General features: G+C 41.3%; 2 protein-coding genes across 2 annotated transcripts; one reads left to right on the top strand and one right to left on the bottom strand.

Moving 5' to 3' along the window:
* The first annotated feature begins 14,927 nt into the window (after nucleotides 1–14,927).
* On the top strand, nucleotides 14,928–53,035 carry RPIA (ribose 5-phosphate isomerase A). The gene is made up of 9 exons (XM_024552382.3): nucleotides 14,928–15,245; nucleotides 23,005–23,065; nucleotides 24,571–24,626; nucleotides 36,010–36,069; nucleotides 38,132–38,196; nucleotides 39,427–39,495; nucleotides 40,194–40,335; nucleotides 44,914–45,013; nucleotides 52,138–53,035. Exons 1-9 carry the CDS (start codon nucleotides 14,961–14,963, stop codon nucleotides 52,233–52,235), a joined length of 936 nt encoding a protein of 311 aa, XP_024408150.2. The 5' UTR covers nucleotides 14,928–14,960; the 3' UTR covers nucleotides 52,236–53,035.
* Nucleotides 40,377–41,565, bottom strand: LOC112297565 (shieldin complex subunit 1-like). Its single transcript, XM_024552337.3, is given in 2 exon segments — nucleotides 40,377–41,159; nucleotides 41,161–41,565. Coding segments are annotated over 2 exon segments (186 nt in total). The 5' UTR covers nucleotides 41,235–41,565; the 3' UTR covers nucleotides 40,377–41,047.
* Nucleotides 53,036–72,089: the final 19,054 nt, after the last annotated feature.

Below are 72,089 nucleotides of genomic sequence, written 5' to 3'. Positions count from 1 at the left end.
CAAAGTGATGAAAACCAAATATCTACCCTGATTACTGTACCCTGCAAGGCTATCATTTAAAATTGAAGGAGAAATAAAGAGCTTCCCAGACAAGGCAAAGCTAAGGAAGTTCATCAGCAACAAACCATTGATTAAAAGAAATGTTAAAGGGAATTCATTTTTTTGTTTGTTTAAAATTTAAATTTTATTTTATTTTTTGTAATTTTAAAAAAATTGTATTTTACCATTCTTTAAGAAAGAAACAAATATGAACAATAAAATGGCAATAAATATGTACCTATCAATAATCACTTAAAATGCTCCAATTATAAGACATAAAATAGCTGAATAAATTAGAAAACAAGACCCATATATATGCTGTCCACAAAGAACCCATTTCAAATTGAAAGACACAAAGAATAAGGGATGGAAAAAGATATTTTATACAAATGATAATGAAAAAAAGCTGAGGTATCAATACTTATATTAGAGAAAATAGAATTTAAAACAGGCTATAACAAGAAACAAAGATGTATCATCAAATCCATAATGATAAATAAGTCAATTTAACAAGAGGCTATGACCCTTGTAAGCACTTATGTACTCACAATAGGAATGTATGTTTTGCACTCCTATATTTTGGATATAAAAAGAGAGATCATCAATAATCAAGTTATAGCAGGACACCCCATTGACATTAATGGATAAATATTCCAGACAGAAAATCAATGAGGAAACAGTGGCCTGAGATGACACATTTGACTAGAAGGATTTAATTGGTATTTTTAGAGCATTTCCCCTTAAAGCAGCAGAATATATATTCTAAGTGCACATGGAATATTTTCAGGATAGACCACAAAACAAGTCTGAGTAAATTTAAGAAGACTAAACTCATATCAGGTATCATCTCTGACTACAATGGTATGAAACTAGAAGTCAATTACAATAAATAAATAAATAAATATCCACAAAAACATATTCAGGCTAAATAACATGTTCCTAATCAATGAATGAGTTAACAATGAGATTAAGGAAGAAATAAAAAGATATCTTGAGACAAATAAAAATAAAAACACATAGTCCCAAAGTCTCTGGGACACAGTGAAAACAGTCCAAAGAGGGAAATTCATAACAATACAGGTTCTCCTTAGGAAACAAGAAAAAATTTCAGATAAAGAATCTAACCCTACAACTAAAGGAAGTAGAAAAATTATAACAAAAGAGCCCAAAGTGAGTAGAAGGAAGGAAATAATATCAGAGCAAAAATAAACAAAATAGAGTCTAAAAAAATGTAAAAGATAAATAAAGCCAAGAGCTGGTTCTTTGAAAAGATAAACAAAGTTGATAAATATTTTAAAAAGACCCATCAAGAAAAAAAGAGACAGGACCCAAATAAATAAATTCAGCAATGAAAGAGGAGAAGTTAAAACTGACATCACAGAAATGTGAAGAATTATAAGAAAATAGTACAAACAATTATATGCCACCAAATCAAGGATGAAATCAAGAAGAAATAAAAAATCTGAACAGATCCATTACAACAAATAAATCAAGCAGTAGTCACAAAACTCCCAACAAACAAAAGTCCTGGACCGGATGGCTTTACAGGTAAATTTTAACAAACATTAAGAGAAAAATTAACACCTATCTTTCTCAAACCATTGTGAAAAATTCAAGAAGAGCAAAGACTCCCAAGCTCATTTTATGAGGCCAGCATTATTTTTATTCGAAAACCAGATAGAGACATTACAAGGAAAAAAATTAGAGACCAATACTACCGATGAATGTAGATGCAATAATCCTCAACAAAATATTAGCAAACCAAATTCAGCAATATATTAAAAAGATCATACACCATGATCATTGGCTATTTATTCTTGGGATGCAAGGTTGGTACAATATCTGCAAATCAACTAATGTGATACATCACAAAAACAAAATGAAGGATAAAAATCATATGATTATATCAATAGACGCAGAAAGGCATTTGACAAAATCCAGCACCCATTTATGATAAAAACTCTCAGCAAAGTGGGAATAGAGGGGATATTACTTCACAAAATAAAGACCACATATGACAAAACCACAGCTAACATCACACTCTATGGGGAAAAACTAATAAGCGTTTTCCTTAAGATCAAGAACAAGACAGGAATATCTATTTTTACCACTCATTTTCAACACAGCATTGGAACTCCTAGCCACAGCAATTAGATGGAATAAATAAATAAAAGTATTCAACTTGTAAAGGAAGAAGTAAAACTGTCATTATTTGCAGATGACATGATACAGTATATAAAGAATCCTAAAGAGTCTACAAAAAAAACATTAGAACTGATAAATAAATACAATGAATTAGCATACAAAAATAAATATTTAAAAATCAGTTGCATTTTTATACACCAATAATGAACTATCAGAAAGAGAAGCCAAGAAAAATAAACTCCTTTACAGCTGCATAAAAAAATACCTAGGAAAAATTTAATCAAGGTTGTAAATGCCTGTACTTAGAAAATTATAAGACGCTGAAGAAAGTAATGGAACATACAGATAAATGGAAGGATAAGCTGTGGTCATGGATAGAAAGAATCTGGTTATATGTCCATAACACCCCCAAAATCTATAAATTCAATGCAATTCCCATCAAAATACCAATGGTGTTTTTCACAGAACTAGAACAAATAATCCAAAATTTATATGAGCCCACAAAAGACTGTGAATAATCACAGCAATTTTGAGAAAGACAAAAAAGTTGGTGGCATCACTCTATCTGATATCAAACTGTATTACAAGGCTGTAGTAATCAAATCAGCATGGTGCTGGCATAAAAACAGACACGTATGGCTTCCGGTCAAGATGGAGGTGTAGGTAGATATGCTTCACTTCCTCACAAAGCCAAAATAAGGATAATAACCAATTTAAAAATAAAAAACAACCAGAACTGCCAGAAAATTGAAGTGTGTGGAAGTCTGATAACAAAGGAGTTAAAGAAGAAACATTCATCCAGACTGGGAGGAAGGGTGGAGATGGGAAGCCAGAGTGGAGAGGACATGTGGCAAGGCAGTGTGGCTGGCAGACCATGTGGTCCCATGTTCGTGTGTGGATAAATCAGGAGGCACAATTGGGGAGTGAAACAGCCTGTACAAACCAGGGTTCCAGTGCTGGGAAAAAAAAATAAAGCCTCAAAACCTCTGGCTATAAAAACTTGAGAGGGTTTCAGCAGTGGGAGAAACTGCCAGTCTCAAAGGAGAGTCTGTTGGAGGGACCCATTGGGTCCCAGAATGTACACAATCTCACTCACCCGAGAATCAGCACCAGGACAGCACCTAGAAGGATGCAATTCACTTGTGGGTAGTGGGGGAAGTGACTGGAAGTGGGGTGAGAGCCAAGCAAGCAATATTATTCTCTCTATGACCCCTCCACCACATACAGAGCCACAACCCAGTGAAATAGGTTACCCTGCCCTGTCAAATACCTAAGGCTCTTCCCCTTACAACATAACACGTGTGCTGAGACAAAGAAATGTGGCCCAAATGAAAGAACAGATCAATACCCCAGAAAAAGAACTAAGCAATGAGGAGATAACCATCCTGTCAGATGCAGAGTTCAAAACACAGGTAATCAGGATGCTCACAGAAATGATTGAGTATGGACACAAAATAAAGGAAGAAGTGAAAGCTATACAAAGTAAAATATGGGAAAATATAACCAAAAGTGAAGGGAAGGAAACCAGGAATCAAATCAATGATTTTGAACAAAAGGAAGAAATAAACATTCCACTGGAACAGAATGAAGAAACAAGAATTCAAAAAAATGAAGAGAGGCTTAGGAACCTCTGGGACAACCTGAAACATTCCAACATCTGAACCATAGGGGTGCCAGAAGGAGAAGAGGAAGACCAAGAAATTTAAAACTTATTTGAAAAAATAATGAAGAAAAGTTTCCCAATCTGGTGAAGGAAATATATAGGTAAGTCCAAGAAGCTCAGAGAGTTCCTAAGAAGTTGGACCCAGGGAGGAACACACCAAGACACATCATAATTACATTGGCAAAGATTAAAGATAAGGAGAGAATCTTAAAAGCAGCAAGAGAAAAGGAGACAGTTACTTACAAAGGAGTTCCCATAATCCTATCAGCTGATTTCTCAAAAGAAACCTTATGTAACAAGGAGCTAAAAAGAAGTATTCAGAGTCATGAAAGGCAAGGGCCTACATCCAAGATTACTCTATCCAGCAAAGCTATCATTTAGAATGGAAGGGCAGATAAAGTGCTTCCCAGATAAGGTCAAGTTAAAGGAGTTCATCATCACCAAGCCCTTATTATATGGAACTTTAAAGGGACTTATCTAGGAAAAAGAAGATAATCAAAAATATGAACAGTAAAATGAGAATAAACAACTATCAATAACTGAACCCAAAAAGTGAAAACAAACTAAGCAAACAACTAGAACAGGGACAGAATCACAGAAATGGAGATCACATGGAGGATTGTCCATGGGAAAAGGGAGGTGGGAGAAAGTGGGAAAAGGTACAGGGAATAAGAAGCATAATTGGCAGGTACAAAATAAACAGGAGAAGGTCAAGAATAATATAGGAAATGTAGAAGCCAAAGAACTTATATGTACGACCAAAGGACCTGAACTAGGGTGGGGGAATGCTGGAGGGAAGTGGGGTACTTGGTGGAGGAGAATAAAGGGGGGAAAAATGGGACAACTGTAATAGCATAATCAATAAAATATATTAAAACCAAAACAAAACAAAATAGAAGCACTCATAAATACCGAGAGTAAGTAACATTTGCAAGAGGGGAGTGGGGTTTACCGTGCTCATTGAAAATATTGATGAGATTAAGAAGTACAGATGGGTATATGCAATCTAATCATGGGGATGTAAAGTACAGCATAAAGAATATAGTCAATAATATTGTAGTAACTATGTATGGTGGCAAGAAGGTACTTGAAATATGGAGAGGATCATTTCTTAAGGTATATAAATGTCTAACCACTATGCTATACACTGGAAACTAATATAATATTGAATGTCAACTGTAACTGAAACATAAAATAAAATAAAAATAATAGAGGGTTTTGTTCAGAGGGTGAGGAACACACATCTGAAGCTTCGGGAAGCTGTCTTGGGATAAAGGGAAAAGTTCATCTGTGGCTGGAACCATCCCAGAGGTAGTTGAGCTGACACATGGGATATAATCACATCTTTGAGGTCCAAATCCAGCTAAGCTGTGGACATATGATTTTTGGAACCAATCAATTTTTTTTGTGTGATTGGGGCCAGTTTGAGCTTAGCTTTTTCACCCAGAGGTGAAAGATTTCCTAACTTGCCTCTTTTCTTGGAGAGGCTTCTTGCCCTGGGAAAAGTTAAGGCCACCAACAAGGGAAGTGGAGCCAGGGAAAAAAGAAGTTTGAGACTGGATACTAAAAACTACTTGCTTTGGTGAAAAGTATCCTTTTCAGACAGCACATTCACTTGTTACCCCATTAGATTGGGGATAGGGAGGAGGCAATGTCCCTAGATGCAATAACGAAAAGCAGTTCTGGGATTCTCAACAAAAATATGTGGACCCTCTTCTAGAGAGAGGCCTTCTGCCATAATGCACTTCAGTCCCACCGTTAGGTCTTAGGGCCAGTGCTTGGGTTACCAGGTTGAGGCAGCTTCTTAGAAGAACCTCAACCAGACTAGCTTCCACCCAAAGTCTGTATGGCTTTTCTTCCTCCCAACTTTATTTTCTACTCTTTAATATATAATGAGCTTCACTAAATAAGTCCTTCCTCCAGGGATCTCTCTCCTCCTCTGACCCTGACTTAGAGGTCCCAACATTGTATATTTTAAACTTCTGGTCTCTACACACCATGGCTGAAATCAATTTAGTATGTTTTTAAATATAAAATATCAGTACGTTACATATAATAAAAGCACTGCTTTCGTGAATATTTTTTGAGTTGCTATGAAGAATGTGGTGCTTTCTGTGGGGTCTGAAAGGGTGAGTGGTTTGGCTGAGATTCTTCTCAGAGGTCTTGGGGTGGGAGGCAGGGGTGGGATGGAGGGAGATAGAGAAGATGAGAGAGGGAAAAGAGGTTGGAGAAAATTGAGCTGCTGATTACAGCAGGTTCGGTATTAGTTTGTGAGGCCAGGGGAGGAGGACAAGTCTGTGGCTACCACAATGTTCATAAGATTTCTAGGACAAATATTGGGTACTAGGACTACAGTTGTTGCAAGAGAAGTGCAACTATGTGAATGTGTTACGGATACAGAGAGAGAAAACGGAGTCAAGAGGCTCCCTCCCCTGCCTTGGTTCTTGTTTTGCTCCCAAGACACAAATTCAAGCAAGAGACAAACATGTATAGTGGAAATGAGATAGCAAGTTTATTTGTGAAACACATGAACACAAAGCTGTAAGCAGGCACCCAGCTACTCTAAACGCCCCAAATAGGGAGGAAGTAAAGCTGTTAGTATGTCTGTTAGTATGTTTGCTGTACGTTTAGTATGTATGTACGTTTACTTAGTATGTATGTTTACTTGAGCCGAGGTACTTAGCTAATCTGAGAATGGGGTTAAGGGGTTATATACCTTAGCTAGCTTCTAGGTTCCCCTTCATTCTGTCCCTTTTAAATCTTGGGAATAATATACAGCTACAAAGGCTCTCTTTCTCAGTCACAGCTCCTTGTCTTCATTAGTGAAATTGTTACTGAGGCCCCCTTTCCCAGAATAGGTCCCCCTCTTCCTCCTATGCAATTGTTACAGAAGTTTACAGAAGCCCCCTTTCTCAGCACAGTCTCCCCACCACCTGTGCTATTTTGATTGTAATGCTCAGGACACCTAGCAATGTTATCAAAGTGAGCTCAGGACTGCTAAATTAATTGGTGAGACATGTCTTCCTTTTGCTCCTAACCTCCTGTATTAAGTTCTTTGTTAGGTTGTAATGGTGAGGGCCCTGCCTTTATTTCCCCTCTGGCCCCTCATTCCTAGCTGCTACCTAACAAACGAATTGGTGTTTAAATGGGGAATATTTGCATAAGGAGAACACAAAATAATTGTTCTAGGATTGCTTGTGTGTTCTACATTTTGTGGGGTTGGGGTTGGTGCTGTGGTACTTATGTGAACCTCTACTGCTAACACAGTGGTTCTCAACCTGGTATGGCTTTGCCCCCTAAGGGACTTCAGTCAATGTCTGGAGAAACCATTGGTCATCACCAGTGCAGGATTTGACGGTGCTAGTGGCATCTAGTGGGTGAAGGCCAGAGATGCTGCAGTTCCTGCAGTAAAGAATTATGACTCAAGAAGTCCACAGTGCTGAGTCTGAGAAATCTTGTGATACATTCTTGTAGCTTTAGAGAGATAGGGTGCACAGAAACCTTGATGTTGGCACTGTACAGAAAATTTTGTGCTTCAGTGGAAAACTGTGCACTGTCTAGACTGTAGAGGACCCCTTCCAGGTTTTGATTCTGATTTTATAAAAGCTACTTTTCAATCCTATAATTATAGCTAACTCACAGCAATACTAGCAGAGATTCAACTGACTCCCCTGTTCCACCACAGAACAAGTTTTGTTTTGCCAAAGAATTTTGCACATTCATTTCATCTTATGTGTTTGATTATTTTGACTTCTCTTTTAAACTGGTTGTAACACTTTACCACTTGCCTCATTGACGAGTTAAATGAAATAATTAACGTGTTCATTTTAAACCTGTATGGGACTTGAACTTTACCTTTTTTTTTTTTTTGAGAATACTCTTTTAACTGCATCATCCACCTTTGAGGTACTAAAGTAATGGAATCATTTCCACAGGAAGATGCCCTGGCCTCAGCAATGGAGACAGAAACCAGGACTTGCATGCAAGCTTCAAAATGACAGGCGTTTTTCTGGGTGGCCCGTTGCTGTGTTCCTGGTACCTAGAGCAGCACCCAGCAGATAGTAAATGCTCTATAAATATTTGTTGAGCGACTATATGGTGCAACTGACTGTCACTCTTCTGCTTAGGGTGTAACAGATTGAGAAAAGAGTGATGAATTCTCAAAAGAGGAGAGTTTTCTTTAAGTAGAGGGAAATGTTGACTTGATAATGGGAAGGAATTGTGTTAAATTTTGTGGGGTGCTGACACGTTTGGGGCCCCTTTCATTGCTGGTGGCTGTATTATCTGGTGCATATTGCATAAGCCAGTCTAGACAGTTGAGTATAATTGGAAAGAACAGATGGTGACTTCTCTCCTTAGTGGACAGTGCGGCTTTGGGATAAATGAATTTACTTCAAAGACATCTATGGTAAAAATCAAAGGCATTCCTAAAACCTGTATGGTGCAGTGCTGCTTATATTTTTGGTAAATATGTAAAGGGACAGTTGAAGGTATCCTCAAACATAGTGGGGAAGTGGAAATGGACAAAACACAGGAAAGACTCACTTAAGAAATTTGCCACTGCATTCCTTCACTGAAGAGTGCAAGTTTTGAGCTTCCAAAAAGCCTGAGCATAGTTTTTATTGGCTAATAGCAGGAAGTACACCTATGAACCAGGAGAAGTAAACAGATGATTCTTGGGCCCTGAGCAGTGAGGAAATGTGTTATAGATTGGTCTGAAACAATTGGACATCTACATGCAAAAAAGTTACTTTACACACAAACTTTACATGCTTAACAAAAGTTAACTCAAAATGGACCACATACTTATGTAAAACACAAAACTATAAAACTCCAAGAAAATAACATAGGAGAAAATCTTGATAACCTTGGGTTTGGCAATGACTTTTTGGATTCGACACCAATGACTTTTTAGATGAAACACCAACACTACAATTCATAAAAAGAAAGAATTGCTAAGCTTGATTTCATTAAAATTAAAATTTTCTACTCTGGGGAAGACACTGTTGAGAAAACTGGAAGAAAAGTCACAGACTGGAAAAAATATTTGCAAAAGACATATTAGATAAAGGACTATAATCCAAAATACACAAAGAAATCTGAAAACTCAAACAGAAGTACACACTCTGATTAAAAAATAGGCCAAAGATCTTAACAAACACCTCATCAAAGAAGAAGATATAGAGATGACAAATAAGCATATGAAAAGATGCTCCACATCATATGTCAAGTGGTAAGTGCAAATTAAAAAAACCTAAGATATCACAACAGACCTATGAGAATGGCCAAAATCAAGAACACGGACAACACCAAATGCGGACGAGGGTGTGCCTCAATAGGAACTCTCATAAATTGTCCCTGGGAATGCAAAATGGTGCGGACAGTTTGGTGGTTTCTTTGAAAACTAAGCCTCCCCTTAACATACGATTTAGCGATTGTGCCCTTGTAATATACCCAAAAGAGCTGAAAACTTATGTCTACACAGAAACCTGCACATGGATATTTATTGCAGCTTTACTCATAATTGCAAAAACCCAAAAGCAACTAAGATGTCCTTCAGTATGTGAGTGGATAGATAACTGAAGTACAACAAGGCAATGGAATGTACTAAATGTACTGAAAGGAAATGAGTCATCAGACCATGAAAAGACATGGAGAAAACTTAAATGCATATTATTACTAAGTGAAAGAAACCAGTCTGAAAAGGCTATATAGGATTCCAACTACATGACATTCTGAAAAAAAGGAAAACTATGGACACAGTAAAAAGATCGTGCTCGCCAAGGATTAGCGGGGAGGGAGGGATGAACAGGCAGAGCACAAAGGATTTTTAGGGCTGTAAAACTATTGTGTTTGATACTACAGTGGTGGATACATGTCATTAACGCATTTATACAAATCCATAGGATGTATAACTCCAAGACTGATGCAAACTATAATGCAAACTATGTACTCTTAGTGATAACGATGTGTCAATGTTGACTTATCTGTTGTAATAGCATATCACTCTGGTAGGGGATGTGGATAGCTAGGGAAGCCATGCATGTGTGGGAACAGGGAGTACAGGCAACTCTCTGCACCTTCTGCTCAAATTTGCTATAAATATAAAATTGCTGTAAAAAAAAAGTCTATTTAAAAATTCATCCCTGACTGGTGTGGTTCAGTGGATTGAGCACCGGCCTGTGAACTGAAAGGTTGCCAATTTGATTGCCAGTCAGGGCACATGCCAGGTCCCCAGATGGGGGCGTGCGAGAGGCAACCAATCAATGCACATGGATGTTTCTCTTCCTCTCTTTCTCCCTTCCTTCCCCTCGCTCTAAAAATAAATAAATAAAATCTTTTAAAAATTCATAATAAAATCATCTGAATCATAACCCAATATATATTTAGATTATAATTTAGAAAAAAACTGAAGCGGGTGAGAGCCTGGACTTTCTAACCATCTTAAGAAAAACATGCTGAGAAAATCAATAACTTCTTTTGCTTTTATCCTCCCTGTAATATTAAAAACAATGCTCATTTTCTGCAGTTTCAGTTAATAGCACTTTATGTCAAGTTATTCTAAATGTCCAACACTTGTCCTGCATTTCTAGTGGGGAGAACAGAAGTTGCCCATCTCAGCCTCTGTTCCTCTCCTGCTGAACCCTGCCCATGTGTGTGGAGGACCAGGCCCAGTAGCCTCTACTAGAACACCTTCTCTCTAACCTCTGGCTAGGCCTTTAGTCAGAGAAATCTGCAAGAAAACAGTGGCTATAAAAGACATCAGCAATGCTGTGCTGAGCACCCATTAGTGCATACTATGTGCTTCATATACAGCAAACACAAGGGATGCAGAGGGAAAAACATTTGGGCTGAAGTTATCTTGGTTTGTGGTTATCATAATTTTTTTCAATTAAAAATTATTTTATTGTTGTTCAATTACACTTGTCTGCATTTTCTCCCCACCCCAGCCAAACCCACCTTCCTCCCCAGCTTCCACCCTCCCCTTTGGTTTTGTCCGTGTGTCCTTTATAGTAGTTCCTGAAAACCCTTCTTCTCACTATCCCTTCCCCCCTCCCCTCTGGCTACTGTTACATTGTTCTTAACTTCAATGTCTCTGGTTATATTTTGTTTCCTTTTTTCTTCTGTTGATTATGTTCCAGTTAAAGGTGAAATCATATGGTATTTGTCCCTCACCACCTGGCTTATTTCACTTAGCATAATGCTCTCCAGTTCCACCCATGCTGTTGCAAAGGGTATAAGCTCCTTCTTTCTCTCTGCTGCATAGAATTCCATTGGGTAAGTGTACCATAGTTTTTGGATCCACTTATTTGCTGATGGGCACTTAGGTTGCTTCCAATACTTGGCTATTGTAAATTGTGCTGCTATGAACACTGGGGTGCACAGGTTCTTTTGGATGGCGTTTCAGGGCTCTTAGGGTATAATCCCAGCAGCGGAATTGCTGGGTCAAAAGGCAGTTCCATTTTTAGTTTTCTGAGGAATTTCCATACTGTTTTCCACAGTGGCCCCACCAGTTTGCATTCCCACCAAAAATGTACTAGGGTTCCCTTTTCTCCGCATCCTCTCCAACATTTGTTTGTGGATTTGTTTATGTTGGCCACTGTGACAGCTGTAAGATGGTACCTCATTGTGGTTTCAATTTGCATCTCTCTGATGGCTAGTGATGCTGAGCATCTTTTCATATGTCTCTGAGCCCTCTGTATGTCTTCCTTGGAGAAGTGTCTGTTCAAGTCCTTTGCCCATTTTGTAATTGGGTTGTTTGTCTTCCTGGAGTGGAGTCTTGTGAGTTCTTTATATATTTTGAAGATCAGACCCTTGTCTGGGGTATCATTGGCAAATTCGTTTTCCCATACTGTTGGTTCTCTTTTCATTTTAATGCTGTTTTCTTTAGCCATGCAGAGGTTTTTTAATTTGATGAGGCCCCATTTGTTTATTCTTTCCATTATGTCCCTTGCTTTAGGGTACATGTCTGTGAGGATGTTGCTGCATGGAATGTCTGAGATTTTCCTGCCAGTGTTTCCTCTAGTACTTTTATGGTGTTATGGCTTATATTTAAGTCTTTTATCCACCTTGAATTTATTTTTGTGTATGGTGTAAGTTGGTTATTGAGGGTTTGTGGTTATCATAATTTCTTGATAAAATGATTTTTTATACTGAAACCACTTGTAGATTAATAAAGAGAAAAGTTATTCTATACTATGCCTGAGGCCAAGTGAAGGTGAAAGCAGGGAGTTGGAGGATGAGGGGAAGGAAAATCCAAGGGCTGGTCTGACGCAGATCTCGTCCCGCAAGATCTGCTGTTGAGGTTTCAGTATTCAAACACACATACACACGGACTATAGAAATCCGGTGGGGGAAAAGGGGCTATGTGGCCACTCTCCAAGTTAGAGAGAGACCCCGTCACCCCCGCCTGGACAGGCTTTATTGTTTTTCTAGGCCTCCTACATCAAAGATGGTCCTCATTTATTATTCATAGATTTGTTTGGGGTGGTTATCTTTGCAGACACAGGAGAGGAAGTCACTGAATACATCAAAGGGGGATATTTGCAATGTAAAAGAAGAAATGGTCGAAAAGTCTCTGTCCTATACCTGGGGGGGTCTAGCCCAGATTCTGGGAAGATAAAGATACTCAGTAAACATTTGCTTCCTCAACTCAGGGTGAGGGAGTTTTAGCAAGAGCAAGTCTCATAGCAGTCTAAGTACAATGCAGGCCTGATTTCCCACTGGAGAACTTATCCATGGACATGGGTCCTGCCTGCCTACTTCGCTCCCCACTGGTTTTCCAAGTGGGGGCTGAGCCACATTTCCCACGCTTGGAACGGTTCCCCACACTGGTCCCCATATTAATTTATTCTGCAAATGTGGAGATCCAGCAGTCAATAAGAAAGGCAAATTTTCTGTTTACATCTGAGAAGAGGGAACGCAGGTAATAAAAAAAGAAACATTGCTTACAAGATGATGTTACAGCACAATAAGGTGATGTGAAGGGCATGCAATGGAGATTGGAGGGGTGAGAATTGGGTTAATGGTACTTTATTAAGTGATCTGGCAGGTAACACCTCTGAGCAGGCAGAGACCTGAGTGAGGTGAAGAAACTAGCCTGTGAAGGTCAATGGCTAAAATGTGTGGTTGAGTCTTAGAAAGTAACCCTCTGACTTCTCTGTAAAACTCATTGCTCACTCCCAAAATATTGGGCCAGGCACTCTGCATTTTATAAGGAAAATATGGCCTTTGCCATCAAGTGACTTGTAGTCATTTGAATGAGACGGTGAAGTGAATAGAGTGAGATAAATTATGACAGAGGTTACAAGTGATTGGAAGCACAAAAGAGCAGCCAACCCAGCTGAGGTGGGGTTCACGGTTGCAGAGAAATAAGTAAGAGTGGAATCCTTGAGGATAACTAAGAGATAGAAGGGTGCAGAGTATGCAGACATGGAGGTAAGATCTGCATGGCTGACTGAAATTCTGTATGGCTGAAGGTGGAATGTGAGGTTGAGGCCCAAAATCTGTTACCCAATCATGCTCTAGGTATTTGTCGTGGAGCATCTATGTAATGAATACATGGAAGATGCTGTAGAGAAAAAGCAAAGCACCTCTTCTCAAAATATTTTCTAGAGAGGATAGATGATAAACAAGTGTAAGACTAAGTAAACAAATACATGAAAGTTCTATGATCGAAATAAAAAATGGGTAAAGTAACAGAAGATGGGTGGGTGGGAGTCCAATTTAGATAAGATGACTAGGAAGACCAAGGAGGTGGCATTTCAGCTGAGTGAAGGGTAAGTGTAAGCTGGCAGTGCAGAGATGGGCAGAGCATTTATGGTGGTGGGGAGATCCAGGGCAAATGCCCTGAGGCTGGAGGAGTAAAGCAGAGATTGGCTACTAACAGTTGCTCCAACCTCTGGGTAGCTAGTACTGAGGAGACTGAATGGGAAAAAGATTGCCTCCAAGGGGATACAGAAAAGGTCACAAGTTCGATTCAGAAGGCCTTCAAAAGTGCAGGGAGCAACACTGGTGCGGGTCCCACGTCTTTTGTTCTGCATCTTAGCCAGAACTTTGTGTAACTTTCAAATTCTGTCTAAAACTTAGGATTCAAATATCACTGCAAGTAACTTTTCTTCCTTAGACTAAGGTAGCTATCTAACGTCCAGCAGCTGACAGCTTCAGTGGGCACAGCACGGAGAATTGTGATAAAGGGCGGTAACAGCAGCCCATGCTGGTGCTTTGCACACAGAAAAGTGAGACGACCGAGAGTTTGAAGATGCCTTCATGGACAGACAAGGAATTCCACCAACATGGACGAGAAGTACAAAGTCTGCGTGCTTTGTAAGGACCTCCAAGTTGTAGGTATGGCCGGGGTTAGCATGAGCTTCCTCGCCTGTAAAATGGGGACAAATAGAAATTCTCTGCTCCTCCTATTCCCTACAGCAAGACGCCTTACAGATAGAGAAAGAGAGAAAAGAGAAAGCTTTTAAGTTAAAAGAGAAAGCTTTTAAGTTCTGTAAAAGTCCTTGATAGTCAACAAGAACTACAGGTTCTCTGTACGGCACATTGATAGGCGTGGGATTGATCACCCTCCACCCGGAGGAAGCACGCCGTCTAATACCGCAAAATACAAGACCATGTCTAGGGCCCAGGATTCTAAACTTGTTAGTCCTGGGCCTTTGGAGGTCTAAGGCAGATTTCAGTCCCCGTCTCCCTTTCCTTTTGCGTTTCTTTTGGGAGTCTAGAGACGTCATTCCCCAAAGCGATTGCCCAGCCCAGAGGTCTCGTCTACCGCGTAATTCACTGCTGGGAAAAAAGCCAACAGGGTCAAGTCTAACAAACCCTCCCCCGAAGTGTGAAGACAAAAACTCCACCCCTGGGATGTACGCAATACTGGTTACTCCCTCCACACTGGCCAAGTCGCCAAAACCGGTCGTTGCTGTGCGTATCCTGTCGCGGAGCATTGTGGGGCTGGTAGTCCAGAATAGGGCTCACGGCTTTGACTACGGAAGCCACAGAACTACATGTCCCAGTAAGTTCTGCGCGGGCACCGGCCGCTTGCGTAACTATCAGACTTCCGGAAGAACACGGGGCGGGACCGTGGCTGGGGCTAGAACAGGGCGTCGGGATGCAGCGCCCGGGGCCCTTCAGCACCCTGTACGGGCGGGTCCTGGCCCCGCTGCCCGGGCGGGCCGGGGGCGCGGCCTCGGGAGGAGGCGGGAACAGTTGGGGAGTCCCTGGCTCCCACGTGCAGCCGCCAGGGTGCGCGCTGTCGGGGATTCGCGGCGGTGCGGGTCGAACAAACACTAACGGTGGGGAAGCCAGCAGCGTCTGGCTGGGCCCCTCAACGATGTCCAAGGCCGAGGAGGCCAAGAAGCTTGCGGGCCGTGCGGCCGTGGAGAATCACGTGAAGGTGAGCAGCTCCGGACTGGGGCTATGGGCTCGTGTCAGGTTCTTCCAGGGTGCCCTAATTCCTCGAGGCGCGTGGGGTGCGTGAGAGGAGAGAGGGTGTTCATTTTCCCCGGGTTAGTTCCCGGCTCCTAAAAGGCCGTTGTGATGTGGGATCTACTTGGGGAGAGCACCCTAAGTTGAACTTTCCAAAGACTCCTTGTGTGGCGGGACAAGAATTTTGCAAAGTGGAGCCAGGTGGTGTCCACTTGACGTTGAGTGGCACTGGAAGGGACTTGCCGTCTGTGTTTTTAATCAACAAATGGAAACTAACGAGTTATGGGCTGCAGAGAGGTATTCTTATTTCCTGGGAAGCCCGTGGAGAGCTGACTTAAAAATTGCCTTGAAATTCCACTCCAAGTAGGTTTTAGGTTGGCGCGCGCCCGCTCCTGCGTGTGTACTCGCCGGAAGGAAGGGGAGACAGAGTCGAAGGGGAAGACCTGAGCTTTAAACGTCACTTCTGGTGAACACTTGAAGTCTGGAGGATGCTGTTGGGAGATTTTCAACTGTTAGTGATGAGGTCGAGGTCATGGCTCCACTTGTTTATTAAACGCGGGTGTGATGCTGTTAAGTGGAGTCTTTTGACCTGAGTGGAATTGCTATTGCCAATCAAGTTATCTTAATTATAGTCTTTTGAGAGCCAAGTGGAGTACCTCTACCCTTAGGTGGACTTTTTTCTGCTTTAGTGGCTTTTTGTTTTTTTCTGTTCCTCTTAGAATATGGTGTAAACCTCTAATGATAGTTCTTTATATTTGGTAATGCATTAGTTTACAAAGTTATTTTGCATAATAGATGATATTTGATCCCCCAAAACACCCTAGTTAAGTGGGAGGGACCAGTGTGAGGTTCAGTGGCTCAGCATGTTCTGTGGAAGGAATAGCCAAGGATCCTCCAGAACCCAAAATGAGTGACTCCTGTTTCCCCATCCTTCCACCAGTTCCACGGCTCCCCTGTCCTGGTGTAACTTGTTCTGAGTCAGGTTAGCAATAGGATTGTCTTTGGGAGTTCACAGAGTGAATGTAAAATATGTAATCTGGATTTACTTTTGGGATTCAGTGCCTTGGCTGCAAAATTGTGACAATAAACTGAGATTTCAAAATGTCTGGATAAAGTGAATAGCCAATCTACAGGTAAATGAAATCTATACAATTGGAAAAGCCCTGTATCTTAGTTGTCCTAGTAACCAATTTACATTAGTATTTGGTGACTCATGTCTCCCTGACTTTTGTTTTGTAATTATGTATTTGCTTAAATAAAAATCTGCAAACCCCCACCTCAGGCTAGAGCCCCGAAACACTAGAATCCAGTCACATTATTCCATGAAGTTACCAGGTGACTCTGGGGAGATTGCCATCAGCCTTTTAGGGACACCTCACCCAATCTCAGTGGCACTCACTTGCCCTGCCAACATGCTTTCCTGATATGCCAACACGTCTTGAGTTTTGTATTTTCTGCTCTTTAACATTGATTTAATCATTTCATTTGTTTGCCAGGTATTTTTTGAGTGCCTAGCAGTGTAGTCACCAGAAATATGGCTGGAGGGGGGAGGAGGTGAGTCTGGTCCTGGATACTTTTCAAGTGGGATAACTAATTTAAACCCACACAATTATTGAGCATATTCACATACTTAATTGCTGTTTATGGGGGGTATCCTTTACTCCGTCTACGGCCATGTTTTTGTCTAGCACTTTGTGACTTGGATTTACTTACTTGCTTGTGTCAGATAATCAGGGTCAGATATATACTAAGACCTGTTGGTACCATCTTTGGAATCTTTGACCTACCAGCTTGCTCAGTTTTGGCTCTCCCCAGGGCCAGGTGATAACAGTTGTCTTTACCTTCTTCCCTCTATGGATCTCCAAGTGGCATATTATCTTCTGAAGCTCTCGTCTGCTTTTGTCACAATGGCCCTCATGTGGCTTTATCCTCACCTCCTCCATGTGACACATCTGGAACATCTGCTGTAAGCTAGGTACTCAGCCAGGTTGGGAGGACCTGCAAACAAGAGACTCTGGTCCTTGTGCTCAACCCCACCATCTTGTTTCCTTCTGTACTCTTGTCTCCCTGTGTACCCAAACATTGTAAAAGTCAGACTACTGGCAGATAGTGTGTGTTTTAACATTATCACCCTCAACCTAGAATTCTCTTTCTTGTCCTTTGCTTTTATGATAAAATCATATGTCCTTTAAGATTTGGTTCAAAGACCAGTTCTTCCTTTCAGTTTTTTCTTAGCCTCGTAAGGGGAGGGCAGATTCTCTTTGATTTTGGTAGTACTTTATACCTTAGGCACCTTACGCAGGTGTCTTATGTTTCAGTCATTTCTGTGTTTATGTCTCCCAGCCCCATAAAGGGTAAGCTCCTGGAAAGTAGTTAACCTTATCTTCATTCAGTGTTGGTCCCACTGGTGCCTGCCTAGTAAGTGTTCAATGAATTGTGTGAAATGCGAAAATAAATATGGAGGTTGTAGGATTATTGGTGGGTTGAATTTCTGGGTGTAGGTCCAGTTCCCTAGCCCATGGGTGTTCCAATGTGGTAACCACTTCCACATCTAGGATGCAGAAGTTGGAGAGTTCTGAACCAAATTCTTTGGGTAACTACCCTGAACTCAGATCTGTGTGTTTCTGGGAGTATAGTCACCCAGGTCCCTGCTCTTCTGAAGGTCCATAGCCTCTTTTGTTCTCTTTGGAGCCATATATAGTAATCTTGGTTGTAGGTCCTTTACGTCGCATTGAATATTTTATGCCAGTCTCGTGGCCTGAAAAGTGACTGTTGAGAAATCAGCTTACAGTCTTATGGGAGTTCCCTTGTAGGTAACCAACTGCTTTTCTCTTGCTGCTTTTAAGATTTTCTTTTTATCTTTAACTTTGGCATTTTAATTATGATGTGTCTTGGTGTGGGCCTCTAAGGGTTCATCTTCTTTGGGAGACTCTGTGCTTCCTGGACTTGTGTGTCTATTTCCTTCACTAGGCTAGGGATGTGTTCCCTCATTATTTTTTCAAATAGATTTTCAATTCCTCGCTTTCTTTTCTGGTACCCCCATGATGTGAATGTTGGTACATATGAAGTTGTCTCAAAGTCTCCTTACACTATCCTAATATTTTTGGATTCTTTTTCTTCTTGCGCTTTTGCTTCTTTTTTTTTTTTTTTTCTTTTTTTGCTGTTCTGATTGGGTGTTTTCTACTTCCTTATATTCCAAATTGCTGATTTGACTCTCTGCTTCATCTACTCTACTATTGATCACTCTAACTTATTGTTCATTTCAGTTAGAGTATCCTTTATCTCTGACTTGTTATTTTTTATGCTGTGAAAGTTATCATCATTAAGTTTCTTGAGCATCATCCTTATAACCATGATTTTGAACTCTGGTAGTTTACTTGCTTCCATTTCATTTAGTTCTTTTTGTGGAGATTTCTTCTGTTCTTTCATTTGGGATCTGTTTCTTGATTTCTTTATTTTGGCCGCTTCACTGTGTTTGTTTGTATTTATTAGGTAGAGCTGCTGTCTGTCCCAGACTTGGTAGAGTGGCTTTATGTAATAGGTATCCTGTAGGGCTCAGTGGCTCAACCTCCCAGATTGCCTGAACTGGGTGCTCCAGGTGCATCTCTCTGTGGGTTGTTTGCATGGTTCTTTCATAGCTGAGACTTGATTGCTATTGGTGTCATTAGGAGGGATTTACCCCCAGGCCAGCTGGCTGTGAGAACTGGCTGTGACTACAGAGGAGCTGCTGTGCAGGAGCTGACTCTATGGAGCAGGACTTGGCTTCACTGGGGCTTTGGTGTTCACTGAGTTTTCCCCTTGAGTCTCTCGCTTGTAGAGATAGTAGAGTTGTAATCTGGTGTAATCTGAAGCTGTCCACTGCATACACTGGCTCTGGGGCCTCCCTGGAAGTACAAGGTCAGCCACTGCTTGTTCCCTGCCTGGGCCCACCTGTCAGGAGCTACAGAGTGATCTACAGGTAGCTGCTACTTGTGCTAGGCTTGGCAGTGCCCGGAAGAGGCCAAGTTGTGAAGAGAGGCTGGCTGGCTGCCACTAGTGATGGGCCTAAAGCCACTTAGCAAGAGGTTTCCTGCAGAGGCCAGATGCTTCTTGTTTGAGAGATTTAGGAAAGTCCGAAGTATCAGCCAAGATAGGCCATTTGTATGGGAAAGCCACTGGAAACAGCTAGGGTGGGCCCTCAAGTTGGGTAGGGCTGTGTCTCAGGGAATCACCAGAGTGGAGCAAGTATTGTTAGGAAGTTGATGGAGACTCAGGTGTGGTACCTGCCTGCCATGTCTGTGGGGCAGGGCTCAGCAAAGGAACAATGGCCTCTGCCAACACTTCTGTCTGGGAGAGAGCTGGCCCTCCAGCCCTCACCCTGATGCCAGGCACTATTTCTCTTAAGTCCCTGGCACCTTTCCAGCTGCTGCCCTGTTGCTGGAGCTCAGAGTGAGTCAGAGTGAGTCTGTGCTCGGGCCCTTTAAGAGGGGTGCATGGGACTTCAAAAACTCTCCATCTCACTCAGCCATAATCCCTGCTGGTTTTCACAAACAGAAGTTATGGGGACTTCTCTTCCCACCACTGGAACTCTGGGCTGGGGGGTCTGGTGTGGGGCTGGGATTCCTTACTCCTTATGAGGTCCTCTACAGCCGAGAATCCCTCCTGGGTTTTGTTTTGTTTTTTTTAAAGATTTTATTTATTTATTTTTAGAAAGAGGGGAAGGGAGGGAGAGGGAGAGGAACATTGGCCTGTAACCCAGGCATGTGCCCTGACTGGGAATTGAACCCACGACCTTTTGGTTTACAGGCTGGCACTTAATCCACTGAGCCACACCAGCCAGGGCAGATATCCCTCCTAGTTTTCAACTGCCACATGTGGGTGTGGGACCAGCCTGTTCCCCGTCTCCTCCCCTCCTACCAGTCTGATGTGGCATCTTCTGTATGTACCTAGTTGTAGGACTTCTGTTCATCTAGATTTCAGGTGTTTTGAATGATACGGTTTTTCTATGATTGAGTTGCAGTTTTGATGTAGTTGTGAGAGTTTCTGAGTACCATGTTTACCTGTGCCACCATCTTCACTGGAAGAAAGAACCATAAATTGAAATGCACTCAAAAATGTTAAACTTACAAGACTTATCTCTAGGGTAGTAATCAAATGGATCTTATAAAATACAATTAATTTGCATTTCTATGGACAAGAGTTATTCATTGCTAACAGTTTTCTGCAAGTTAAAATCTATTTCCAGAGTTGTAAAATAGCCTAGTGAAGGTGTTACTGGTGTTGGAGGGCTTGGGTTCCCCAAGATACAAATCAAGAGGAAACCCCATACAGGGGTGTCCAACCTTGTGGCCTGTGGGCTGCATGTGGCCCAGGGTGGCTACAAATGTGGCCTAACATAAAATCATAAATTTACTTAAAACCTCTTTTTGGCTCCTCAGCTTTCATTAGTGTTTGTGTGTTTAAGGTATGGCTCAAGACATCTGTTCTTCTAGTGGGACCCAGAGACGCCAAAAGGTTGGACACCCCTGCTAGAAAATTCCAGGCAGATTTTGTTAAGCTTTTGCTCAAGCACAAAGGACAACACAGAGGAAAGGACCATCCTCTGACAGGGTCCTGGGGGCTGACTCTGCTTGGCTGCTTTTATAAAATGGGGACAAATGGGGCTTGCCTGAAAAGGCATACTTTTTGAGAAACACAGGCCTACAGAATTTCCCATTCCAGGCTGGGGTGGCGTTTTCCATCTGTGTTGCCTGGTGAGCACATTGGCTCCTGAGCTGCAGGGACAGGATGGCCGACTGCTCATTACCACCACCCAGGAGGGTCGAATGGCAGTCGAACCTGGAGCCACTGTGCAAGTGGGTTAGTTGCAGCAGGCAGTTAGAAGGGACATAAAATCAGCTACCTCTGTGTTTTTTGAGCAGGAAGTGGAAGGGTGGTGACATTTTGTGGTCCAGCATTCCTTTTGGTTACCTGGCACCCTTGGGGGCCTGGGCAGAGGTCCCTATGCCTTTTCAAAGGCAAAGGCACACACCCCTGTAGGGTGAGATCTTACAGTACCTACAGGCTCCAGCATGCCATTGCGTGGACATCAAGTAATTTCTTTTGCTCATTTCTAAGTCTTAAATTTTTCCTTAGAGTGTTGAATCCATTTCTAAAGTGGGGATAATGAGTGAGATTATAAGGAGTTGTAAGATATGATTTATAATATTTATAAATCTTCTTGGAAGATGCTTAATAAATGGTAGTTGCTGCTTTGGTTTTTAGCTGTTTTGCCTTAGACTGGCAGGGGACTGCTTCCAGGAAGTTGCTTGAGAACTGAGCTTCACATTAGTTCCTGACAGTTTGTACCCTGACCTTGTGTTGTTTGTGGTCTAACTGACCTTGGCTGGGGCCCTCCTCTTCCCCTAGTCTACTTGTAGGTCCTTCCCCCTTTGTTAAGTAGACAGGCTGAGTAACGATGCCTGTTTCTTGTCCGTTGCACTCAGGAAGTGTACATGTTTACATGTCCTCCCTCATGCAGATAAAGACTTTTTTTCTCATGTTTCTAACTAAACCTTTACCCTCTCTCCATATTCTTTCAGAGAGGCTTATGCAAAATGTGGAGCCCTTGGCATCAGCTGGACAGATGCTGATGTGATTTACTTCAAGGTTACTTCAGACTATTTCCCTCTTCTGTTAACACTGGGGTCTAGATGGTAGGCTGCATATGTCCCTCAGGTTCCCCTTGATGCCAGCAACATGAAGGTATCTGTAGTCTGTCTCCTGCCTTTCTAGATGTTAACACTTTTGTGAAAAGGCACTGAAGCCAGAAACCTCGACTTATTAATGCCTGGTGCCTTTCCTTGCTGATTGCCTTGCCCAGGGGTTGGTAAGGAATCTTTCAGTGCTCACCTGCAGGCCATTTTTGGGAGGCCAACTTAAGTTGCTCTACGTTTTACATGAGCCATGCCTTTTGTCTGATAGGATATAGGGAACATGAAATACTAGACAGCAGGCCGAACGTGGAGTCACTTACGGTAAGCACAGCTCACCAAACCGAGACTTAATTACAGTTTTGGCTCTCCCAGAAATGGAATCTTAAATGAGTCAATCGGGAATTGCCTGACTGGGTAATCTGCATGATAGACCCTGCCACCCCTTAAAGGAAAGTACGTAAAAGTCTTTCATTTTGGGTAGTTCCTTGGAGCTCCTCTCTATCTGCTAGATTGATGCTGCCCAATTCAAATCAATTTTCACCCAAATAAATTCTTAACATTTTTTAAAAAAGATTTTATTTATTTATTTTTAGAGAGGGGAAGGGAGAGAGGGAGAGAAACATCAATGTGTGGTTGCCTCTCATGCGCCCCCTACTGGGGACCTGGCCCACAACCCAGGCATGTGCCCTGACTGGGAATTGAACTGGCTACTCTTTGGTTCCCATGCTGACATTCAATCCACATAGCCACAGCAGCCAGAGCAACTCTTTTAACATTTTAATATTCCTTAGTTTATCTTTTAACAGGAGGAAGTGGCGATGTGAGTGTCAGATAAAAGGGGGAGGGCTCTGCTAATAAATTGCCACTGGGCACTAAATAAAGTACAGCTTTGAGGTTCAGTGGTTATGTTTCTGTAAAAGGGGCATAGTACCTGCCTTGAACCCAGGTTGGTGCATTAATGTTTATAATAATTTTATAGCCCTAGGAATTGGGCTGAAGAGGGAGTGAATGATGGTATTAATGTTTTGGGTTTTTTCTCCTCTTTTTGAGCAGAATAATCAAGTTCTGGGAATTGGAAGTGGTTCTACAATTGTCCATGCTGTGCAGCGAATAGGTATGGTCTTGGGCTGCGTCCTGGATATTTTGTGTGGTGTGGTGGGTGGGGAGGTGGAAGGGTGGGGTGGGAGTGGGCCATAGGTATGGCACTGGCTGGGTGTGGCTCCAGCACTGTAGAGCTGGGAGGAAGGGCTGTTTGCCAGAGGTCAGCTAAGTGTTCCTGCTCTTCCTTGAGAGAGGGATTCTTGGGCCTCTTCAGCCACCTTTGGGGGTTGTACTTTGTATATTCAGCTGGAAGGGAAGGGCAGACTTAAGGGGACATTCCAACAGAATTTTAGTCCTCCTGTGTGTGTGTGTGTATGTGTGTGTGTGTGTGTGGTTGTGTGGTCTTGGGGACCCTCAGGCAAGCTCTGAAGTCTGTGGGTTTCTCAGGCAATCTCAGGTTAACAAATCCAGATCATTTCAGGCTTGACCCTAAAGAGAATATAAGGTGCCTGCAGTTGGCTGGTTCCTGCAGGTGCTGACTTTACTGTGATTAGAGTGTCTTGGTAAAGTCAGCACCAGGAAGCTCAGGAGTTGTTAGCCCCTAGGGCTGCTCAACAGGTTTTACTGCCCTGCTCTTGTTTGCAAGAACAAAGCCCAGAGGAGAGCCTTGCCCGAATGCTGACCTCTTGTAGGTCCCAGGGGACAGTGCTCAGGAGACAAAGTCCAGCTGCACTTCGTCTTTCAGGAGTGGTTGTGGTGCCGGTGTTTTGGCTCCTGGAAGCCTTCTCATTGGCTTGACGTGGTCTTCATACACCCTGCTGCCTTAGCACTGAGTGTGTGGAGGATTTTAAGCACAGGAATTAACTGTGGATTTCATAATATTGATATCTAAACCTCACAAGATGCAACCCAGTGACTAAAAGGATTTAAATTTTAACAAGACAGTGTTTTGTTTAGACTTTTTAAAAATCAAGTTTTCCTGAAAGGTTCAATCCCCCAAATGAATAAATAAACCCATTCTAACAACCTTCTGGGGTCTACAAATGATTATATATTTTTACTAGACATGAAAGTTGAGTTCTAGCTTTTCCCTGTAAAAGGCAGTATAGGGAAGTAGTTAAGACTGGGAAGCTAGACCACCTGGGATCATATTCCACTTCTGCCAGTTGTTAGCCGTGTAACTACCCAGTCACTGTACTTTACCTCTCTGTGCCTCAGTTTGCTCACCTGTAAAATGGAGATAATAGTTATCTTTAAGATTGAAAGAGTTCATTTGTACACAGTTCTTTGAATGTTGCCGAGCACATGATAATAATAATAATAATAATAATAATAATAGCAAGCACTGTCATTGTTCTTTCTGTAGTTAGTACTACTTCCTTAGGCTTTGTAATGTCCCGTTCTTGTGATGTGAGATGTTAAGTTCACCAACTTTTTCACCAAGAGTGGCAACACAATGAAAGGCAGCTGTCAGGGGTAGTGTGTTCGTTTTCTGTTGTATTTGAGCAAATGTGTACATGACAGGAAGAATCAAGTGAGGAGAGGGAAAATCCACCAACACAGCTTTTGTCTCCACAGCCGAAAGAGTGAAACAAGAGAACCTGAACCTCGTCTGTATTCCCACTTCCTTCCAGGTATGTCCTGCTTTCCATTCTGTATCTTTGCAGGAGCTGAGGAATCTTCTGTGTACCTGAGGACATTGTGGTGTGGCTTTGGGTTGTGTACCACGGTTTTTCCAGGTGAGAGGCCTAGGAGCACAAGAGTTTATTCACTGAGGATTGCTCCTCAGAAGTTTGGCTTTGGGTGCACTCATTTATTCACTGCAGATATTTCAGTGTATCTTGTGTTAGGCATAATGGAATCTATAGAGATGACCAAATGGCCTCTATCCTTAACATTATTTTTATTTATAGATTAAAAAACTGGGGCAAAGGGCATAGGACAGTAAGCGATGTGTTAGTAATGCAAGTACAGTATTTGCAGTTCATGTCTAATGCTTTTTCACTGTTAAATAGCAGGGACTATTATTAGTAGGGTGTGACTAATAGTAGGGGGAAAGCAGTGGAGCCAGGTAAATTTAGGGAAAAATCAGGGGACAGTAGACTTTAGGAAGGGAAGAAAGAAAGGTGCCCAGCTAGAGCCATCCCTGCCCATCATCTGGCTATTGTGGGGAGTGGTATGTGTTGAAATTGAAGGTGGTTGGTGCTGCCATGACTTTGTGGATTTAGTTTTGGGCAGGTAGGTCTTAGGAAAGAAACTCTTCCAACCTTGGAGGCTCAGCACCCATAACCTGCAGGTACCTCTGATGAAGGGAGAGAGGAATGTGCCTGACAGATGTCTTTTAAGCAAGGTGGGAACCCTAGCCTATCAGAGTAGGGAGCGGAGGAGGCATTCTGGGTAGACAGGGCAGGAAGTTAGGGTAGTGCATGCTGCCAGAGCTTCCTTGGAGTGAAATCTCATTCACTCCAAGGAAGTGAAAGGGACCCTCTACAAGGTGATTGGGCACCCAGGAGACTAAGACAGTACCATAATTGCTGCCGCAAGCTAGAAAGTGAGTGGTTTCACATCTTGTTTTTGCCTTTGAAATCCTGCTGTTCTGAGGAGATGCTTTAAAAATCAGTAGTTGTATGGATTTTCTTGGCCTTTTGAAAAGCTAGGTATATAGTTTTCCAAGTGACTTGACCATCACTATTTTCTTATTTAATAAATTATTTATATGTATATGTATATATATATTTTTTTACATAGGGGATCTTGATAAGCTCATACAGATGCCTGGTGGTTTCGAAGAGGTGCATTTGGGCGAGGTGCAGTGTATAGGCTGAAGAGAGGTCGGGGATGGTCCAGTTATTATCTTCACTGACTGAATATGATGCCCAGTGTAGGTGCAGAGGAGACATAAGAAAGCCCAGCAGAAAATAAAAGCCGAGGCTAGCTTGTAAAGTGCCTGGTCTTTGACTCTATTCCCCAGTCCTCACATAAATCCATTAGCAAAGGCTGAAAGCCTTACTGGTTTAAGCTGCTTAAGCATAACTTCTGATTAACTAAACTGTTGACACAGGGTGGCTCTTAGGAATCTAGGCTTAAAAATAAAAACAATTGAAGAAAAACCCAAACAACAAAAATATGAGTGGCCATATATTGCAAGGGAGATAAAACTGTAAGTTAATGCAGGCAAGTCAGTATATAAACAGCAAAGCAACTCCTAGTAGGTCGCCAGTATCCAGAATTGTTGCAACATATTATCAAAAGTGTTTATTTTTATTTTTTTTCAATTACAGTTGCCATTCAGTATTATTTCGTATTAGTTTTAGGTATACAGCATAGTGATTAGAAAACCATGTACTTTACAAAGCAGTTCCCTGGTATTTCAAATACATGGTTATTTTAATATTATTTACTATATTTCTTATGCTGTACTTTACATCCCCATAACTGTTTTGTATCTACTAAGTTATACTTTTTAATCCATTTACCTTATTCACCCAGGCCCGCTCCCTCTCCTGTGGCAAACATCAGTCTGTTCTCTGTATCTACAAGTCTGTTTCTGTTTTGTTTGTTTATTTTGCTCTTTGGATTCCACAAGTAAGTGAAATCATATGGTATTTGTTCTCTGACTGACTTACTTCACTTAGTGTAATAACCTCTGGGGTTCATGCTGTCACAAATGGTAAGATTCATTCTTTCTTAGGGCTGAGTAATTAATATTTTTAATTAAAGCTATGCAGTCATGTGCTGTATAACATTTTGGTCAACAATGGACCACATATACAATATGATCATAGTCTCATAAGGTTATAATTGAGCTGAAAAATTCCTGTTGCCTAGTGACATCATAGCTGTCAATAATGTCGTCGTGCAATCCAGTACTCACATGTTTGTGATGATGCTGGTGCTGCTAGTTGTGTGAAAATATAGCATGTACATAGTAGGCTATGCCATCTAGGTTGTGTAAGTGCACTCTCTGAGGTTCTACAATGACAAAACTGCCCAACAGCATATTTCAGAGTGTACCCCCGTTTTGACACAACACATGGCAATCTACACGTGGACTGAAGAAGCAAATCATTCAAGTCTTTATTATCAACAACACTTTCCTTATCCCCCACCCCTGACCACCACCATTTAATTGCTCTTTAGATGGAAATAATTTTATTTATTTATTTTTAGAGAGAGGAAGGGAGGGAGAAAGAGAGGGAGAGAAACATTGTTGGTTTCCCCTTGCACACACCCAACTAGGAACCTGGCCCACAACCCAGGCCTGTGCCCTGAGTAGAAATCGAACCCGCAACCTTTCTGTTCACAGGCTGGCACTCAATCCACTGAGCCACACCAGCCAGGGCTAGATGGAAACAATTTTAAAACTCCTTTAGCTGATTGGATATTTGCTCCAGTATCTCAAAAAGACATGCTTTTCTTGGTATTCAAATTTTTTTTTTCAACTTTAGGTAACAATTCTGCACTGAAAGGATGAATAGAAGATGGCATTTGGTTATCTTTTACCTCCTGGGTCTCACCGTTCACATACTCACTTCTCTCCCAGTCTTCCCAAAGAATTTCATTTTGATGAGGCTTTAGTCTTACTGTTACAGAATTGTGACCATCCAAACTACAGCTGATCTGTGTAGTATGCTGTGATTACTCTTCCTTACCTTCCTATTATTTTGTTTTCTTGAAAGTTAAGTAAATGATGCTTTTTTTGTTTGTTTGTTTCTTTGCTTGGTTGTCTATGTACTCCTTACTAATTCAACCCTAAACTCTTACCCAAAAACAGTGGCTTAAAAGAGCAAATATTTATTAATCCTCACGATTTCCTGGATTGAGTAGGAAGTTTCTCCTCATCCCTTTCCAACACAGTGAATATTTCACTCCATCAATTTCATTTTCTTGGTCAAGCCTCTCTGAAGGATTGGGGTTGGTAATGCTGTAGCAGCTGCTCAAGGCTATTATCTTGGGGACTGCCTTTGTAGTCAGGAAATTTCCTTCTCTTGTTTTGGATCCATTCTTTTTTTTGGTCTTGTTCCTCACGCATCCCCCACACTCATGTTTTCTTGAGTTTTGGCTAAGCACATCCCAAGCACATGGGATGCAAATTTGTTGCTGCTTTGGATATCTGAAAATGTATTTATTCTAGCTTCTCTTGAAGTCAGTTATTTGATCAATAGAGAATTGTATGTTAAATCATTTCTTAGAATTTTCAAGGCATTTCCCTATTGTCTTCTGGTTTTCAGTTTGCTATTGAGGAGCTCAAAGCTATTCTAATTCTTGGTCCTTTGTATGAAACCTATATTTTATTCTCTCTGAATGCTTATACCCTTATATTATCTTTTCTTTGTCTCCAGTTCTGAAATTTCACCATGTTGTGTTTGGCTTGATGTGGTTTTATTGTTGTTTATTTGTTTTTTCACTCTGCTGCTCACTCGCTGGGACATTGCATTCTGCCAATTCACACTCTTCAGTGTTAGGATTTTTTTCCCCATTAATGCTTATGATTTTCTTTCCTCTGTTTTTTCTGGTCTTTCTTTCTAGGACCCCTGTGTACTTGGTGCTTGTGGCTTGTTTTGTCCTTTGGCCTTGTCTTTTTCTCTCATGTTTAATTTCAAACAAGAACTCTTTTTTGTTTGAAATTAAACAAAAAAATTCTGAAATCTTTTTTGCTTGTAGAGGTTCAGTTTTTCAATTTCTTCTCTTACCTCCTTGGATAATAATAATTTTTTTACTATTTCTTCTTTTTATATATGTTTCTTCAAAGTTTTTTTTTTTACACTTTTTTGGAGGTATAATTCACATATAGTAAAGTTTACCCTTTCTAGCATATAATTCTGAGTTTTCACAAATATGTAACAACCAACACAGTCAAAATATTGTTAGATTGCTTTGGTAGTTTAAAAAAATTATATTCCTCTTTTTCTTACTCTGATGTTCTTGGCTGTCTGCTTACTTTGAGGACTGTTAGGCTAAGAAGTTGATTGGAAACTAGCTCTCAGGATGAGGGTGGTCTTTGCTCTAGGCTTCTCTGTCAGGCCCTTAAGTGGGGAACTTGTAATGTCAGATCATTTGTCTGTCTTCTGGCTGGTCAGTTTTTCCAGATAGGACTGCCCAGTTCCCTCATTGGAGGGTATGTATGGCTGCCCATGTCCTGGGAGTCAAGTAGGTAAGAAGACATCTATTATTATTCTGGATATAAACTTGCTCTTAATTCTCATTTTTAGTGTCTTTGTGGTAGATGAAAAAGAAGTGTCTAGCATTTTGCAGAATTGACTATGATCATGGGACTCATTTGCCAACGGAATGTGACCAAATGGTATGCTAGAGAGCCTTGTCTTGCATTGGGCATAGCATTCGGCCCCCAGGTGGACAAGCCCTGGTGGATAAGTGGCTCATTGGCTACAGGCATGTGAATGACACCATTTACACCCAGTCCAGCTCAGACCAGAAACTTCCCAGTCTGTCCAGGGAATCATGCAAATTAATAAATATTTGCTTTTAAGCCACTGTGTTTTGGGGTAGCTTCTACACAGTAAAAGCTCACTGAAGGAGTGCCCCCGCCTTCACCTGTGCCTGGCAGCTCAGCCCTGAGACTTACTGTTTGACCTTCTCCAGAGAATAAACGTGCTACTTTGGGAGTAGCCGAGAAGGATATGGAAGTATGACAGGTTCTTACATAGCCTTTTCAACAGTCTTCCCTTTGCTCTCACCATCGTCTGTTCCCTGAAGTTCATAATGCCTTTGAGTTATGAATCTTTTGGGAGGTTCTGTGTTTATTTGTTTGCTTCTTAGCTTTGTCCAGTACTGGCTTAGGATTTCTTTCTCATGTCTGCCATTTACCATTAATTTGTGCATTAGTGGTCTAGCTTTTAAGTTTGTTGGTTGTTTTCTTCTTTTTTCGTTGTTTTTTTTTTTTTTTTTTTTTTTTTTTTTTTTTTTTTTTTTAGGTGTATGCCTTTAAGAAAAAATACTTCACCACAGTTTTAAAGAGGTTTTGGAGAAGACTGAGCTAAACACTGATGTTTATATTTCTGTCTTTAATTGGAAATTTGACCCTGCATTCTTAATATAGCATTATCCTCTTAACCCACCTGTTTTATGGTGGTAATTAACAACAACAACTGGCCAGTTCCAGGAAGTTAGGAGGAGTTGCTCAAGTTCACAGGGCTTTTAAAATTTTACTTGTTCAGGTACTGTTTTGTTTTTGTCCCTCCCAAGCCCAAACTTATTTTGTATTAAGTTTAGCCAGGTACAATCTCCTGAAATTAAATAATTGAAAGAAAATAAAAATACTTTAGGCCCTATCTTTTAAACAAGTAAACCTGTAGTAATATAAAGGATTTATATAGATTTTCCTTTTAAAGCTAGGCTTTGGAAGAAGAAAATAAAACATTTGAAAGTCAGATGTGGTCTAAGCCAAAAAGTTGTTTATTGTTTATGCTGGTTTTCATTCTACCTCAGTTAGGTGGTAGAAGGGGAAAAGTTTTCAGATTTTATGGTAAAATTTATGAAAAACAGAAGAACTGCTAGCCTGTCATTAATTACATGAGACATTTGGGGAGGCATCAGCTGTGGGATTACAGTGAGAAGGCTTTGCTTTCTGTCTTTTTTCACAAGCACAGGCTAATCCTTATTAGCTTTCTGGCTCCCTGCATTTTTGAGAGTTGGAAGAGGCAGATAGGGTTTGCTCTGCACCCTCAGGAGACCACTGAGCTTGTGAGCATGAGTGCTTGGTGTCCAGTAGATGCTGATCCCCGTTGGGCAACTGAGGCTGCGTTAGTGCTGACTGAGCCGTGGTGGGTCTGTACTCCCATGGTAGGGCTGTTAGGTTGAATTCAGTGTATTAGTTTATTAGGGCTGCTGTAACAAGGCACCACAAACTGAGCGGCTTAGAAAACAAATTTACTTTCTCACAGTTCTGGAGGCCAGCACTCTTAATATTAAGGTGTTGGCAGAGTTGATTCCTTCTAAGGCTGTGAGGAAGAGCCTGTTCTGTGTCTGTCTCTTAGCTTCTGGTGGTTTGCTGACCATCTTTGGTGGTGCTTGACTTGTAGATGCATCACGCCGATTTCTGCCTTCATGCTCACATGACCTGCTCTTTGTATGCGTCTGTCACTGTGTGGGAATTTCCCTTTATAAGGAAACCAGTGACACGGGGTTAGGGCTCACCCTAATGATTTCATTTTAACTGGATTACCTCTGTAAGAACCCTGTCTCCGAAGAAGGTCGAATTCTGAGGTACTGGTGGTTAGAACTTTAACATATCTTTTTTTAGGGGAACACAGTTCAACCGTAACACTCAGGCCAGTTGTGAGTATGACTTCTATGTGTGTTCAGGGCCACTTACAGGCCATCCAGTGAAAAGTGGAGCGACAGGAGAGTTGGAGGATTTGCTGATAGGAACAAACTTAAAGGGTCTCAACCCAGTGGGATCTTGAGGTCAGTGTGCAGGGTCCTCCATGTTATGAATGGGGATACATACTGTTAAAAGGAAGGGCAGATCCTGTGCTCATGTTATTGCTATTGTTTGGGGAGATGAACATTTGTGTGGGGCAGGTGAATCACCAACAGGCCTCCCAGCTGTATAACGTATGTCGGGGGGCTTTAACACAGCCCCCCAGGTCCACCATGGATGAAGCCGTGGCGATGGTGGCTCGAAGCCTCTGGTCCGTGCAGGTCCTGAAAGTCCCTGTTCGGGCGCCAGATGTCAGGGGGGCTTTAACGCAGCCCCCCAGGTTCCGCCACGGACGAAGGAAAAGACTACCAAGACATGATCTCCTTGGGGAGGAAAGGTGGCCGTTTCTCTCAAGGGGAGAAGGGCCCCGAGCCTCTCTCTCCAGGGGCTTTTATTAGGTTCATTCACATAGGAATAGGATAAAGCTCATCAATCATTGTCAGGCAGTAAGGGTTAAACAATACAAGATTTACAGAGAACTCTGAGGGCTTATTCTGAGTTGCAGCCAATTAGTTAGAGGGCCAGGAAACTTTAGGCGCCAGACTCATCTCAGGTCTGGACCCTTATCTCTTAAACTGAGGGTACAAATTAAGTAGGTTTCATAGGAATGTATGTATTTTTGTTAGGCCTGATTCCCCAGGGAATCCGCCCCTCCCAGCACAGGACTGCACTACCCTCTGTTATTGCTTCAGGTTTAAGTCAGGCAAGGGAAGCAAGGCAGCCAAGAGATTAGGAGACTTCTTGCAGACAGAATGAGGACTCAGTCTATTTCAAAGCCGAGGGGCGAGGGTCCATCACCCCCTTTTTCCACAGCCCCCCGAGTTCTTCCCTGCGGGCCTCTTCCGTGACCAGAGCCTGTCTTAGGTTGATCCTCCCTTGAGGATTCTTACCAGTCATTGGCTAACTGGCCAAGCTCAGGGCCAAGCAGGGTGAAGTGGGCAGAGGTGGCACACCTGCCAGGGAGATCAGCTTTGTCTCCTTCGTGGCTTATGGTCCCAACTCTGACTCAGCCTTAACCATGAGGGGTTACAGCCTCTGAAACCAGGCAGGGCGGTTCCCAACAAACGTAGACTGTACTTACCTGATTGCACCCTCGTGTGCCAGACTCTGGACTGGTGCATGGGTTTGGGGCTGGCAGTGGTGGTGAGGAAGCCGAGTTAGTTGGACATAGTGCTTATTGAGGGTGTATATATTTTTATTAGGGACATGGTGCATGGGAGGTGTTAATCACTGTCTCCAATGTCCTAGTGTTGCACCTGGCTCTTAGGCACTCTATTAAGTGTTTGTTGGATGAATTAATGCTACATTTATTTGTGCAATTTGTCACAAATATGTAATAGAGAATAAAGAGGTAATGTGCCTTTTAGAGGAAGGAGAGAGCCCACTGTTTGCCAGGGGATGGGGAAGTCTTCTTGGAAAGGAGAACCTCTCAGTTGGATATAAAGGGCTGGAGTTGGGAGAAGGTGGGACATTTTAGGTAGAGGAGGAATGCCTCAAAGAACTCCTTTTAAAATTGTTACTGTTAATATAATTATTAATAACATATTATTATGTAAGATGACTTAGATTCCATTTATAAGTAGGGTTGTTTTCCTCTTTTTCTTCTATCATTCCCCCCGTTTTCCCTTTCTTCTAACTCCATTCCTAGTTCCTACACAGGATAGGAAAGCAGGTGCCAGTATTTCTGTTCCTCACTCTGTCCCTAACTTAACCACCGTGTGACTTCTCTGGGCATCCATTCTTTAAAACAAGGGCTTTCACTAAGTGAGTCCTTTTGGATTGAACTCACAATGACCAGTTATTTACTCAACCTTTGGCTCAATGTGATGCTAACTTTTGTAGGGCAACAGGAGTATTTGAAATGTGTTGTGCCATGCTCTGATTACAGCCCAGACGGACAACAGGACATCCTTATCAAACAGGAACACTGACAAGTGGTGCTTTGAACTTAAGAAATGTTAAATTAAAATGGTATATTTACATAGGACTTTTTCCATAGGAATTATTTTAGAACATTTCCTAACATCCAGTTTTCATGTAATGTATTTGAATAAAGTTTAGTACTGTTTCTGAAGTATGTAAAATTAGTAGGAAATTATAGTACATCACAGTTTTATTTGCATGATAGAATATCACACTGAACTTATATGCAATTTTTGTCATTTTTCTAACACCATCTGTATTAGCTATTTGTTCCTATGGCATAAATTATCCCCAAACTTAGCAGTTTCAAACAACTAGATTTATTATTTTGTAGTTTCCAAGAGTCAGGAATCTGGAGGGATTTAGTTGGGTCTCTCATGAGGTTGCAGTTGAGCCGTTGTCATCTCAAGACTCAGCATGGTTGAAGCTCTCTTCAAACTCAGTCACATGGTGTTTGCAGACCTCAGTTCTTCACAGGCTGTTGAGTAGTGGGCCTGTGCCCAGGGCTGTCTCAGTGTCTTAAGGATATAGCAGTTGGTTTCCCCAGAGAATGTGGTAAGGGAAGGATGCGGGGAGAGGAAGGAAAAAGGAGGGGAGTATGTTTGAGCATGTCCTACCCCTTGGCCCTCAACCCCAGTTCATCTCAGCAGTGCCATGCCATCTCGCCTGCTGTGTGCCTTTGGTCATACAGACCAACCATGGGACATTGTGGGCAGGGATTACCCAACGGCATGAATACTAAGAGTAGGGGATCATTGAGGATCATCTTGGAGGCTGCCTTTCAGATATTCTTAATGTTTTTATAGTCTCAAATTCTGGAATTACGGTGAATTCTCCAGTACTACTTTTGGAGAAATCTAGGAACTTGGAAATAGTCCAGCAATACCACTTTTATTACTGTTTTCTCCATTATATGTTTCTTTTTAATAAGAACAAAACCATGTTCTTTTTCTTTTTTAAACTTGCTTTTTTTCAGTCAGCATTTTATGTTAGCCTTTTACCATGGAAAATTTTAAACTTCAGAAAGGATAAAGACTGACCGGGGTAGTACACTTGGTCGGGCATTCTCCGCAAAGCAAAAGGTCACTGGTTCGATTCCCGGTCAGGGCACAGGCCTGGGTTGCAGCCTGGTCCTGGTCAGGGCGTGTGCAAGAGGCAACTGATTGATGTTTCTCTCACACATCAATGTCCCTCTCCCTTTCTTTCTTCATTCCTTCCCCTCTCTCTAAGAATAAATACATAAAATAAAATCTTTAAAAAATAAAAAAGAAATTATATATAAAAAAAGAAAGGATAAAGAATAATATAATCAATTTCCATATACCTATCACCCAGTTTGAACAGTTATCAATTTGTGGCCAATTTTTTTTCATCTGTACCTCATTCTCTTCCACCTAGGTTATTTTGAAACATCCCAGTCATAGTATAAATTAATTGTATATATTTTATTATGTCTGAAAAATAGACTTTTAAACATCTCAACAATACTAAAAAAACTGTAACAATAATTTTTAATAGCATCAAATAAAAATCTATGATTCAAATTTCTCTTTTGTCTTATCCTTAAAATAATTTTTTACAGTTTGAATCAGGATTTCAATAAAATCCATATATTGCAAATTCCAGGGTCTTTGTATTTTATTCTTAGAGTCTTAAGATTTTGGATGTGAGGATTTGTGTTGGTCATTTCATCTATCCCCATCTTTTTATAGATGAGAAAATTGGCCAGTGTTACATGGCTGGTTCATTTAAGATCGTAACCCAGACCTTGTGATTCTTAATCTCAGGTGCTTGTCACATTAAGAAGAAACTATTTTCAGGACATGCCTTTGAAAAAAAACGTTTTCATTCTTTGGTTACTTTGCATATTGTGAACAATGATGTGAACGTGAATCCTGATCTCTTGGATTTGGGTGATCGAAGTTCATGGTGCATCCGTTTCACCTCTGAGTCCTGATCAGGGCCTTGTGCTGCCGGTCACCACTGCTCTCCCCTTTGGTCGGCCTGGGTTAAAGGTTAATTATTTATAAGGCATGTCTGTAAAGTCAGTGGTGCTGACGTTTTCTTTAAACATCCTAAATCTCTCCCAGTTTGCTGCTTTCAATTTGCCAAGCTGCTTACTTAGCCATTCCAGAAGTCCTGCCTTTATATAGTCTTCTGAGTATGTTTGTTTTTTTTACTTATTTTTACTCGATAGTCGAATAGCCTAGGAATCACTCCATGTCAATTCATAGTGATCTTCATTTTTTTCCCCACACTGTCGGATTGTTTTTAAAGACCTTTCTAATATTTTACAGATTTGGTTCTTATTTTAGGAAATTAAAAAAAAATACTGTATAAGCAGAAGCTTTAGGAAGCGATAACACTGTCTTAACTAGCAGGTCACTGCTATTAGATTAGGAGCTCTTAGACTGGCACTGGACTGTCTTCACTATGTGCTATTTCCCTTCTTCTGGTTTCCAGGATGAATTAACTTAGTTTTTGCCTTTCATGGGTCTACCTCTCCTATCTCTTGGTGATCCAGGTTGGGATTTTGGAGGGAGCTTTGGTCAAGATGCAGTGTTTGACACTTAAATAGAACAGAATTCTGAAAATCCTTGTCATCTGCTCAGGGTAAATGATTGTGGGTGCTTTTTCCTGTCCCCCCATAGGCCCGTCAGCTCATCCTGCAGTACGGCTTAACTCTCAGTGACCTGGACCGTCACCCTGAGGTAAGAGAGGCTACTCTGTCTTCTGTCTCCTTTTTTTATGGCTGTTATTTGTTCATGGGCTCTGGGTATCTTGTGTCTAGGAGACAGGTCATACTAGCTTTTCTTCTGAGACCTTGAGTATTAATCCTGGCTAAGGTCACACAAGGAGAGGTGGTTGATTTCTAGTACATTCCCTTTGGTTTAACCGTGAGTACTCAATCTGAGTATCGTGAAGGGGGATTGGACCAGCTTCATCCAGGGCTTTCTTTGGTCCTTGGATAGGCATATAATAGTGAGCTTACCACCAAGTGGAGAAAAGAAGTAATCATGTGAGGCACTGTGGTCATTTGGAAACAGGTTAAAATTAAGTTTTGTGGTAAAAATGATTAAACACATGAGTAATAGAGGGGAGCTGAAGTTGATAGGGTGAGTAGCATGGTCATAGTTAGCATTTACTGAGCCCTTACTATTTATTAGATATTTTGCTTAGTGATGGACCTGTGGTAAGTTATTTAATCTCCAGCCATCTTGAGGGCAGGTCCCATTTTGTACCCACCATTTTCACTGATGTGAAAAAGGCATAGAGAGGGCAAGCCACTTGCCTAAGGCCATGCTTTTTCTAATGGCAAAGCCTTAATATAAATTTGAGTGCTTCTAGCTCTAGAGTGATGCTACTTGGAAGGATTTTGTGGGAAGAGGTGAAGTTTGAGTGTAGCTAGGAAGGCTTGGTGGCAAGGACAGGAGAGAACATTTTAGAGAGGTACAGAGAGAAACCACGGGAGCAGGTCCAGTACGCACGTGGATACATGTGGACAGTGCCCAGACTTGGCTGTCGTGATTAGGACTGAGTGGTGGAATGCTTTGATGCATTGGGGTAAGGGGGAGAGGTCAAAGCTGGATTTGAATGGTTTGGCGGGGTTGTGGCAGCTCCAAAACTAGGCTGGTGATTGGGGCTTGATGGTGGTCTAGTAATCTAGTTGTGGTACACATGGACCTCAGAGGGGTTAGCAAGGATCATGGGAAGGGCTTGTTGAGAGAAGTCTGTGGGCAGAGTCAGGATACAGGCTGAGTCAGCTGTTCAGTGCTGTTAGGAGAGTAGTTTGGGCTGAAGATGGGCCTGCCATTACAATAGAAAGAGTAGCCACTTTCCAGGCCCTGGAGAATCAGTTGCCCGGGCAAAGCCCAGCCCAGGAGTTAGTGCAGGGTCAAGGAGCAGCAATGGCTGTACCCTCAGGTACAGGGCACGTCTGTAATGGACGGAAGCAAGGGTGAAGCTTCGGAGGCTTTATACCTGTGCCACAGCAGCCATACCAAGCAACTTCTAACTGCACTTTGAACTGAATTTGTACCCTGAGGTTTTCTCTACTGCTATTATTAAAAACTGTACTCAAAACTACCATATCAATCATGCAACAGTACCAGGAGTGATGAAAAATACATAGCTTCTTTGATTTCAAATTTTGAAAATGAGTGAACCAACTTGCCCTTTGACTGCTTTTGGGACTGGTGGTAGAGCTTCCTAATAGAAAGAGTGGGCAAGGCCAGATAGGTGCTTTGGCAGTATCATAGTCAGAGTACCTCAGATAGTTTCCAATCCTGGATCACATCAAATGTGTGTCAGCTTTATAACTCTTCATTGGGTCTTCTTTGTCCCCTCGAAATTGCCTGTTTTTGCCACAACACTAAGGAGACTTTTGAATCAGTGTTTCTGAGCTTTTCTCTGTGATCTCCCTTTCTTTCCCCAATGAGATTTTAATACCGCAGGTATATGTGTATATCTGTTACTGTACTTGGGGGTGATGTCACCCACATTGAGATTGCATCATCTCCACAGTTCCAGCTTGTGCACAGAGAAGCCTGTCAGTGAGAAAAGGGAGTGTAAGAGCTGGATCCGGGTGTGGTTCCCAGGCCCCATGTTTGTTTCCCGGTGACTCTAGAACAGTTTGACCTCTCAGAGCCTCAGTGTCTGGATTGGTTAAAAACAAATGTTGAAGGTCTGATAAGCTATTGTATGCTCAAGCTTTGCACAGAGCTTTCTCTCAAAAGGCTCTTAGTGGTGTTTTTATCATTCCTTCTGACACAGATTGACCTTGCCATCGATGGTGCTGACGAAGTAGATGCTGACCTCAATCTCATCAAGGGTGGTGGGTGAGTGTTGTGGCAACTTTTTTGCTAAAGAGTATCTGCCAGTTAATCCCTAGCAAAGCAAAATGGGTTACAAAATAAACAAATTTCCACTGTGATGTACCTAAGTTTGTCTTTCTACTAGGGTATTGATAGCTATGGCTGTGGAGCTGCCAAATTGGCATTTCTGGTCATTAGTTGCAAAATCTGGTGACTGGGAACCTGGGCCTCCTCTAAGGTGAAATTATTCATCTTAATGGGTTCTCTGTGTCTGCATTTTTCTGATTCCAGCTTTAAATATTTGCAGGCTAAAGCAAGCATATTATTGCGGCTAAATTATTAGGTCTGTCGGTACCAGTGTGTGGTATGTGCTTTAAAGCTGCTTTTATCTCTGAGAAGTTAGTGATACATTTATTGATTCATTTAGAAAACATTTATTGGATGTTTCTAAGTGTTGATTTGGGGGTTAGGGAAGGATGAATTGAAGAAGGCAAGTTTTCGTGTTTCATTGGTTCTTAGAATCAAGCAGACTATGAAATGACACACAGTTGTTTATGTGCTTTCTGCTTTATCACTTTGTCAAATAACCTTTGACCAGGTTGTTCTAAGCTTATTTTATTTTTTAAGCTATAGACCCCACCCCATTCATTCCATGCTCAGATGACTTCTTCCTAAGCACAGCACTTCAGGCCTAACTGGGAACCACTGTCCCATTTCTAGGTTCTTCCAGATACAGGCTAAGCTTCCCATAGTCCATTTAGTAGAAGCAGCATGTCTTAGCTTCATTGCCATAACAAAATACCATAGCCTGGGTGGCTGCAACAACGGAAATTCCTGGCAGTTCTGGAGTCCCTTTCATTGAAGATGGCTGCCTTTTCACTATCTTCACATAGTGGGGAGAGAGTAAGTGAGCTGTCTAGTATCTCTAATCATAAAGACTTTAATCTTGTCAGACCAGGGCCTCACCCTTATTACCTCATTTAAGCGTAATTACTTCCTCAGAGGCCCCATCTCCAAGTACAGTCTCATTGGGGGTTAGAACTTCAGCCTTAGAATTTGAGTGGGACACAGTTCAGTTCATTGCACAGCATAATGGAGGTGGGTCATGTCCCTTAAGATATAAAAAGTAAGTTTCTCTTTAAGTGCCAGAATTGAGTGGATTTGGGTTTTCTGTATCTGACTAGTTCCCAGATTGAGCTTTTGTTTTACTCATGTGTTCATTTTTCTTTTTTTTTTTTTTCCTCCTATCCTTAGAGGCTGCCTGACTCAGGAGAAGATTGTGGCAGGCTATGCTAGTCGCTTCATCGTGATTGCTGATTTCAGGTATAATGCTTAGTGTCCTATCCACCAAGGAGATAGATGGGACCTCAGGCCTCATTCCCGTTTTATAGAAGAGGAAATAGAGAACAGGAGGGAGTGCCTGACTATGAGACTCATATCTCAGACTTAGGGTAGTGTCTAGGAGGATTTCTACTCAGCCTATGCTGAAGGTAGGTATTGGTATTTATGTATCCTTTGGAATGAGGAGGAAACAGTTTGTGTCCCTTGTTAACAGAGTACGTCCTCATATGTCAGTCGTTTGATCCACAGAGCCTCAGAGGAAGCAGGGCAAACACTGCTTCCCGTGAGCGATGACTCAGCACACATGACCTCCTTTCGGGGTCACATGTGGCTCGTGTTGTAGATAGTCTTTGCCCTGGCTCTCAGATTCTTCAAGGAATCTGGTAGAAGGCACTTGTGCTGAGCATGTTAATTTAGAGGGGAAAAAAGTATTTACTTTTGAAATATAGCTGTAGGAAGAACATAAATAACAAACACCTGTATACCACACAAAGCTAGTCATATCATATTGTAACATTTTTGTCATAGTTATTTCAAATACATTTAAAACCTCTGTATACTTACCCTTGCCTGCCTCCTGTGCCCTTTCACCATATAATTAAACCCATTCCTGAATTTGGTGTTTACCTGTACCATTGAGCCTATTATATTTATCATAGTTTTTGACTCTTTACTTCCAGGAAAGATTCGAAAAACCTTGGGGATCAATGGCACAAGGGAATCCCCATCGAGGTCATCCCTATGGCTTATGTCCCAGTGAGCCGAGCAGTGATTCAGAAGTTTGGAGGTGTGGTTGAACTTCGCATGGCTGTCAACAAGGCAGTAAGTGGCTGTGGAGGTTTCTGGAGGACGTGCCAGGTTCTCCGTCTTACATCAGCACTTGTGATGTAAAAGCTCTTCAGTGCCCATAGGTTCTCAGTGTTCTTTCTGCTTTAGTTAGGTCGCCTGTGCCTGAACTGCGCAGTTGGCTTTTATTTACTTTATTTTATTTTATTAATTATTTTAATTTATTTAATTTTATTTTTTGCTTCAGGTGCATCTTTTATTTTAAATGATTTTATTTAAAATAATTCAAATTGTTTCATTATAATAAATGGATAATTATTTAAATAATTATAAATTTAAATAATTAGTATTTACTACTTAAATGATTTTATTTAAAATAATTTAAATTATTTTATTATTTGTAAAAATACATTTTTTCAAGGATGTTAGCACAGTCATTTTCACAGGAATGTTAATATGTCAATTTTGCAAAGAAAGAATATGCTACAAGTTATGCTATTCTTCTTTTCAATGGCATTCTGGCAAAAATTAAAGACATTTCTAATTACCTCAGGCATTTAATGAACAGTAAATTCTACTTTCTGCCTTTGGGTAAATAAATAGTGTCTTTCAGTGAAATGGTGGGAAATAGATAATGAGAAGCCCGCTTCTTAAAACGGCCTTTGGCTCCAACAACCATCAGCCCCTTGGATTGCCACTGAACTTCAAAGCTGTTTTCTGTAGTTTCAAGTCCACTGCAGCCAAGTTTTCAAGTTCTTTTTCCTGGATCCACCTCAGAAGAAGATGGAATAGAAAGGGCTTCTATAGAACTAAAAGCCTCGCTGTGGGCCTCCTGGCTGGGTGCCTGCAGCATGTAATCTCATGTCTCAAGCAGATGGAAGCTCCAAAGCATTGTTTTCTGACTGGCTGTCTGGAGTGACTTCCTGAGCTGCCATAGTCCACCTGGCAAGAGCAGCAAATTGGAATCCAGAAGCCCATTTTCTTATTTTAAATAGGTTCTTTGTTTATCTTTAGAGTGCTAGCTCTATTCAAATTCTTGTAGATAAGACTTAATGGAGCTTGAGGGGCTGACACTCCTCAGGTGATCTGACCTTTCTATTCCATACCTGAAGCCTAGACCTGAAGCCACCCTGATTAACATCTGCTAAACCTGGGCTTTGGGAAGCCCCCAGGGACATAAAGTTTTTCAGGTTTCATGGTATAATTTTCTTTTTTCCTCCTCTTTTCTCATTCTTTGGTTAAATTTGAGAGGAAGTAGAATTTCTTGGGGGATGTGAACCCTTTCTCGGGAATACATTCCAGATAGTTAATCCAAATGTTTTTCTTCAGCTTTTAAAGGGGGTTGCAATGAACTTATTTTTCTTACCCATAAATAAAAAAATCAAAAGTAATAATCCAAAGACTATGGTGTAAATATAACTATATAAAAAGCATGGGAGATGTAGAAAAAAAAGATTATCGGTACCTCTTCCTTGATACATTTTTTAAATTATATTTTATTGATTACGCTCTTGCAGTTGTCTTGATTTTTTCCCCTTTTGCCCCCCTCCACCCAGCACCCCCTGCTTCCTCGGGCAACCCGTCCACCATTGTTCATGTCCATGGGTCATACGCACAAGTTCTTTGGCTTCTCCATTTCCTGTGCTGTACTTAACATCCCTATAGCTACTCTGTTACTACCTATTTGTACTTCTTAATCTCCTCACCTCTTCACCCATTCTCCCTCTTCCCCATCCCATCTGGTAATTACTTTCTTTTCTCTTGTTGCTTTTAAAAGTCTCTCTTTATCTTTAACCTTTGGCCTTTTACTTATGATGTGTCTTGGAGTGGGCCTGTTTGCATCCATCATAATTGGGACTCTATGCTTCCTGGACTTGCGTGTCTATTTCCTTCACCGAATTAGGGAAGTTTTATTTCATTATTTTTTTCAGATAGATTTCCAATTTCTTGCTCTTTCTCTTCACCTTCTGGCACCCCCAAGAGGCAAATGCTGGACCTCTTGAAGTTTTCCTAGAGGCTGTTTATACTATCCTCATTTTTTGGATTCTTTTCTCTTGTTCTGAGTAATTGTTTTTTGCTTCTTTATATTCCATATCATTGATTTGATTCTCAGTTACATCCACTCTACTGTTGTTTCCCTGTAAATTGTTCTTTATTTCAGTTAGTGTCTCCTTTGTTTCTGACCTTGTCTTTTTTATGCTGCTGAGGTCCTGACTAAGTTCACTGAGCATCCTTATAACCAGTGTTTTGAACTTCACATCTGGGAGACTGCTTATCTCCATTTTGTTTAGCTTTTTTTCTGGAATTTTGATCTCTTCTTTTATTTGGGCCATATTTCTTTGTCTCCTTGTTTTGGCAGACTCCCTGCATTTGTTTCTTTGTATTAGGTAGGGCTGCTTTGACTACGTGTCTTGGTAGTGTGGCCTAATGTAGTAGGTGTCCTGAAGGATCCAATGGCACAGCCTCTTCTATCCCACAAGATGTGTACTCGAGGTGCGCCCTTTGTGTGGTCTGAGTACACCTTCCTCTTATGGTTGAGCCTTGGTTGCTGTTGGCAGATCAATGGGAGAGATTTACTCAGATCAGTCAGCTGCAAAGACTGGCTGTGACCACTGACCACCAACCTCCACCCTCCATGGAGGATCAGCTGTGCAGGGGCAGGGTGGTGGTGCTCTGATGTAGTTAGTACCTGTCTACTGGGTGTGTTGGCCCTGGGGTTTCCTGGATGATACAGGCCAAGGTCAGCCCTGACCTGTGTTTGCCCAGGGCACCCCACCTGCGCGTTAAAGCAATCTGAGATGGCTGCTGCTTGTGCTGGGCTTGGAGATTCCTAGGTGAAGCCAAGCTGTGACTAATCTGGCTGTAGTCAGGGCTCACTGAAGCCAGCTGTTGCTGGCTTGATAGGATTTAGGAGCCGAGACCAGCCATTCCTATGGAAAAGCAGCTAGGGTGGGCCCATAAATTGGGTGGGGCAGAGCCTCTGGGGATCTCTCCAAGGCTGTCAGAAGTGTTAGTGAAGTTGATGGAGTCTTAGATGTGGCACCAGCTCTGTGGAGGGAGGGTTTAGCAAAGGGACAGTAGCCTCTGCTCACCTTGATGCCAGCCACTTCAGCTTCTCCCTGTATACCACTGGTGCTGTTCAAGCTGCTACCCTGGTGCTGGAGCTCAGAGGGAATAAGCCTGAGTAGACGAGTCCGTGTTGTGGGTTTTATAAGAGGAACTGCTAGGGTCTCCAGATGTTTCTTCCATTGACTCAATCCTGCTGGGTTTTGTAGCCAGAAGTTGTGGGGACTTGTCTTCCTGGCACTGGAATCCTTGGCCAGGGGACCTGGTATGGGTCTAGTACTCCTCACTCCCAAGATATCCCTCCTGTATTTTGTCATTGTCAGAATTCATTTGGCCTGATTTCTGATGTTCTTGAGTGATGGTTCTATATTTTATGTTTTTAAAGATTTTATATATTTACTTTTAGAGAGAGGGGAAGAGAGGGGGAAAGAAAGGGAGAGAAAGAAACATCAATGTATGAGAGATCCATCAATCAGTTGCCTCTCACATGCCCACAATTCAGACATGTGCCCTGACTGGGAATTGAACTGGAGACCTTTCCATTCGCAGGCCAGTGCTCAATCCACTGAGCTACACCACCCAGGGTAGTTGTTCTATATTTTAGTTGTAATTTTGATGTGGTTATGCAAAGAGGTGAGCCATGTCTGCCTATGTCACCATCTTGACCAGAAGTTCCACATTTTTGTTTTAATGTGTTATCGTGACTTTTTAAAATCATTTTCCTAATCATAGTGGTTGTACAGGTCTTTGACTCTGGCTGTGTTTGTAGATGAAAGACCAGGAGGAGAACGTTGGAGGTTCCCTCTCATAGCTAGTGTTATTCCAGACAAGAGCCTCAGCATCCTGCGTTAATGGAGGTCTTAACTGAGCACCTACCTTCTCCAGTCTGGAGAGGAGCCCTCATTTCTTTGCCTTTGACTACAGTGCTCTGTCACATTCATTGTCCTAAGCATTTTCTAGTGCCCAAAGCTGTTGAGGAATTCTGGATTAATTAACTAAAACTACCCCCTACCTATTTCACCTCAGGAACCATATCTGTTTCCTATCTTTTTGATGGGACTGCCTGGTTGAAGGGTTAAATAGCATTGTCTCATTTTATATTATTCATGGTACTTAATATGAAGCCCTTGAGAGTATTGTGCCCTTTGGTAGCCTGTCTGTTACTGTAGTTTTCAGTCTAATAATAGCTGAGAATTGTTCAGTTTCCACCATGAGCACTCCCCGTGGTCAGTGCTGACCCTTGTGGTTTATATATATGCTGCCTGTGAAGTGTGGATTATTGCCTCCTTTCTGGCAGTTGAGCATCTGAGGCTCACAGACGTTAATGGCTCCTCTGAGGTCCGGACCTTTGTGGCATTAGGACTCAGATCCTGACTCCGACCTCTTCTCATTACTGCCTCTCAGCACTACCTTCTAGAGAGCTTGAGGTGGGAGCACCAGTTGGAGTGAGTTGATTAGGATATTTGTCTTTGGTTATTGCTTCCACTTTCCTGTCTGTCTTCTTATTTGTGTCTTCGTACCTGGTAAATATGGAAAATTATCTCCTAGGGTCCTGTGGTGACGGATAATGGGAACTTTATCCTGGACTGGAAGTTTGACCGGGTTCACAAATGGAGTGAAGTTAACACAGCTATCAAAATGATCCCAGGTAATGTGAGTGATGTTCACCTTCTCTGCATAGAGCCTTTCCTCTCAGAACCTTTGCTTAAGCAGTAGGGAATATTCATAGATACAGACCATAGGCAAGATACTGTGCTACATGTTACAGGGAATACTCCCACCTAGAGAACGCAATTTAAACCTGAGGGAAACTGTGGCTATGTAGAAGCCATTCCTACAAATAAGAGGACATGTGTGAAATTCTGCTAGAGGAATACCAAGAGTCTGGAGTGCATAGAAGTTGTTTCTTTTGGGGAATGTAGGGAGGTATTATGGGAGAGAGGTGGCTTTTGAGGTCTGCCTCAGCATAGTGTAATCTAGACACTGCACTAAGTGTTTAAGAGTCTCATTTGACTCCCCAGTTTGATTGCATAGTTACAGAGAGGACAGAGGTTGAGGAAGGTTAAAGGATTTGCCCAAGGGCTATAGCACCAAAGTGCCCCAGGTTGTCTCTAGACCCTGAATTTTCAGTCCGTCCTTCTTTGAGAGCCAGTTCTAAGAGGGTGTTGTGTGACATGAACATTTGAAGCAGTGGAGAGCCTCTGGTGTACCTTTTATTAGGGATCTGCAGCTGGGTGGGCAGTGTAGAGGTGAGTTATGAGTGTGGGCTGGAGTAGATATTAAGAGCTCATACAAGAGGATGAAAAGGAGGAGGGAGAGGTGGGAAATATTGGTGTTATGATATTGTGAGACTAATATTTTAACTGGGAATACTTCATGACAAGGAGTATTCGTGGGCCATAACTGACTGATAAGGTGGATAAGGTCAGTTTAGCAGAGTGTAGTGTCTGAGAGTAGATCCTGGAGCAGACTGCCTGAGAGGGGGTCCTAACCCACCCTTGCTCTCTCAGTGTGGCTTCTGTGCAGGTAGTACCTCTTCCTTTGCGAAAGAGGCTCATTCTAACACCTACCTCTTAGGATTGTAGGAGGATTCATTGAATTAAATGGTGCTCAGTGCAGTGTTTGTTGAATGAGTATATCCCTAGGAAAAAAAAGGATACTCTATCTTCATCGATTTAATATGCTAGATTCTGAGTTATCCATGCTATTTGGATTTGAAAATAGTACAAGTATATGTGTAACAAAGACCTAATTTTTCCATCCTTACTTTTTAGCTAACTATTCTAGTCTTCCATTGACAATTTTGTATCAGATTTCTTAAATCAAAAAGATGAGCTGAGTCCTGGCTGGTGTGGCTCACTGGATTGAGCACCGGCCTGCAAACCAAAGGGTTGCTGGTTCGATTCCCAGTCAGGGCATATGCCTGAGTTGCAGGCCAGGTCCTCAGTAGAGGGCATGTGAGAGGCAACCACACATTGATGTTTCTCTCCCCCTCTTTCTTCCTCCCTTCCCGCCTCTCTGAAAATAAATAAATAAATAAAATCTTTTTTGAAAAAAGATGAGCTGAATTATGCTTATTCTCTCAGTGTTATTTTTTTGTTGGAAGAACTAAAGAGCCAAGAAGACAGGAAGAAGAGAAGACATATAGGTCACTGTTAGTAAAATGGGGGCATTTGCCTTAACGATAATGCAGACAAACCCGGGAGACCAGGTAGGAAATGCCTGACCAGTGTCAGCACTGCTCCTCTATAGGAGGATTTCTTGCAGTACCCATTAGGGTAAGCTGTATTACTCCTCTTCAGACCTTTCTTGGCTCTTGAGCCATTGAGATGTCCTTCGTGAGAAACTTTCTTCCATACTTTGCTCTCCACCTCAGCAAGTACCAGTTACATTATAGAGATGGTTAGAGGTTTGTCAATATAAGAAACATTCAAACCTGGAGAGAATTTTTGTGAGTTTATTTGAGCCAAATTGATGACAATTGTCGGGAAGCACAACCTCAACAAGTTGAGAAAATGCTTAGGAAAATGACAATTTTGCACCTTATACATGCATCACAATCAAAGGAGAAGGCATATGGAGGTTACATGAAATCCATTGGTGATAGATTAGGGAGGTGGGAGAAAACAAAGCAGGGAAACCTGGGATTGGATAAAAGTAAAATGAGACACATACTTCTTTTACACAGGTGGGTACAGGATCCTTAACAGTCAACAGCTAATATAATAACAGTGAGGGGATTTGTGGGCTCTGTTCTGTTGTGGTGGTTGTACCTGGAGGGGTCTGGAAAAAGGGAAGTTATCTTGACATTCCGAAGGTATGTTATTGTAGATGCAAAAGGATAGTAGTTGAGGTCAATTAAGATAGATTGACTTTTGTCAGGGAAGATTCAAGCCTAGGGCATGACTACTTGCCATGAACTGATTTTAGTTAATAGGTTTTAATCTCAGACCACCCTTTGTGATTACTTTAGATCTCCCGATTTTGCAAGATTGTCATGCAGGCCCCCCCTGACCTTGTCAGGCTTATTTAGCATGTGGTCCCTTTTCTTCCACAGTTTTAAGAACTTAAAGTGAAAAAAATGAAAAGAGAGAGGCATTAAATCATTTAGTACAGTGCGACCAGGATCATCTCTGTGGTTTGTTTTCTCTTTTCTCTTCCCAATTTGGCCCATTATAATGATTGCCGCTGGGCCAAGATCAAGGGAGGAGAAGCAGGGCAAACTTCCCTCTCTGTCCCTGTTCCCCTGCCCTTGTCCCGTGTGCATTTGTTAAGTAACTTAGAGGATAGCTGAAGTGTGCATTCCCTTGGGTGTTCCATTGAGTTACACCCAGAACAGACAGGCTCTGTAGAAGGGTCAAAGCTACTGGGGTTCTTTCCCTGTGTTCACATTGAGCTACCTCTGCTCTGCCCACTTTTTGAAGGGGGGTGGGGTCAGTCATTTCCTTCATCTCAGTGACCTGAGGAGAGGTTGCTTTCATATAGATCTTAGACTGCTGCCATTTGTCTCTGCTCTTTTTTCAAAAACATTCTCTGAACCTGTTCTGACTTGTCTCGAATCAGATGGAAGCTGTCACCTTGTATTACAGAACTTTTGAAAAGGATGGGTCTTGAGTGGCCACTTATTTTTGGGAGGCTGCAGTCATGTCGGCACAAGTTTAGTGCGACCTTTGTGTTTCATCAGGTTCTCTACCTGGTGGCTTTTCATTGAAGATAGATGATTTTATTTGTTTATGTATTGGAGGAGTGTCTCTAGAAGTTTTGATTTTATTTATCCTTTTGAATTTATATAGTTTAATGTTATAAGAGTAATCAGTGAAGTCTCTTCTACCCCTTCAACTTTCCCTGTCTAGAGTCAGCCAGTGTTACCAAAATTGTATCTTCTTGAGTTATTCTTCGGTCAATAAATCAGCCCTCCCCTTGCCCTCTTTTCACACAAGTGCAAGCACACTAGATACAGGTTTTGATTCCTAGTTTTTCCTGTCTTGGAAATTATACATAATAGTTCAAAAAGAGCTCCCTCATTCATTTTAAAATAACTGTGACTAGGCCTGTCCTCCCGACTCCCTGTGGCCCTGCTCTGCCAAGCTTTCATCCTGCTGGCTGCATCCAGCCGGGGCCCCCATTGCAGTCTTTCTTGAGGGGCTCTCCAGGAGGTCCAGGTAGATTGGGGGTATTGGAGACACATAGGGAAAAACTGAGTTGTGTGGCTTTCAGGGAAGGCCATGTTTCCCCACGTACCCTGAATGGTGATGCCGTTTCTGTACAGAGCCTTTCTCCCACATGATCAAATCTTACTCTGGGCCTGATGACTCCCTGAGACCCTTTCCCACCACAAAGGTCCCCAGGCCCTTGGCTGGCCTTGGTGTACACGGAGGCTTTTTCTGAGTGACTGCAGACCTAGCACTGGTGCTGAGTTTGAATGTTTGTCAACCTGATGAACACCACCTGCTGTTAACTGGTGATTTGCTGAGAACCTGCCTCATGCAATTCATGTACTGCAGGAGGCTCTTTCGGTGGCTAACAGGCAGCCAGCTGGGGGAGCCAGGTCTTTAGTGCCTTGGGTCTTTTGCTAACCTGCCCTGCTCTGTACTGGTGGAGTCAGCCTCAGGGCACAGCTTGGCCCCTCCCGTGTGAACACAGGCCTAGGAGAGGCAGCTACCAACTGGATTGCTTTGGAGCTCTGAATAGGCAGCACAGGGCCAGTCACAGGCAGTGCCTGACATTGTCTTACACTGGAGTCTCTTCTGAAAGGCCCCAGAACCAAAACGTCCAGTGACTGGCTTCAGAATACATAGGAGCACAAGCCAGTTAGTTCCATAAGGGGCACACTCAAATGGAGATGTCTGCAGGCTCCAGACCTTGCTGGGGCAATTTCTACCTTGTGGGGTCAGCCCCCATGCAGTAGCTCAAACACTGTGGCTGGGGTCTGCTAGCCCAGGGATCATCTTCCCATATATAGATGGGCCAGCAGCAGTCAAGGCTCAACTATAACAGGAGGGCTTATGTAATCCACATAAGGGACATTTTTGGATTACCTAATTGAGGTGATCAGGGAGAATGTGCCATTGAGCCCCACAAGTCACCTACTACCAAAGACCACCATACCATGACAGATACAGTAGATCTACCTAATACACCGAAACAAACACAGAGAGGCAGCCAAACTGGGGAGACAAAGAAACATGCCCCAAATGAAAGAGGAGAAATCCTCAGAAAAAGAATGAAATGAAATGGAGGCAAGCAATCTACCAGATAAAGAGTTTGAAACAATAGTTATAAGGATGCTCAAGGAACTTAGGGGAAGAATGGATGAATTCAGTGACAACTTAGATAGTAAGCATAAAAAAGGACATAGAAATCCTAAAACAGAACCAGAATACTGAAGAATACAATAACTGAAATGAATACACTAGAAGGAGTCAGCATCGGATTAAAGAAGCAGAGTATTGAGTCAGTGATTTGAAAGACAAGGTAGCAGAAAACATGCTTTCAGCAAAAAAAAAAAAAAAAAAAAAAAAAAAAAAAAAAAAAAAAACCCAAAAGGATAGTTTAAGGAACCTTTGTAACAACATCAAGTGTAACAACATCTGCATCATAGGGATACCAGTTGGAGAAGAGAGACAGCAAGGGATAAAGAAACCATTTTAAGAAATGATGACTGAAAACATCTCTAACCTGGTGTGGGAAATAGATATACAAGTCCAGGAAGCACAGAGAGTCCCAAACAAGATGGATGCAAAAAGGCCCATTCCAAGACACAATGAAAATGCTAAAGGTTAAAGACAGACAGAATCTTAAAGCCACAAGAGAAAGGGAGTTAATTGCCCACAAGGGAGATCCAATAAGACTGTCATCTGATTTTTCAACAGAAACATTTCAGGCCAGAAGAGATTGGCATGAAATATTCAAGGTGATGAAAAGCAAGGACCTACAACCAAGGCTACTTTCCCCAGCATGGCTGTCATTTAAAGTTGAAAGAAAGATAAAGAGCTCCCTAGATAAGAAAAAGCTACAGAGGTTCATTTCCAACAAGGCAGTGTTATAAAATAACTGCATAGCATTTCATTTTATAGCTATTACATAATTTATTTAACCAGATCCTCACTAGGGGATATCTGTTTCCATTTCTTTGTTAGAAGATAGTTACTAGATCAAAGGATAAGTGTATCTTGTGTTGCTAGATGGTGTTAAATTGCCCTCCAGGGATTGTACCAGTTTCCCTGTCTTATCAGCAACATATGCAGGTGCCATTTTTCTCATCCTACTTTTTTTTCTGATGGTTGAACAGTATTGTCTCATAGCAGTTGTGTCTATACAGTTGATACTTGAACAGCACAGGATTTGAAATGTGTGAGTCCATTTATATGCAGAATTTTCAATTTGGCCTGGCAGTTCAAACCCATGCCACCCAAGGATCAAATCCACGGTTGGGAATCTGCATATTTGGAGGGCCAACTGTAGTTATACTTCAATTTTCAGCCTTTTCTCCCTTCAGGAGGGAGGTTGGTGCCCACAATCTCCAAATTGTTTAAGGGTTAACTGGATTATGTAAATATTTTCATTAAAGGTTGCTCACAGTTGTAGGTAGTTCTCATTGATGAATAGATTCCATTCTATTATGTGTGTGTGGGAAAAAAGCTTGTATAGTCATTCTACTCTTAATGGGCATTTGGGTGTTTTCCAGTTTTTAGCTATTAGGAAAAGTACTGCTATGGACATTCTTGTACATGTCTCTTGATGACCATATGTATGCCTAACAGTTGCTTAAATACCTAGCTTAGAATTGCTGGATCATAGGTGTGAATATATTCGTCTTTAATAACGATATTAACAGCTCCAGCTGGTGTGGCTCAGTGGACTGAGCACCGGCCTGTGAACCAAAGGGTCACTGGTTCAATTCCCAGTCTAGGACACATGCCTGGGTTGCAGACCATGTCCCCAGTTGGGGGCGCATGAGAGGCAACCACACATTGATGTTTCTCTCCCTTTTTTTCTCCCTCCCTTTCCCTCTGTCTAAATATAAATAAATGAAATCTTAAAAAAATATAATAACAAACATTTTCCAAAATGGTTTGCCAATTTACTCCTGTCAACATATAGAAATGTTTTTCCATCCTTGTCGCATTTCATCATAGTCTTTCTGGTGAGCATGCAGTGGTGTCTCGTTTTAATTTGCATTCCTTTTTGTTTAGCTTGACCCCCATTTTTTATGTTTATTGGGCATTTTGGAAAGCCTCTTTTGTGAACTCCTGCTGAGTCTTGCCCATTTTTCTACTAGGTTGTCTGTCTTACTGATTTGGAGAGAGTTTTATATATTTTGATGTGGGTCTTTTGTTGAAAATATGTTCTTCGGCTCTGTGGGGAAAACTTCAAAGGCTGGCAGTGTGATTTAGAATAACTAGGAGTGTGATTTGCTTAGAGTAGTCACAGGAGACCTTTAAGCTGAAAGGATCACTAGTCATGATGTCTGAAGGACAGCGAAGAGCCAGCTCTTGAAGCTCTCAAAGATGACTAGTTCAGACTGAGGGAATATGGCCAAAGGCTCTGAGACAGAAAAAAATTTGGCACTTGTGGGCATAGAAAGATAGAAAGCAAGCCAAGATAGCAGTGGAGAAAGAAATTTTAAGATGAAATAAAAAGAATCAGAATCTCTCTTCATTTGTCCAGCATTGCTAATGACTATTGCCTCTACTGACCTTATGATCCTTGGTTTGTTTCTTGCCTTGGGAAGCTGAAACTTAATGCTGCCTTCCATCTTACGTCCTGCAGGTGTGGTGGACACGGGCCTATTCATCAATATGGCTGAGAGAGTCTATTTTGGAATGCAGGATGGCTCAGTGAACGTGAAGGAGAAGCCTTTCTCTTGACCCTGCTAGAAGTGGAGTGTACTTAACTGGAGCCTGTAGCCCACAGCCAAGTGGACATGCCTCTCCAGGAGCCTTTGCCTTAATGTCTCTGTGCCAGGTGGACAGCGGTGGCGTGGGGACCAGGCAGTTAAATCCAGACTTCTCAAGTATTGTTATTAAATGTCTTTTTTTTAAAAAGAGAAATATAAACATATATTTTTTTTATTAAAAATACTCAGTTTTTAAAATAAAGTGGAAATTGATTTCATGTTTTATATAAAACACTTACCAAAAAAAAGAAGGGAATTGTCTTTTGAACTTGAGCCTGCTGGTTAAGCTTCTGAATATTGAGTTTGCTGAATAAATCAAAACTTCTTTAAATTGGTAAAGTGAAGGGCCCAACCAGCAGTGATTCCCTGATGCCTTACTAGAAACATTGGAGTTTATTTTTCTATCATACTCTCTTTTTTTAGTCTTTTTGTTGTGACCATGCATGATACCTTGTTACATATTTTAATGTGATGTTTACAAAAGTCTGGGGAATGTAGTGGTATGGTGTGTAGTGAATGTAAACTATCAGGGAGAAAACGTGGTGGTTCTTTTGTTAAGATCAGGGGGTTCATCCAGACCCCTGCTGTTGGAAGCAATTGGCCAGAAATCCTTGCTAGTACTGCTGTGAAATGAGAAACACATTTAAATGATTGTCTTTTTGTTAACATTTTATCTGTTCCTGTGTTATTACCTGCATGGTTCAGCATCAGAAGTTCTCACCTCTTTATATTGTTTGAGGGTTGAAATAAAGCAGTATGGTGCCATTCTTACTCTTTGTCTTTGCTATAGAATTTGCAGCAGTTTTGCAGTAAAATGGAAATCGATTTTGCTCACCCAGTTTACATTGGATCTCTGATAAGAGGTGGAATTTACTCAAGAAATTTTGAGCCAAAGAGTAGGTAAATATTTATTTCTGAGAGAGTTTAGTGTCAGTTTTATTCCATAGACCTTTGTGAAACAAAACATTAATTTTCTTTGTTAGTTGAAGATGATGCAGTCGAACAAAAGGCACAAATTATTTCCAAGTTTTTATATTGCTCAAACCTTTACTTGTGGAAGTGGACAAGCAGGAAAATGGGTGACCTGGATTTCATCTTTATTCCCTCCACTGTCATCTTCAATGTATGCCTAATGAGCAGTGAATTGTCCAGAAAGCCTCATAGACAGGGAAAGGAAAGGCTGTGAACAGCTCAGTGATGATTTTAGAGGGGACTCAGGAATCCATCTGAGAAGCCTAATTTCCCCCATGCTGACTTTGCACAATACTTGGATCAGTGGGCTTACCCTCTGTTTTGAAGCTTGAATTTTAGCTACCAAACTTGTTGACATCTAAATTTCAGCTAAATTCAGTTGCAGAATAAAAGTTAATCAGGCTTTCTTTTCCTTATTGAATTCCTTCTCTTTGTCTTCACTCTCAAGGTGTTCTTTAAAAGTAGTTGCCTCATACATTGTTAGAAAACCTGTTGTAAGGAGTGTTTTGTTTTATTCTTCAAGACTATTTTGGTCTGGATGAAAGGTAATTTTTGCACCAGATGGGCACTAAATCTTGGGAAAATTTGTTAGAACTGATTTTTGAAACAATCCTTTAAAACTCTTCTGACATGGATTAAATTCAGGAATAAAGATAAACAAAATTATCCTGGGTTTCTGAAAAACACCTGCATGCTCTAATCACATGTAAATTTTCAGCTGGTTTCTTGGGCACTTGAACCTGTGGCCAAACTGAAGCTCCTTTAAGTGTTAATATGAGGTTTTTCTTGAAGAATACAAAAACACTTGCTCTGCTTTGGACACATATACAGGAGTTTGTTCTTGAGGTAATTAAAGTTCCGTCAATAAAATTGTTACTAAATGTGATCTTGTGGGTGATAAGTTGGATGGAAAAAATTTGCAGGCTGGTGATCAATTTGAGGGCACAGGGCAAGCTGCAAGTTGGCTGTTTGGGGAAAGGTTTATAACTAAGTTGAACTGCCACATTCCTGGGAAGGACCAAAGGGGAAAATCACTTGGACTTGAACAAAACCTATTCAATTTTGGTTTCAACTGTAGCTCATGAAGTTTTTATACTCTTCATTCATGAAACTTAGATTCTGAGTCTCCATCATATGCATATTCCTAAGGGGACTGGTGGGGGAGGGAAATAGAAGAGTAAGGCAGTGCCTGTGCTTCAGCATGCTCTTGTCCTCCAGATGCTTCCAGCCTGCTGGACAAGACAGGCAGGTTGACAGAGGTGCCGTCATGAAAAGGAGTTTACGCGAAGGCATTGTCAACAGAGTGGGCAAGAGATGGGCCATAGATAGAAGTGGTTATAAGGTAACCCTGGTGTCAGAGTCCTACCTGTCATTACTTCCTGTGTGCCAGGTGCTGTTCTGGGCCTTTGTCCTGTTATCTCACAGCAACTTTATGGCATGTGGTCTCATAATTTGCAGAGTAAGAAACAGGCTTAGCTTAAGTAACATGTTCAGGCCAGGCTCCTAATTCCGGGTAGTTGTGACTGTGAATACCTTACAGTTGTGTTCCTTAACTGCTATGTCCATCATTACTGGAGTTACAAGTAATTGGTTGAAGTATTGAAGTTAGTGAAATGGCTTATTGGGGGTGTGTGTGTGTGTGTGTGTGTGTAGGTGCTTGTGCCTTTAATATTAACTTCTGTTTCCTCATGGGCTTTCTTTAGTGGGAGAAAGGGTAGAACATTGTACAACCTAGGGGTGGCCATGGGAAGGTTCCATTTGTAGAAGTTATCTTTGCTACCATTGAATTTTCTCCTCTTCTGTGCTCATTTCCTTTTTTCCTTTCCCAGGCCTGGGAATAGAGGCACAGTGGTAGCCATAGCCTGGGGAAGGGATGTTTATGGCGAAAGGTCATTAGTGCCCTCAGCCAAAGACTCTTCAGGAAATGTAGTTCAGCATGGTTGGGTTTCCTGGCCCTTTGAATGAGAGAAGTCACATGCCATGGGGAATTGCAGAGAGTCTCAGTCAGAGAGTGTTAGGACACAGGATTTAAGCTTCTGTATGGTGCTTTGGGGAAGGACTCAAGGAAGGAGGGCTTTGCTCTGGATTAGATCTCAGGAAGCAGGAGTGTTCTTTGATTGGTTATCTTAATTTTTACTGAGAACGTGAGAAGAATGGAGTGAGGGTAATGCTGAACTGGGTGAAGCAACAGCATTCACTCCTTAGCAGGGTTGGCTGGTCCTTTGTGTTGTTTGGATGATGTTCATCTTTCGTCTGTGTTGAGATACGACTATGGAGTCATCTGGTTTTTGTTTTCATTTCTCATAGTCACCGAGTGGCCTTGTCTGATGTTGCTGTGTGAAACTTTTGTTCCACAGGAGAACACAGCAGCCTATCTGTGGGGTCCAGGCCAGTTAGTAGCAGTGCCAGCTCCTGACTGTCAGTGGCTGCATTTTTTTCCCTCAGGTATGCTGACCCCAGGATCTAGAGGGCCCTAGCAGTCTGTAATCAACTTTCCCTTTGATTCATAGGTATTGAGTACTTGCTGTGTACTGGGCACTGGGGTGGAAGGATCAGTCACTCTGATGTAGCTCCTGCTTTCAGAGACTTCATTGGTGCCATGACAACCGCTTCTCATGACTTGCTTCTCAAATGCTTGACTTTGCTCATGTCTTGTCACCAGCAGCTGATGCATCCAGATTAGGGCTTCATTATCCTTTACTGCACTAACCCCATAGTCAGATGATGTTTTGACATAGGTTTTTGACATATGTATATATATTACACAGAGCTAATTGTAAGGTGTATGACATTCCACACTTTACTTTATAAATGCCTCATTTGTTGCCATAGACTTCAGGAGCCTCCTCTCAGTTGCCTTAAGTTAGTTCATTGAGTGGGCTTTCTGTCTTTTTCTCTGCTATTTCTCCTGTTGGACATTTAGGATTTTTCTAATGTTTGAATTTTAGACTTCTGAAATATATGTGAGTTAAAAGGAATGCTATTTTAGTGGCTTTTGATATGAGTTACCGAATTCCTTTTCAAAAGGTTGTACAAATTTATAATGCTAAGTGTTTCACAAATGTTTTTAACCACCTGAGGATTATTTTATAGTTTATTTCCACATGTCTATATCCTTCCTCTCCAGCCAGCAAAAATTTAAAAAGTGCCTGAGGGTGAAGTGGGACATAGACATACATACGTGTATGTTTACTGTGAATGTCTAAGGTTAGATTCTGTAACACTGAAATACAAAAATAACCTATTGAGCTCTAGGCCTTAAATCTAGTATTAGATCCTATTTGATAGTCCGACTGTAATTTTTCATCCCAAACGCTGAACAGTAAGTGGAAACTTTGACTTTGTTTCTCTGATTGCAAATGTCTCTCGAAAAAGAGGGATTTGAGAGAAAGTATCGCCACTTCCTTACAGAGTATTAAGTAAACCCTCATTGTGCTGTCAGGAAAACGAGCAGGTGTGTGACTGTTGCATGTGGGGAGCACAGTTTCATTTCGCTTTGCTGGCGGGGGTGGGAAAGCTCAGTGTGTTGTTTTTCATGAAATGAATTCTGCTGTCACCCCAGGAACTGGCCTTTAGAAGGTTGTGCACAATAAGCTTGTGAAGTTTTCTTGAACGTTTTTTGTGTGACTTTTACTCAGCATTGTATAAAACATAAGCAGGTGTTTGTATTCTCAATTTTATGCCACAGTTTATTTTAGATGCCCCAGGTGACTTGGCATCATATAGGGGCAGAACCAGAGCCCAGTACAAGTCTGTTTTCAAATCCACAGCTGTTTTTATGAGTTTCATTTCCATTTTAGGCCACTTGACTATTTTAAAACATGACATAAGAGGGTAGAAATCTCTCAATCAGAAACTGCAGGACAGCACTGATGAAGGGAAAATTAGATTAGTTTTGTGGCAATTTTGTCCTAATGCTGACACTCAAAAAGACACCCAGGGATTTCTAGATTCAACTTGTTTCCTCTGACTATGTTGTTCAAATAATCTGGGTTATCTTCTCATCTTACCCTTGGGCTCTGTGGGCGTGTTCTCCACATCCATGTGGGTGACACATGTTTTAGGTGGTACCCTCCTAAAAGGTCTGTGGAGGCTGACACATGTCCAGGAGTCCTGGGGTCATCAGTACAGTGGGCCCAGTCTGTTTCTGGTGAAGCTGCTAACTAGTTTCTCCTTGGCCAGTGATCTTCCTTAGAGTGGTGCCTCTTCATATGCCTTTCCATTTGTTGAAACTTGAAAAAATCCTCTCTAAAAGAAATTCTGCAAGGCCTCTTTTCATACCAAAGTGGTTATTTTCACATTATAGATAGCAAATCATGTTCAAAGGGAGGACGTTAAAAGTTCTTTATATTTCTATGTAGGAATCATAGCAGTTTAAATGTGGAAGGAACCTTCACAATGACCCAGTTGAACCCCTCATGCTACAGACTAGGAAACAGGCCTATTGATTTTCCTAAGAGGTTAGTAAGGTGGTAGCTGAGGAGAGACTCCAGTCTGCTGTTTTCAAAGCAGTGTAGTGAGCATTCAGTGTTTGCTCTTCTACAGAAGGAGGGCAGACAAAAGGAAAATGTTCTAGTTCAGGAATCAGAGGCGAATAATAATTATATCATAGAACCCTTTACAACTGTGACCTCCTTTCAAGTTTATAAAGCTCTAGCACACACAAAAGTATGAATGCATAAAATATTATTTATTTGTCTTTTCATAAAATAGATTCTTAATTTGCCAACGTTTTTGACTTTTTATAGTATAGTAATTTGTTGTGAGATTCTGAAGTGGCTTCAGAATTATCAAAGAACATTGATAAAGAAAGGAAACCAGATTTACTGGTTTTATTTCACTTCAGCCATGATCTTTTAAAATCTATTCAAGTGATTTTAAGTACAACAACCCAGTCCTTAAGGAAGGCAACTAATAGGGAATTCTCTGATGTTCTTAACAAATTCTGACAATTTCCTTACTCCTACAACGCATAGTTCATCTTTTGCTAAAGAAAAAGGGTTTGTGGATTTTGATAACTGCACACAACAGATTTTAAATCACCAAGTTTTGATAGAAAAAGGATGTCTAGTGACAGGATTTAAACTAAACATCACAGAATCCTTTGGATTTGAATAATAGATTCTTAGGAGGAGGAGGATGATACTGATCTCTGTAGTATGAGTGGAGCCCTGAGGATAGGACTGATTGCTTATGTCCTGAAATGAAGAAATAGAGAAGTGAAGAATCTTGTCTAAACTTTGAACATTGTAAAGCAATGTTTGCATGTAGGTAGATAAAAATAGCAAGAGTAGTTATCTTTACCTGGGCCTTGCCCCGAGTGCTTCTTTCATGTTGTCATTGACCTTACAATAACCTTCATAGAGGTGCTCTGTTATTATCCTAAAATTATGGATGAGGAAACTGAGGTTTCCATAGTGTCAGGTACTTGTTTAAGGCCAGTCCACCAAGATAGTGGCAGAGCGGGATTCGAAGTTAGGTCTGCCTGGCTCTAAAGCCTGTAATCTTTCCATTGCCTTTTTACAATTTTGTTTTAGGCCACGTTCATAGCCATCCTGGGCTGCCTGCCACCCATGGGCTGTGAGTTGGACACCCCTGTACTATACTAAAAGTAAAATGAAGTAATACGTTGTCCCAAATTAGAAATCACTTTGGTAACATTCTCTTAACCACAACACGGTAAAACTAGAACTCAGCGATAAAAGAGCCAACTAACAAATTATTGAGTTGGAAATTTAAAAATTACATATCAATCTAAAAAGCTTAAAAATATATCAAATTACAAATCATCAGATTATTTAAAAATAAAGAACAGTGAGAATAGTACATATCAAAATCTATGAGGGGGAATTCAAGTGGCTCTTAAACGAAAATGTACTTTTTTTTTCTTTTTTACACTTGATCTTAGCCAAAAGGACGAGAAGTGATTTTTTTTTCTTTTTTAAAATATATTTTGTTGATTATACTATTACAGTCATCCCATATTTTTTCTCCCCTTTATTCCACTCTGCCCTGCACCATCCCTCCCTCTGGCCTCCCTCTGGCCTCCCTCCCTCCTAGTTCATGCCCATGGGTTGTACATATAAGTTCTTTGGCTTCTACATTTCCTATACTATTCTTAACCTCCCTCTGTCCATTTTGTATCTACCATTTATGCATCTTATTTCCTGTACGTTTTCCCCCATTCTTCATCCTTCCCCGTCCCTGCTGATAACCCTCCATGTGGTCCCCATTTCTGTGATTCTGTTCCTACTGTAATTGTTTGCTTAGGTTTTTTGTTTTTTTTTTAGGTTCAGTTGTTGATAGTTGTGAGTTTGTTGTCATTTTATTGTTCACAATTTTGATAATCTTTTTCTTAGATAAGTCATATAATAAGGGCTTGGTGAAGATGAACTCCTTGAACTTGACCTTATCTGGGAAGCAGTTTGTCTGCCCTTCCATTCTAAATGAGAGCTTTGCTGGATAGAGTAATCTTGGATGTAGGTCCTTGCCTTTCATGACTTGGAATACTTCTTCCCAGCCCCTTCTTGCCTGTAAGATTTCTGTTGAGAAATCAGCTGATAGTCTTATGGGAACTCCTTTGTAGGTAACTGTGTCCTTTTCTCTTGCTGCTTTTAAAGTTTTCTCCTTATCTTTAATCTTGGGTAGTGTAATTATGATGCACCTTGGTGCGTGCTTCCTTTGGTCCAACTTCTTTAGGACTTTCTGAGCTTTCTGGACTTCCTGGAACTTTATTTTCTTTGCCAGGGAAGTTCTCCTTCATTATTCGTTCAAATAAGTTTTCAATTTCTTGCTCTTTCTCTTCTCTTTCTGGTACCCCTGTGATTTGGATGTTGGACCATTTAAAGTTGTCCCAGAGGTCCCTAAGCCTCTTCTAATTTTTTTGAATTCTTGTTTCTCCTTTCTGCTCTGGTTGGACGTTTATTTCTTCCTTCTACTCCAAATCGTTGATTTGAGTCCCAGTTTCCTTCCCTTCAGTGTTGGTTCCCTGTGCATTCTCATTTAATTCACTTTTCATAGCCTTCACTTTTTCCTCTATTTTGTGACCATACTCAACCATTTCTGTGAGCATCCTGATTACCAGTGTTTTGAACAGTGCATCTGATAGGTTGGCTGTCTCTTCATTGCCTAGTTCTACATTTGGAGGTTTGATCTCTTCTTTCATCTGGGCCATATTTTTTTTTTTTTGTCTCGGCACACCTGTTATATAGTAAGGGGTGGAGCCTTAGGTATTTTCTAGGATAGAGCAACCCACATTGCTGCATTGTGGTGCTCTATGTGGGGGAGGGGTCAGAGAGGGAACAATGCCACTCACTTGGCTCTGGGCCAGTTTTCCATTACTTCCCCCTCTACCCACAAGCAAGTCGGGCCCTTCTGGTGCTGATTCCAGGGTGGGTGCATTCTGTTTGTGTACATTCTAGAACCCTGTTTGTCTCTCCAACACACTCTCCTGTGAGGCTGGGAGTTTCTCCCGCTGCTGCAACCCCCACAGATTTTTACAGTCAGAGGTTTTGAGGTTTTAATTACCTGTGCTGGAACCCTGGGTTGCATGGTCTGTCTCACTCCCCAGTTGTTCCTCCTGGTTTATCCTCATGCAAATGTGGGGACCATGCGGTTCCCTAGACGCCACATTACTGTGAGTCCTCTCTGCTCCAGCTGCACTTCTCTGCCCCTCCTACTGGTCTGGATGAATGTTTCTTCTTTAACTCGTTGGTTGTTGGACTTCCATGTAGTTCAATTTCCTGGCAGTTCTGGTTATTTCTTGTTTTTAAATTTGTGTGGTCTGTCTTTTGGTTGTGCAAGAAGGCAAAGTGTATCTACCTATGCCTCCATCTTGGCTGGAAGTCTGAAACTGTATTTTCTTTGTAGATTAAAGAACCAAGAGATCAAACCTAAATAGACTAAGCATTAAACTGAAAAATAAACCAAAGGGAGAAGAAGGAAGCAATAAGTAAATACAAAAATAGAAGCAAATAAAAAATGTGATTTTGGTGAATAAAAGCAAGAAATATTTCTTTGAAAAGGATAAATAGACAAATTTTTAGAAAATTTGACAAAGAAAAAAGGGACACAGACACTGGAAATAAGAACAAGATCATAATGACATATGATCTGCTTAGATTTGCTTAGATTTCCTCCATTCTTCTAGCCTTCTGGGGCCATCCTTATTATTTATTTCTTTTTCTTATCTTGTTTTTTGGTAGTGACCGGGAGGTAACAGCTGTGTCAAGATATAATTCACATGCCATAAAATTCACCAATTTAAAGTGTACACTTTAATTATTTTTAGCATATTTACCATACCACGCTACAAATACAACCATCATTATAATTAATTTTAGAATATTCTTATCACCTCAGAAAAAACCCCCATGTACCCCTTATCTATTACCTTCTAGCATCTTCATTCTTCCCAGCCCCTTCATCTACTAATATGTCTTCTGATTCTCTGTGTTTGCTCATTTTGGACATTCCACATAGAAGGAATCATAATATGTGGTGATTTGTATCTGGTTTCTTTCACTTAGCACAGTGTTCTCAAGGTTCACTGCTGTTGTAGCATGTTATCGGTACTTCTTTCCTTTTTATGATTGAATAATATTCCATTTGCGGATATGCCACATTTTCTTTATCCATTCATCAACTAACTCACCCTTTTTTATTATCCAAATAAAACTGCCCAGGCCTCCCTGTAACATGTTGGAGAAGGCTATATCTTTCCAAGGATTGTAGAAGCTTTTTAAATGAATGGTCCCTACATGTTTCAGGCTCCTAAAGGGATTATTGATCCCCACAACTGCGATCATGATTTCTCTGGCTACTGCCTTCTGTCTGCCCTCACCACCTCATGCTTGACTCTTCTTCTTTCTTCATTTTTCTAGAAACCCACTTATGCAGGCTTTCTGGGTTAGGTGGTGTTGGGTTGATAGAACATTTATTCTCTTTATGTTCAGAGTAAAGTCCACACAGGCCATTTTTTATCCTATGATTATTGGCTTTAGAGAGAAGAGAAGGGAGGAAGAGAGAGAGGGAGAGAAACATCAATGTGAGAGAGAAACACTGGTTGGTTGTTTCTCATATGCGTGCCTGCTGGGGAGTGAGTCTACAACTAGGCATGTGCCCTGATGAGGAGTCGAATTGGTGACCTTTCAGAGTATATAGGACAATGCTCCAACCAACTGAGCTACACCAGCTGGGGCAGGCCATTGCTTTTTGAACATTTAAATGAAATGGACAGTTTCTCATCAGCAAAAATAAATGAAATAATTGACACATGAAGATACCAAAACAAGAATAAGTTCATGATAATAGGAGAAATTAAGGACTTTGTTAAAGGCCCACCTCCTCTGAAAGAACCTGGTACAAGATGGTTTTTAAGAAGTTTCTTTAGAAGCTTTTTTTGAAATTGGGAATTCCTATGTCAAGAAGATACATAGATACGAAACACAAATTTATTGTCTGAATTGGCATGACTGATACTACAACTAGCCTGAGGGAATCCTCAACAGAAACCTAGGACCACTAAAGATGGGCCTAGGACCCATCTCTATTTTTTAAACCACAAATTCAGTAATTTCATGGCTTTTTAAGTGAAGCAAAAAGAAAGGGTACAGATCTAGTTAACTCTTGTAATTGCCTGGCTGAGTGTTTGAAGAAGTACTACATACAAGGAGTAGGTGATAAACTCAGTAGCAGAAACTTAGAGGACTCCACCCAATGTAAGGTATATTAGGGGTAAACCTAAAATCACAAAAATAACCACACACAACATGTCACTGACTCTTGTCTCCATTAAAGATATCATATCTTCCAATCCCATGACAAGTGATAATTCTTCATTTTACTCATCATTTCTTGCATTTCATGGCGCCTTTCATGACGGTTCATACTTAGCCTTGTACTCTTAATGACTAGCAAGTGTCTGGCATACAGCTGGTGTTTGACACATATTTCTTGAATACATGAATAAAATGATCAAGGATTGTTCAGCAGTCACATGGTACTTGCTGTTTTCTCCTTGTGGTTATGGCTTCCTCTAAAGATAATCTTTGGTAGTTTCTTAAGTCCTAAAAACAGTGTGATGGTGGTGCCTTAGCTGAGGGTTGTTTCAGTTGCAGCTGACTCTGGGACCATGTTAGGCAAAATAGACAATAGACTTAGTGTGTCCTTAGAAGGTTTTTGTAGGCTTGTGAACTGTTTGAACTGGAAGAGATAAACCATGTTTAGCTCCATTTATTACAAACAAAAGAACACAGGGTCTTTAAAAGAAGAAGTGATTCACTCAGGGATATACAGCAGGGAGGGAATGGGCTGGAGGTCGAACCAGCTGTCTTGCCTCCCAGTTGAAGTACTTCTATTAGATTTCCTAAGGCAAGTGGAAAAATCTTTGCAAACTGGAAAAACTTTTTTGCACTGCTGTTATCTGGGTTTCTCCAAGTTAGAAGGGACATTTTAATGCATTTTCTGAAATCCAGTGAAAGAATGAAAAATGATCCTGTGAAGCATGACAATATGCTTCTTTCTTCAGCATGACAGATACTCAAAGACTGTCAGGATACCAGGCATCGTTTTTAAGCTGGAAAAGCCTTAACTATTTGACTTTTATTATTGAGGAAACCAAGGGGGTTCCTTAATGAAACTCAGGTTGTAGGCTCAGAACTAGTGTCTAAACCTTTGACTTCTAAGAACTAGTTCAGTTATTCCTGCTAAATGGGACTTTTTCGGCCAGCCTACAGAATACATCAGATTGGTACAGGAATTAGGTTTAACCTGATAAGTATATTAATTAAGGAAAACGATGGCTACTTAGATATAGTCTGAAGCTTGAATGATTTAATGCATTAAAATTTTATTTTTCATAAAATCAAACATTCTTTTTGCATAACATTCTAATTGTCAGTAAAGGCTGGGGTTTCTGTCCCATGCTGTCTTGCAGGGACACAGACTGTCAAAGGCCATGGTCAGCAGAAGGCCTCCTTAGTGAGTTGCAAGACTCGTGATTATAAGAGAAATATCGACTCAGAGTCACTGCCACTGACTTAAGCTGGATTCCAGACTAGTCTGAAGGCTTTGTGTATGAGAAACTGTACACTTCATTCTCTATTGCTGCCAAAGAAATTTTGGTTGTTTAAGGGGATGGTGAAAATGGAGTATACACAATTTCTCCAGAAGGGTCATGCAGTCATTAGGTAATGTAGTGTTTATCGTATTTTCCACGTCGTACCTTGATTCATGGAATTTAAAAATCAGATTCTAAGCTTCCTACTGAAGACTGAAGAGCTTGAGAAGAGTAACCTCATCCAGGTAGTTCTGTATTCCCATTGTGCCTTGATACTGAGTATTCAACGACTGCTCCTTTTACTGAACTTGGGAATATATCACATTGAAGCTACCTTTATATACGAGGTCTCTCCGGAAGGAATCCAGCCATGTACTATGAAAAATAGAGACATTTATTAAAGAAGATACAAGATATAAGAAACATTGTACATAGGACAATGATTCCTCAGTCCCCTTCAAAGTAGGCACTTTGGGACCTCACAGTTCTCCCAATCATCATCAGCTGCCCTGTCATACTTTCCTGAATCTCACTGATGGTCTGAAATCTCTTCCCTTTCAAAGGTGATTTTAGTTTTGGGAAAAGCCAGAAGTCACTGGACGCCAAATTTGGACTCTAGGGGGCTGAGTCACCTGGGTGATCTGATGTTTCACCAAAAATCTCTGCAGGAGATGCGATGCATGAGCAGGCACATTGTCGTGATGAAGCTGCCAATCACCAGTTGCCCATAGCTGTGGCCTTCTGAATCACCCGAATAGTTTCCGCAGAGGAATGTTCAACCTTCATGCAAAATTTGATGCAGATTTGTTGCTGTATTTGCTCAGTCATTTTGAAAGTGGTGACCACAGAGTACACACGCTCACTCAATGGCGTTTACCACCCCAACTGACTAGTGAAGTTGTCGTTCATGCCTGTGCATTCCAGTCTAATGTCCTTTGGCTGCAATGTCATTAAAACCATTCTTATTAGATTAACAATTGCTGGACCTCAAAATTTAATTAGAAAAAAATTAGAATTTTTATGAATCAACCAACTAGTGTCCCCTTCCTGTCTTTTCAGAAAGCAGAAGAAGATGGGACACTTCCCAAATCATTTTATGGAAACACAATTACCTTTATATTACACCAGACAAGATAGTACAAGAAAGCTACACACCAATATTCACAATGCACGACAACAACAAAAAGCAAGCCTTAGCAAAACATTAGGTAATGTAATGCATTAGTAAATGAAAAAGGGTTGTATAAGTTGACTAAGTAGGTTTATCTCAGAAATAGTTATTTTAACATTTTAAAATCAATTTTTGTTCATTAAAAATTGATTGTGTATACAATGACAGCAATAAAAATAATGAAAAAATGTGAAGAGCAAAAATAATAATAGGATGAATAACTCACTGAACATTCAGATCCTTTAGAATGAAGGTGTAGTTTATCGAGTCACATATAGAACTGTAATCAGTTTAGTTGTCAGGTGAGGGCAAACAGCACATGAAAGAGTCAGTAGAAGAGAAACTTCTCAGCTATCAAGTAGACCTCATCACCAGCTACAGAATTGAGCACTGGTGTAGCTTTGTGCATCTTCCCTAGGTTTTCAGGTGTGTATAGTTACATTTATTAGATACTTTATTCTTTTATGTCTCCATTTTTATTATATTATATACCTTTAGTTGTATGACTAACTTTAGGTTACAGAATATTCTTAGGGACTGTGACCAGATTTGAGGAGTGAATAACATTGCCCAAAAATCAATATGTAGAATATTACCCAGAAAATAACCCTTTGGTCTTTTTGCTTCCTTAGGCAGGAGGGTAAAAACTCATTATCTGTACCAAGAATTTGCCCCTTCTTGGGAAAAGGCATAGAGTAATTTGTTTTATGGAAGTTAAATTGTGTATAAAGCTTGTGTACGGATGCTGACTGGCCAAACTCATGACAGTGGTTGTTGTTATGTGTATTTTCTCCATTCTAACCCCTTTCTGTACTCTGCTTTTATATGCTGGTTTAGGACTTCACAGATGGCCTTTCTCCTTTGCCAGCTGCTCCTTGTTAGATTCTGTCAACAGAGAGCAAAAGGAGGGAGATGGAGGCACAAGGAAATGAGGAATACCTTCCTTCCCTGTTTGTTTCTTTTTTTACCACTGCCATCCCAGGAATAGCTCTTTGCCTTGGCAGCTGCAGTGGGTTTCATGTGCAGCTGGTTTTAGTTTCCAGCTTTGTATCCTGTCTCTACTCAGAGATACCAGCTTTAGCTGGGGGTCAGGGTGAGCTTTTCTTCAGAGTTCTGAGTCACAGATCCAGAGGACCCCTCTCTGCAAATTCCTGAAGCTGGGCAGCCTCCTTTCCTCAGAGATGGTTTTGTCCCAACCATAGACTTCCTCCTACAATCTTCCAAGCACTAATCCCACCTCCTCTATTTGTTCTCTTCAGACCTAGACATGGCCCTAACCAAGGTTCCTATGCATTCCCCTAGAGTAGAAAGGACTTCATTGTCACCTGTGTGAGAATATATATTTATATACAAAATTTGTTCCTCCTGCAGTATTTCTTGGTCAGGATTTTCACTAAGGCCTGGAGTTTTAATCTTACACAGAAAACACGCAATAAGAATTCACAAAAATTAATAGTTTTAGTTAAATACTTCATAATCTACAAACTATTTTACATATATACCATCTTTGAGATTAATCATACTATTATGTGGAGATATGTTCCTATTATTCCTACTCTGCTGAGAGTATTTTTTACATCATAAATGGGCACTAGCTTTTGTCAAATGCTTTTTCACAGCTGATGATATGATCGTATGATTTTTTTCCTTTATTTTGTTGATATAGTGTGTCACATAAATTCATTTGTGAATATTGTACCAAACTTGCATCCCAGAAATACATCCCACTTGATCATGGTATTTGACCTTTTTAATGTATTGCTGACTTTGGTTTACTAATATTTTGTTGAGGATTTTTGCATCTATGTTCATCAGAGTTATTGGTCTATAATTTTCTCTTTTTTCATAGTGTCTTTATCTGGTTTTGGAATTAAAATAATTCAGATCTCATAAAATGATCTGGTAGTCTTTTCCTCTCTTTGATTTCCTGAAATAGTTTGAGAAGAATAGGTGTTTGTTCTCCTTCAAACCAATACCTATTCTTATTTGGTAAAATAGACCTATAAAGCCAGTTCAGGGCTTTAATTTTTGGGAGATTTTTGATTAGTGTTTTGATTTTGTTGGTTGTAATTGGTGTGTTCAGATTTGCTGTTTCTTTTTGACTCAGTCTTGGAAGATTGCATGTTTCTAGAAATTTATCCATTCCTCTAAGAATGTCCAATTTGTTGGCCTATAGTGGTTTGTAATATTTTCTTATTATGATTCGCACTTCTGTGGTGTCAGTAGTTACTTCTCTTTCATTTCTGATTTTATTTATTTGGGTCTCATCTTTTTCCTTTTTCTTTTTTTCTTAATGAGTCTGGTTAAATATTTGTCAATCTTCTTCATCTTTTCAAAGAACCAGCTCTTAGTTTTTTTTAGACTCCATTTTGTTTATTTCTGCTCTATCTTTACTATATCCTTTCTTTAACTCACTTGGGGCTTTGTTTGTTGTACTTTTTCTACTTCCATTAGGTATAAGGTTAGATTGTTTGTTTGAGGTTTTGTTTGTTTGTTTGTTTCTTGAGATAGGCCCACATTGCTACGAATTTTCTTCTTAGGACTGCTTTCACTGTGTCCCATAGATTTTGAGTTGTATTTTCATTTTTATTTCTGTCAAGGTACCTTTTGATTTCTTCCTTGATCTTATTGTTAGGTCATTGATTGTTTAGTAATACGTGACCCTCCATGTGTTTGTGTGTTTTTCAGTTTTTTTCCTCATGATTGATTTCTAGTTATGGTCAGAGAAGATGCTTGATATGATTTCCATCTTCTTAAATTTATTGAGAATTATTTTGTGGCCTAGCATGTGGTCTATCCTGGAAGACATTTCATGTGTACTTGAAAAGAATGTGTATTTTGTTGAAATACTCTGAAAATATCAATTAACTCCATCTGGTCTAATGTGTCACTTAAGGCTATTGTTTCTTATTGATTTCCTGTGTGGCAGGTCTATCCATTGATGTCAGTGGGGTGCTAAAGTCCCCTACTGTGACTATATTACTGACGATCTGATACCTCCCTTTATGTTTTTTAATATTTGCTATATTGAATAGGTGCTCCAATATTAGGTGCATAAATATTTACAAGGGTTATATCTTCTGCCCATCAGCAAATGAGTGGATCCAAAAACTGTGATACATTTACACAATGGAATTCTACGCAGCAGAGAGAAAGAAGGAGCTGATACCCTTTGCAACAGCATGGATGGAACTGGAGAGCATTATGCTATGTGAAATAAGCCAGGTGGTGAGGGACAAATACCATATGATCTCACCTTTAACTGGAACATAATCAACAAAATAAAAAATCAAACATTCCATGTTTTTTATCCCACTGATTAGTGCAACAACAAAACTCTACACAGAACTTACAACGCTGAAAGGTGAGACCCAAACACATCTTGTATTTTGTGGCCTTGGTTTCTGGGTTCATCCTTATTCCTTTACTTGGAATGTCAAACCTACAGTTTATAGCTCAAAAGCCTTTTCTCAGAAGACTCCACTCGAAGAAGGAGCTTGCTGAGGACTGAGTTTTTGTATCTCCCAAATTCCTATGTTGAAACCTAATGCCCTATGTGAGAGCATTTGGAGGTGACGCCTTCAGGAGGTGCTTAGGTCTTGAAAGTTGAGCCCTCATAAATGGGATTAGTGTCCCTTCCACCATGTGCAGACACTGAAACTACCAGTACCACGATCTTGTACTTTTCTCAGAAGCCTTCAGAACTGTGAGAAATAAATTATTGTAGTTTATGGTCTTCCTGTTATCAGAGCCTAAACAGACCAAGACAGAGCCTCTTTCAGAACTTTGAGTAATTTGCTTTCCACTGTAGTCATTTCCCTGAGACCAAAATATCCCCAGACTTCCATGGCCTGAGGATACAGGAGCAAATTTTGATCCATGGGAACAGGCCAGGAAAGAGCCAGACAAATTCTATTTTCTTATCCCTCAGTGTCTTCTCCCTCTTCTCCCTCAGTGGTGCAGTGTTCTAAGGCACGGTTTCTTTGCACAGCTGGTCAGCACATGCCATGTGAGGCTGAGTGGGCACCCCTGTCCAGTAGTCAGCTGAGGTTCTGGTACTGTGTGGTGAAGCAGTGCCGGTAGGGACTTCTCCTCCTTCCCTGCTCCCTTTCCCTCCCCTCACTCTATCTGGGGCCAAAGCATCAGCACTCATTAAACGACCCTGGCTCTGTTTTCTAGGGATTCCAGGCTGCACATCCACAAGAGTGTCTTATACTGTTAATTGTCCCATCTTCGATGCAGTGTCACTGACAGGGGTCACCCAGCTCTCCCTCCTGGGTGTTCCCTTGTCTGCCCATAAATCCTCTCCAGATGCCTCTCTGTGGCCTCAGCCAGTGACATCCTCTGTGAGGACCATTCCCCTCCAGTATCTCCAAAGACCCCAGGTCCTCAGGTAGAACAGTGCTGCATTCACAGCCCAGTGTGTCACTCAGCCCCTTGCAGCACCCCAGTGTCACTGAGAGCACTGCTTGGACTCATGATCTGACAAAATCTCTTAGGAAAACAAATCCTGCTTCTGCCATGAACCTCTCTGCTCATGGGGGTCCAAAGCATACGTTCAGTGGTTTCAGAGAACAGTTGTCTCCTATTTGCTCTGTCCTCCTCCTGTCCTCTTCTGCTGCCATGAGAGGTGTCCACTTCCTCAGAGCAGAACCCTGGTGTGGACTCCAGCAGTCCCCCAACTCACTGCCCTTCCCTTGTGTCCTCCAAACACCTAGCAGTTCCCTCCAGGGCCCCCGAGGTTGCATTTTGGATATGGAAACAAACATATCTGATACTGTAAAATAGACCTCTTTTGATGGTATTCTCATCCCAGTTGTTAGCAAAACTCTCCAAATATAATTGGTATGCAAAGAAAATGTTAGTAGATAAAATCTATTATTTATAATTTGTAATACATTTGAAAAATATGCAAGCCTCTACTTAGTAGCTATTGCTGAAAACAACATTGCCACAAACTTTATAACATACTTTTTGTTATGTCACAGTTTATGAAGTTCAGGAGTCCAGGCCCAGATGGGTCTTCTGCTTAGGGTCTCAATAAGCTGCATTGAAAACATTGCTGGGAGCTGTGGTCTCATTCCAGGCTCCTGGGGACAGTTCTGCTTCTGACTCATACAGAATTCAGATTCTTGTGGTTATAGGACTAAGGGCTTTAGTAATTTGCAGGCTTTAAACAGAGGCTTCCCTTAACAATGAGGAGCTACCCACAGCTCCTTGCCACATGGGATGCCCAACATTATCAAAGCTTGAAAACTGAGAAAGCAATACAGAGAGTTTAACAACAGGAAGTCAGTTGCAATCTAAAATATGTAATTTCAACAGAGACATCCCAAGTCACACTCATAGTGAAGGAATTACACAGAAAGCAGAGACCACTGGGGACCATCTTGGAATATCTGTCTGATAAGTATAAAGGCTTAAACTACTTGTTTCAGTCAGAAGAGTGAAATGTGTGCCAGGTTTCCTCTGCTGAACCTTTGTAGGTGACTCCCTGTTAGCACTTCCTCTCTGGGACCCATGCTGCCTCTCTGACATGTCTGCACAAAACCCCAAGATTCCCATATGCCAAGCCTGCACGGGACCACATGCTGCCTCTTTGCCTGACTGCACGGGATCCCATGTCATCTCTCTGCCAGGACTTCACAGGACCCCATGATGACCCTCTGCCCATCTTACACAGGACCCCAAGCTGCTGCTTTGCCTTGACTGCAAAGAACCCCGTGCTGCCACTCTGCTGGACCACACTGAACCTCATGCTATCTTTCAGGCAAGATGGCGTGGGACCTCATATTACCTCTTTCCCTGACTGCACAGGAACCCATGCTCCTTCTTCGCCTGACTGCACAGGACCTTGTGCGGTCTCCCTTTTTAAAAAATTGTATTTTTTCCATTATCTTTTATCCCACTTATACCCCCTATACCCCTTGCAATCACCACACTGTTGTCCATGTCCATGAGTCTTTTTTCCTTTTTGCTTGATCCCTCTACCCCTAATTGCTGCCCCAACCCCTGTCTGTCCTAGAGCTGTCAGCCTGCTCTCTGTCTATAAGTCTGTCTTGATTTTGTTTGTTAGTTCAGTTTATTCATTAGATTCCACATATGAGTGAAATTAGGACCTGGAGAACACTGTCCTAAGAGAAATAAGCCTGTCAGAAAGACAAATACCATAATGCCTCTCATCCTTATTGCACAGACCCCATGTTGCCTCTCTGCCCGGCCTGCATAGGACCCAGTGATGTCTCTATATCTGACTGCACAGGACCTCATGCTGCCTGACTGCATAGCACCCCATGCTTCCTCGGTGCTGGATGGCACAGGACAACGTGTTGGTCTCTTTCAGGCCTGCACAGGACCCCATGCTGCGTTAATTCCTAATTACACAGGACCCATTTTGTCTGTCTGCCAGGCGTGAACAGGACCACGTGCTGCCTCTCTGCCTTACTGCACAGGATCCCACGCTGCCATTCTGTCAGGCCTGCACAGAACTCCTTATTGCCTCTCTGCCTGCCTCATTGCCAGGCCTGAACAGGTCCCCATGCTGACTCCCTGCCAGACTTCCTCACCCTCTAGTTCTCAATTGTTTCAGAAACTATATAAGGCACTTATCAAAGAAAACAAGT

Source organism: Desmodus rotundus, chromosome 3 (genome assembly GCF_022682495.2).
Source record: "Desmodus rotundus isolate HL8 chromosome 3, HLdesRot8A.1, whole genome shotgun sequence".
Lineage (NCBI taxonomy): Eukaryota > Metazoa > Chordata > Mammalia > Chiroptera > Phyllostomidae > Desmodus > Desmodus rotundus.
The sequence above is the reverse complement of the archived record's forward strand: the minus strand, read 5'-3'. Positions and strand labels throughout refer to the sequence as shown.

What these genes read in the sequence shown, in the direction of transcription:
- RPIA (XM_024552382.3), top strand. Translation starts at nt 14,961, where the DNA reads ATGCAGCGCCCGGGGCCCTTCAGCACCCTGTACGGGCGGGTCCTGGCC. An exon ending in ACCTGGACCGTCACCCTGAG is followed by an intron (nt 36,070 to 38,131) that starts GTAAGAGAGGCT and finishes CTTCTGACACAG; the next exon opens with ATTGACCTTGCCATCGATGG. An exon ending in ATCGTGATTGCTGATTTCAG is followed by an intron (nt 39,496 to 40,193) that starts GTATAATGCTTA and finishes CTTTACTTCCAG; the next exon opens with GAAAGATTCGAAAAACCTTG.